General features: G+C 32.7%; 7 protein-coding genes and 1 long non-coding RNA gene across 13 annotated transcripts; 4 read left to right on the plus strand and 4 right to left on the minus strand.

Moving 5' to 3' along the window:
• Window positions 1-1930: 1930 nt before the first annotated feature.
• On the minus strand, window positions 1931-3761 carry LOC102609495 (cytochrome P450 94C1-like). Its single transcript, XM_006481748.4, has one exon. It carries the CDS (start codon window positions 3519-3521, stop codon window positions 2007-2009), a length of 1515 nt encoding a protein of 504 aa, XP_006481811.1. The 5' UTR covers window positions 3522-3761; the 3' UTR covers window positions 1931-2006.
• A 7383-nt stretch (window positions 3762-11144) lies between these two features.
• LOC102609984 (uncharacterized) lies at window positions 11145-19505 on the plus strand. 4 transcript variants are annotated; one of them, XM_025099640.2, is made up of 16 exons: window positions 11145-11424; window positions 11577-11826; window positions 11946-12072; window positions 12169-12209; window positions 12426-12519; window positions 13152-14146; window positions 14605-14736; window positions 15379-15451; window positions 15725-15764; window positions 15885-15957; window positions 16072-16137; window positions 17272-17349; window positions 17445-17617; window positions 18042-18088; window positions 18547-18799; window positions 18889-19505. In XM_025099640.2, the coding sequence occupies exons 2-16, from the start codon at window positions 11648-11650 to the stop codon at window positions 19251-19253; spliced, it is 2736 nt and encodes a 911-aa protein (XP_024955408.1). In that variant the 5' UTR covers window positions 11145-11424; window positions 11577-11647; the 3' UTR covers window positions 19254-19505. The 4 variants fall into 4 exon arrangements, with proteins under 4 accessions (XP_024955408.1, XP_024955409.1, XP_024955407.1 ...); XM_025099641.2 differs by having other exon boundaries at window positions 11585-11826; XM_025099639.2 differs by having other exon boundaries at window positions 11641-11826.
• Window positions 19506-19956: 451 nt separating this feature from the next.
• On the plus strand, window positions 19957-23769 carry LOC112498647 (subtilisin-like protease SBT4.15). The gene is made up of 10 exons (XM_025100114.2): window positions 19957-20049; window positions 20591-20682; window positions 20833-20930; window positions 21009-21155; window positions 21266-21371; window positions 21616-22129; window positions 22241-22341; window positions 22438-22659; window positions 22753-23078; window positions 23192-23769. The coding sequence occupies exons 1-10, from the start codon at window positions 19957-19959 to the stop codon at window positions 23737-23739; spliced, it is 2247 nt and encodes a 748-aa protein (XP_024955882.1). The 3' UTR covers window positions 23740-23769.
• Window positions 23770-24145: 376 nt separating this feature from the next.
• LOC102610701 (uncharacterized) lies at window positions 24146-28371 on the minus strand. 3 transcript variants are annotated; one of them, XM_006481753.4, is made up of 6 exons: window positions 27881-28370; window positions 26524-26691; window positions 26367-26444; window positions 25923-25988; window positions 25675-25740; window positions 24146-25594 (listed from the first exon to the last, which is right to left on the minus strand). In XM_006481753.4, exons 1-6 carry the CDS (start codon window positions 28181-28183, stop codon window positions 24725-24727), a joined length of 1551 nt encoding a protein of 516 aa, XP_006481816.1. In that variant the 5' UTR covers window positions 28184-28370; the 3' UTR covers window positions 24146-24724. The 3 variants fall into 3 exon arrangements, with proteins under 3 accessions (XP_006481816.1, XP_006481817.1, XP_024955414.1); XM_006481754.4 differs by having other exon boundaries at window positions 26524-26688; window positions 27881-28368; XM_025099646.2 differs by lacking the exon at window positions 25923-25988 and having other exon boundaries at window positions 27881-28371.
• Window positions 28372-32434: 4063 nt separating this feature from the next.
• On the plus strand, window positions 32435-34227 carry LOC102611216 (uncharacterized). The gene is made up of 5 exons (XR_371046.4): window positions 32435-33015; window positions 33116-33190; window positions 33423-33495; window positions 33824-33904; window positions 33995-34227. It is a non-coding gene; the product is annotated as an uncharacterized LOC102611216 (long non-coding RNA).
• Window positions 34228-34587: 360 nt separating this feature from the next.
• LOC102611499 (IQ domain-containing protein IQM3) lies at window positions 34588-38251 on the minus strand. The gene is made up of 9 exons (XM_006481755.4): window positions 37867-38251; window positions 37639-37753; window positions 37471-37536; window positions 37231-37319; window positions 36402-36489; window positions 36124-36261; window positions 35926-36018; window positions 35430-35531; window positions 34588-35243 (listed from the first exon to the last, which is right to left on the minus strand). The coding sequence occupies exons 1-9, from the start codon at window positions 38097-38099 to the stop codon at window positions 34728-34730; spliced, it is 1440 nt and encodes a 479-aa protein (XP_006481818.1). The 5' UTR covers window positions 38100-38251; the 3' UTR covers window positions 34588-34727.
• Window positions 38252-49211: 10960 nt separating this feature from the next.
• On the plus strand, window positions 49212-50781 carry LOC102611784 (60S acidic ribosomal protein P2-4). The gene is made up of 4 exons (XM_006481756.4): window positions 49212-49356; window positions 49452-49550; window positions 50017-50243; window positions 50543-50781. The coding sequence occupies exons 2-4, from the start codon at window positions 49463-49465 to the stop codon at window positions 50567-50569; spliced, it is 342 nt and encodes a 113-aa protein (XP_006481819.1). The 5' UTR covers window positions 49212-49356; window positions 49452-49462; the 3' UTR covers window positions 50570-50781.
• Window positions 50782-51242: 461 nt separating this feature from the next.
• LOC102612075 (monodehydroascorbate reductase, seedling isozyme-like) lies at window positions 51243-54823 on the minus strand. Its single transcript, XM_006481757.3, has 10 exons — window positions 54622-54823; window positions 53723-53794; window positions 53588-53639; window positions 53349-53429; window positions 52846-52964; window positions 52545-52764; window positions 52296-52414; window positions 52091-52216; window positions 51846-51986; window positions 51243-51713 (listed from the first exon to the last, which is right to left on the minus strand). The coding sequence occupies exons 1-10, from the start codon at window positions 54670-54672 to the stop codon at window positions 51390-51392; spliced, it is 1305 nt and encodes a 434-aa protein (XP_006481820.1). The 5' UTR covers window positions 54673-54823; the 3' UTR covers window positions 51243-51389.
• Window positions 54824-59802: the final 4979 nt, after the last annotated feature.

A 59802-nucleotide genomic window follows, 5' to 3' on the forward strand; every position in this document is an offset into this window, starting at 1 on the left:
AAAGTATTACTGGATTCTTCTTTTTTTATATTTTTTATTGATGTATTCCTGGATTCTATTTATATATATATAAAAAAGGATACAATTCATACTAAAGTCAACAATGCCTACTGGTATCTTAATTCAAAAAATTTTGTTACCCATACAAATTTGAATACAAAACATTTTAAAATATACAATATTTGAAATATTATATGTCATTTATCTATTGAATGATAAATTTAAAATTACTTATACTCTATTTTATCATCTAATAAATAACAAAACATACAAATTTGAAAAAAAAAAAATTAAGAATAATATTTGGAATCTCAACCTTTGAGACTTAACTTGAATCCTAATGTTAAGTTTCACTTATCTATTGGATGATTAATGTAAAATTACTTATTATTCTATTTTATCATCCAATAGATAAATGACATATCAATGCTAGCCTTCGTTTTCTTTTTTTTAGAGAAAAAGAGCTGAATCCTACTTTTATTTGATAAAATTAGTTGAAAACCTGTGATGTTTTAAAATACATTCAAGTTACTTGAGTGTTAACTTTTTGTGTTTACTATTTTACCTTTGGTGGTTATTTGATGTTGGAAATATGAATACTTTTAATTATTTAATTAATTAAAATTTTTTAATCATAATTGATTATAAAATTCAATGTAGTGTGTGCATATATGTATATGTGTGTATATGAAAATTATGAAAAAAAAATGAAAATTTCCTTACTTTTTCCCATAATTTGATTTTCAATTTATTGTGACTAAAATTTATTTATTTAATTAAATAATTAAAGATATTTATGTTCCCAACATCAACCAGCCACCAAGAGTAAAATGATAAGATCAACCAAAAAAAAAAGAAAAAAAAAAGTTGACACTAAGGGGATTTGGATATGTTTTAAAACATTAAGAGAGTTTCAATTAGTTTTATCATATAACATGATGATTTCGCTCTTTTTCTCTCTCTTTCATCTTTTGCCTCTATAATTGGGAGATATCTGGAATGAAGTTATTATCAAATAATTTCATCATTGTCTTCCGGAGTATGCAAGGCCAACTCAAGACAATGTTAGGCCTTAGGCAAAAATTTTAAATAAATATTGCAATTAATTTTTTTTTGTTTTAGCTGTAAAACTAAAAACTACTGTTTATATCAAAGGATTAAAAAAAATGTATATCTTCAATTTTACAAGTCTGAAAATGTAGATTAGGAGTATTTTATTTTCTCAATTATTTGTGAGAGTATACTTTCAAGTAATTGCTCGACTGATCTATATATGATATTATAAGTGTGTGTATTTAAAATTCCAGTGGATTATAGATTATACTATATTTTTACAATTGTAACAACTTAAAAACAATTTAAAAAGAAAATGAATGAGTGTTGAGATTGGAGAAAGTTTCAATATTAATTTGATTTTTGTGCTTTTTAAGTTACCTTTTAGATTTTGATATATTGAAATTGGTAGACACTACCTTTTGAACTTTAATGGACCAAAAATATATTTAGAAAGAATTGAAATGGGACATTAAATCAAAGTGTGTTAAGACCATTCAATCAATACAAGATCACGACAAAAATTTCACAATTACATGCCAATCGATCCAGATACTTATATTTCGAATTTTCAGAGTTGATGGTTAAGAGAAAGAGGAGATTAACCACTAGCAAAAATATCCATCTATATGTGAAAATAACTCTATCAAGCAAATAACAGCCACGAATTTATCATTTTGTACCAGGAGAGGCTGATTGATTCCCACCGACACCAGTCATATATTCTGATTAGATATGATGCTAGTAAAGCACATCTTGGCCATTAAATCAGTATCATTTTCGATATTGATCATGCCCTAGAGTTTGATTGATGTATGTTCGTGTTCGTGAATCAGCTAGCTAGATATTAGCATATATGCAACAATCACCAAACAAATATAAAAATTTATTATTAAAGAAATATGCCAGTGAGAAAAGAAAAATAAAATCAAGATGATACACATAAATAGATGCTATCTTTGTTGCAACAGAACTGGAAGGCCACCATTGAAAGTGGCGGTGAGGCCTGGAGAGAATCGTGGAATATTCCGATACGGGGACATCAGTTGGATTTGGAATTGCCTAACAAGTGAAAGTGCTACACTCTTGATCTCCACCAAAGCCATTTCTTTCCCCAAACAGACCCTAAATCCGGCTTGAAACACCGGATATTTGTAAGGGTTTTCCGGTAAAAACACACCATTTTTCAACCATCTTTCAGGATTGAACTCTAAGCAATTTTGACCCCAAATCTCTCTCATCCTTCCCATTGCGTAGGGATGATATGTAACTCTAGTTCCTTTCTTCACATACGTTCCATCGGGTAATACATCGTCTTCTTCACAAAATTTTGAATCAAATTGAATTGGAGGGTAGAGTCTCGTACTCTCAGAAACTGCTGCTTGTAAATAATGAAGCTCTCGCAACTGATCAAAGCTTGTGAGCTCTTGGTTTTGGCCTAAAATTCTGTCTGCCTCAGCCCGAATTTCTGAACAAACGCGTGGATTCTTTCCCAATAACCAGACAAAGCTTGTTAAGGCTGAGGCAACCGTGTCACGACCAGCTAATAAGAAACTTATAACGATGTCCCTCAAGTATGTGTCATCATTGACACTGCTCATGAAACGAGACAAGAGATCTTTATGTGTTGAAAATCCCATTTTGCGCCTTTGTTTGATCACCTCTAGGGCTAATAAATCGATCATCTTGATAGCTTCTTTTAGTTGCTTCTCGCTTCCCAAATTCAACATCCGTTTGATTTTCCAAACCAACGGCGAAACAGTCATCGCTCTTTCCGCTGACAATTTTGAAGCAAGGTCAAAGGCTACAGCAAAGTCCGACATAGGTAAGGACAACTCAAGGCATCTGGGGTCTAAACCAAATGAAAATTTACACATGCTATCAAATGAAAATCTTTTAAACACGTCTTGTAAATCCAAAACTCCATCTTCTTTACCTGCAACAGATGATAATAAGGGGATAAGCCGGGTTTTGATCTCCTGATTGACGATTTCTAGAGCATATGATCTTATCGAGAAACGGCGGAGCTCTAGACTCGCCATCTCCTTCTGAAACCTCCATGAATCACCATCAACGTTGAATATTCCACGACCAAGAAAATCACCGAGAATCGTAGAGAAGGGTTTCCCTTTTGGGAAATTATCAAATCTTGTTTTGAGCATGTACTCAACGTTATCAGGGTTAGCAGTGATGGTGTTGCCAAGCACATGAATATGTATAGTTTTTGTTGGCGATTTGCTCAGGAGATGGGCATACCAATCACAGAGATTATCAAATTGTTTGGACCAACTCATCGTCAAATAACCGTCACAAATCTCACAGTTGCACCAAAGCTTTAGTTTCATTAAATAGAATAATAATAGGGGTAAAACAAAGAAGACGATGGTGGTGATGATGAAGATAAGGCAGCAGAAGTAGTAGTCATAGAGAGTGTTCAAGAACCACGAAGCTTCAACTTCAAGCTCCATTAATTGATAAAGATAAGCGATGATAAAGAAACGGTTAAAAAAAAAATATTAGAATTAGAAGAGACCAATGAGAGAGACAAGAGCGCAATGGAATGTTTATGTATTGGATTCTCCCGTTTAATATTGTGAACTTAATATTAGTGGCGATCTATATTTGCACTTATTGTGCAAAGAAAAGAAAAAAAAATAATAATAAAAGGGTGACAAAATTAAATTATTATGATCACAGAGAATAGAGCCAACCCGTGTCCGTGTGCTAAAAGAATTAAATAAATGAGTCACCAGAGACATCTTTCTGCTCACCTAAGGTAATTCATGATATTCACTCACATGCTTTTATTCTTAACCACGACAACAATATGTTTATTTTATTAGAGAAAAATCAAGAGAAAATATTTGGGCGCCCAAGGCTTTCAAAAAGCTAGACAAAGCTCAGTTATTGCCCCAAAAAACTGCACTTAAATTAGAGATATTCTTTATATATATGTATGTATGTAGACACACACACATAACAATCAATGAATGAAAAAAAAAAAAGGTTGTACTACCAACAAGCGCATAGATCAGGTGTCATGGGTTTGTTCTAACTTAACTAAAGTTTTTGGTTCGAGATTTGGGAATGCAGTTGTGTTAAATACTTGTTGGGGAGTTTTACCGCCCTAATAGTCTTACTCAACTCGAATATGATTAGTCGGGACTCAATGTAGTATTCGAATAGTAGATGGTTTAATACACTAAAAAAAATTATTCTATGCAAACACCTAAAACTTTTTCTTTAAACACATGGTAAAAAGAAAAAAGAAGTGATATATAGACTTTCCTGTAGGGGATGAGCTTCTTATCCATTAAAATATCCAAAAAGCTAAGATGATGAACTAAAAACAACTTTTTTAAAAAAACTAGCCAAGGATAACTAATGAAAACGATAGCTAGGGGAGCCATTATCATCATGAAAATTTGATAACAATGTGTTATTACATGTTTCAAATGTTTCATACTACATATCGTGCGAATAAATTCTTTTCCTAAGAGCAATGACTCCTATAGAGATACTGCTAATAGAGATATTTGTACGAATACATAAGTTGCATATAGGAAAAATAAGTATAACCCCGATTTTTTTTTTAAAGTGAAACTAAGGAAAACTCCTTGATAATTTAGAATAGGTCGAGACTCCGCAGTTATAATGGTGTTAATTTTATTGATTATTTTACCATTACACCCCTTACCTTGATGTTAGCCTCAGAGTTTAAATATTTACCCTTAATGAGTGAATTAATGTGAGAGTACACGGTATTCATTAAAGTAGACATAGTTACAAATAGTAAAAATATCATTAATATCCCTAAGAATTGTATAAAGTATTCATTAAAATTTTAATACGTTACATTTGGCCATGTATGACTATTAGAGTGCCCGCGTAATATTATAACATTACATAAGGGGAGGTAAATACGTGCTAATATTGAAACTGCAATTTATCATATTTTTCTAAACAAATGCAAACAAAGCAATAAAAAAAATATATTTTATTTTATTCATGAGAATTATATGTTATGCAGACATATTTTATTGCTTTGAAATTTTTTTTCAAATAATTTACATTTTTCTATTAAATTAATTCAATCATTAAGGATTTACAAGTCATTTTACTTTATTTATGTTCTCAAGAAATTTAAACTTTAGAGTGGAGCTATTTGAACCTGTTGAATTCCTCACTGCACCCTTTTTTCAATTAAAATTTTAATTATGAAAATAAAATTTGATCAATTACTTATTTGAACTTCTTCTCTGCCCCCTCATCTCCTTCCCCTACATAAAATTTATTCTAATACATGAAGTAAATATTGCATTAAATAAATAAAATTATTCAAAAATTAACAAATTGGTGTTATCGTAATCTAAAACAAAATGAAAAGAACAATACCCATCATGTAAAAATAATATTTTGATGGTACGTTTAATAAACTGAAATCGAAATGGGTATAAATGGGAATGGGCTAGTACGGAAATATGGATTGAGAATCAGAATAATTTATTTACTTGAACTCCAGGAATCGGAATCAAAATGAGCTGAATTGCCATTAATATGTTTACTTTATCTTATAATTGCAATCGGAATTAATTAAATTGCTACAAATTACTAGAAACTCCTTAATAATATGACAGTAATATTAATTAAAACAACAACAACAATAATAAATTTTAATAATGATAATATTAACAATAATTATTATTATTATAATGAATAAATTAATTGAAATTAATAAATTTTAACAATATTAATATTAATAAAAGAATAAAATAAATATAATGACATTATTATTATTATTATTATTATTATTATTATTATTATTATTATTATTATTATTATTATTATTGGTGGTGGTGGTGTAATAATACTAATATATATTATTATTAAAGAGAGTATTTTGGGAATATTGAAATGTAAATGGGGCTAGAATTGAAATTTTAGAGAATGAGAGACTCATTTCCAACCCTTCTATGGGAATCAATCCCCATTTCCTCATTCCAAAATTGTGGTGGACATTCTGATTTCAGATTTCAATTTCCTAATTCAAAAAGTAAATACACCATGAATCGATTAGAAAATTTTTGGTCAAATCTTATAAGTACAAACTTTGAATGACAATAATAGATAAAAATTGACAAAGTTCTAGTGAAAAGTAAAGAGATATAAAGTTGGTTTAGTTAGAAAGAATAAAAAAAAAATGAAAGGGAGAGACACTACTTTAGGCTTTAACTATTATTATAATAGAGAGAAAGTAATTATAATGAAGGGTATTTTGTGACTTTTGAGAGAACTTGTAAATTAAATAATAAGTTATAATTTAATAATTATTTTAGTTAAAAAAGTGAGTCTTGAAATGAAATTAGTTAGTTCAAATAGTTTCACCCTAAACTTTATGAATAATATCAAGATGAGGAATAAAATAGAAAACATGGAAGGTGTATCTCCATGATTTGGGAAAATAATCACGGAGACCCCTAAATTTTCAAAAAAGTGATATTCAGACTTTTTTCTATTATATTTTATAATTAATTTGGATGAGAAAAGGATATTTTAGTACTTTTATTTGTGTTAACTTAGAAGTTCAAAAATGCTGACTTAAGTCCATGAATGGCATGTGTCATAATTTGATTGGTCAAAAAATTTTATTGTGCCTACAAATTAAAACACACCTTTCGCATTCTACTATTTTTCATCTTCCCTCCTCCAAACTTTGAAAAAAAAACATTTTATTGAATATTTTTCTCTCGTTATCGAATAAATTAAATCAATTCGAAATGTAAATTAATAATCCGTGATTTTGGAGGAGGATTCACAGCTAATCCATAATAGTTTGCTAAGTGAAGCAAGGTAAGAATCATCTCTCTCTCTCTCTCTCTGTTCTTTTTTTTTCCCACTTATTTGGTTTATTTTAAATCAAGTAAATGATGATACATATACTTATTTGTAAGCACTTGGCTTAAGAATTATGGTCGGTTGCTGTGGGTTAATGATCGCTTTGGTAAAGGTTTGTAGGTTTTGTCTTTTTTTTTTTATTTGTTATTTATGTTCGTGATCAATTTTAACCACTGATTTTGCATGTTTTGATTGATTGAATATATAGAAAATTGGGTTAGCGTTTGATGTTAGATTTGGTGGCAGACTGTTAATGTGTTGTGTCATATATTTGATACTTACTTATCAATTTAAAATTTCACGTGGGAAAGAGAGTGAGTGCATCACGAGCACACAACAATAAATTTTATATTTTTCATCCAAATTAAGGGTAAAAATTATGAAAGTAAGTATTGATGTTCCTTGCTGAAAACTTAAGAGGCTTTTGCGACTATTTTTTTTTATATAATTTTTTGTTTTTTAGTAAAATAATATAACTAGTAATAAAGTTGACACCATTATAATAGCATGAGTTCGACCTATTTTAAAATATTTGAAAATTTTTACTTAGTTTCACCAAACAACATGGGGTTATAACCACTTTTTCGTTACATGCAAGATAAAAAAAAAATTATTTACCAAAAAGAAAAATATGTTGGATTACTTAAAGATGCTGCAACAAAACTTTTCTTAATTAGATAGCAATAGGTTATGGAAAGATGTACTCTTTATCTATTAAAAGTACAATCTCTAATGCAAACATCCATATTTTAATTACCATATCGAAATAAGTTCTTTTGAATTTAATCGATACATAAAATTCACAAATTTATGAATAAAAAAACAATATTAAAAAAATTCTCCTTAAAATAATTTAACAACAGTTTCAATGCCATCCCAAAAAGGACAGCTGCTAGCTGCCAAGCTTTTCGCTCAAATATATTCCGTTGTACCCACAAGTAGAATATATAACTGTACTTAATTATGCTTGATGCACGTGCATATTGGCCCAAATGTTGGACAATTAAGAAGAATTAACTATTATGTGAGGACCATTAAATAGCTTCTGCAAGTTATTCCCATGCACTGATCAATTGTGCTTTAATTTGGATGTGATTCTTGCACGCCTTTTGGAGTCGAATGTGTGCGAGGCTCTAAATCATGATTCCCCCGATATTTCCAAACATCCTTGCGACATATCTTTTACAGGACCAGTGACACCACGTTGAAAATGAGTTCGAACAAAAGTGAAATGGTAACATCAATCTCTATCCATTAGGATGTACAACATGTCTAAGGTGGACCTGTTTAATTCGGTCACAGAATTTCTGTGGACGTATTTAATCACGTACTTCTGTAGACCTTTCCAGGTGTTTGTACTTGGTTGAATTGATCATTTTAAACAATTATTTATGCCCAAAGAAAAAAAAATTCATATATTAGATTATTAAATTTTTATTTAATGTTGAGGTTGAACGATTGTAGTTATGAAATTATAATATTAAATTATTTGATAAATATTAATTACTGTAATTTAAAATTAAAGATGAGTTGATCTAATATTTGTATGACAAAAGACTTATAATATCTTTACTATTTATGTTAAAAATATTATTTAATAGTCATATTTTCAATACACTATCAACTTTTATTAAAAATTCCTTCCTAATATAACATGAACTTCTATTTAACAAAACTTATATTATTAGAGATTAGTAAATAAAATATAAAAATAGTAGAAGGATAATATTAGGAAACAATACTTGTCGCACTCAATTGTATATGATGTGACTATTTTTATTTAAATAATTTTATTAGAGGCTTTATTCAAAATCCAAAATATTTTGTTGAAAACTTGAAATATTTATTTGTCTTGTCCAATATCAAAACAATTTACGTACATTACTTAAAATTTGTTGAAGAGATTGAACATAACAACTCTAATTTCTAATGCTCAACCTTAATGTTGGAGTTCTTTCTGTGTATGATTTTTCCATGTTTAAGGCTTGATGTCCTTGTGTTGTCTTTTGAAATTAATGTAGACAAGAGAAAAAACTGTTTCTTTTTAAATTCTAAAGTCTAAATTTAACTTTTTTTTGGATATTTACTTATTTTACAATTCTGAAGTCTAAATTTAACTCTTTTTTTTTGGGGTATTTACTTATTTTGAACTATTTGTTTCCTTAACTTATCACTTATTGTTAAATAATTTTATCTGAAAGCTTTTATCTTAAGTATGAAATCTAAATGAAAAAAAAAATTAATTTCAAATCTTAAAAATATCCCTAAGAATTCATGTATTTCCTATATTATGTATAATCCTAACATTTTGTACTATTCTCAAAGTTATGTCTAAATGGGTTATATTGTTTTTAAATTTAAAAAATGTGATTATAAAAGATGTAATTATAATAACACCCATTTATAAAATTTAAAAAATAAAAGTATCACTTAAGAGGATATTTATGCCAAACTACTAGCTTTTAAATTTTGATGTTTAAATGTTAGAAAAAAAATAAAATTTTCATTTAAATATTTTCATTCAAATCTATTCAATTTTAAGAGCAAAAAAGAAAAAAAAAAACAATGCAACCGAAATGTTTCATTAATTAAAGACAAGGTGCATGGGCCAATATTTGCACTCCGTTCGTATATAACACTCTTTTACTTAATAACACCCACTTATAAATTTAAAAAATAAACTTTTTTATTGATTACTTTAGTGACAATTTAATTTTTTACTCGTGGGATTCATATCCTAAATTTCTTATTTTTAAGACGAGATTTTACCATCTCAATTAGATGGCACTTTTGCATTCTTAATGTGTTTCCTATTTATATATAAGTATTGAAAAATATCTTTCAGTGATTGCTTATTTAAGTAAATAATGATCTTTCTAATCATATTCTATTTGACAATAATTAATACATTTAATTAAGGCAGTGGTTAAGTTGGATCAGTTTCATAGTAGGGCATTGATGATAACTGTTAGATTATAGCAATAACTGCAAAATTTTATATTTATCTTTACAATCGTGCTATCATCATCATCAGTGCTCCACCATGAAGCTGATCTAACTTAGCCGAACCCTTTTATTAATTAGGAACTTTATAAGTTTACATATATTTATTATCTATTATTTTTTACTATGGAAAGTGTAACGTTGTCATGAGTTGTCCATATATATTTATATGAAGTCGTGAGCTTAGCATCAAAACAAGAATTTAGTGGCAGGTTTATATAGCATTCTATCGATAATTAAAGCGGGACTCATGTTTCTAACTACTCAATTTTTGAAATTTAGAGAGTATTCACATCAACTTCGTTTAAAAATTGACATTCATATTTAATTGGTGGATTTTATAGATTGCTTTGAGAATAAAAAATTCTATTCAATCTTTTTTTGGGAAAAAAAAGTGAAACACCCTATTGTTTGACTAAACTAATCAAAATTTCTTAATATTTTAAAACACATCCAGAACACCGCAAAATGTTATTATTATTATTATTATTTTACTAACCTTACTATTTTATCTTTGGTGGTTGTTTAATATTGATAATATGAATACCTTCAATTATTTAATTAATTGAATAATTTTTTAATAAAACTAATTAAAAATTAAATTAAAATTATGGGAAAAAACAAGGGAATTGTTATTATTTTTTAATTAATTCTTTATTTTTTTGGATTTAATAAAATATTAAATGTAAAATTAATATTAAAAAGTTGCACTTAGTGTTAAGTGAGTCTAGCTATTTTGTAGATGTAAAGCTTTTATGTTTCAAATCTTAAAGATTTTTGGCAATAAAAGGTTATCCTATGCGAAAAATATAATTAATATACCAATCAAAACACCAACATTATCAGTGGAGTTGATCATCCATACACACACACACATCTCTAATAGTATCAAGAAAATCTTACATGATGTTGATATAATGGATCATCCATATATACACAATTACACACACACACACATTTCCAATAGCATTGAGAAAGTTATACATGATGTTGATATATAAATATAAATATAAATTTATGAATGGGGTGGATGTAAAATAATTATTAAAAAATAATTTATTTAAATGTTTAATTAAATTTTTATTAAAAAAAAAAATAAATTAATTTACCTTTGATTATTTATATAATTTCAATTAGAGAATTGTTTTACAATAAAGGTGTTGAGCCTTTTAAGACATGAAACATGTTGGGTTTGTGTCCATCTCACGTGAGCGGCTTAAGCTTACACTTTGAGTCAATCCACGGCCGGAGTAAAATCTATCCCCGGGCCGCATGTCAAACAAGAGAAGAGAAATTTTTCGGGCCCGTCATGGGTTTTAAATGCGCTGTCCGACCCGGCGTTTAGCCGTCTCCAGTATAACGCTTTGACTGCTTGCTACAAAAGTATAAATCTCTCAGTTGTGTATTCTCTTTTTTCCTTCTCTTCAATTCTTCTGATCAATCGTAGCACGCAGTAGTGAGCTACACCTGGCGGTACGTAATTCTCACTCTCTGTAAAGTTTCAGCTCCTGTTCTCTGTTTGCTCCTAGGGATTTGAGTTTTTTTTGTCCTCGTGCACTGGACAGTTATGCTCGAAGCGTTTTCAAAATTTGAAGTCATTATCATTCAGTTTTTTACTGTATTAGGAAACCAGTTTGTGTGCATTGTTGTTAGCAACAGAATTGATGTTTCTTTTTTTGGACGCTAAAGAAAGAAAATGGAGGAAGAATCCTCAGGAGGCAATGATACAGGAGTTCGAGTATCAATATTTGATTATTCGGTTGATAAGCATTTTAATGCACTCGACACTATTTCTAAACTCTGTGAAGAGCCAGAAAGTGAAGGCCTTGATGAAAGCGATGTTCAACAATTATCCTCCACGGTTACTTTTTTAAGGTAGTAATTTTTTTTATTTGGTATTTAATTATGTGTTTAATTTTGATGTGTTTTTAATATAAGTAGGAATTGTTAATTTTGATGTGTTTTTAATACAATTAAGAATTGTGTCTGTTCAGAGAATGGAGATATTTCAATTACAGACCAAGAACCGTTAGGTTTGCAAAAGAGATGGGAAGTTGTGGGGAAAAGAATGTTTTAAGTGAGATTAACTTGCCTCAATTTTCATCTGCAGCAGTTCCTGAGGTACATCAGTTGAGATTTTTTATGTTCTTTTAGTCAGCGCATTTAACGATATTTTATATTAGACTGTGATGTTATTTTGTTTGCATATTGTTGCAGGAGGAGGGATTGTGTACCGATGCAACTTCTCTGGTGTCTAGGTATGATTTAATATTTTGATTTTAATTCAACCTGCGTAGATTTTTTATAGCTGTTTTAGATGTGGTTTTCTCAGTAGAAATGAAGAGTTTCCTTATGTATGGATACTTCATATATGTCAGATGACATGACTGAATTATAAGAATGGTTTCTATATCCCCATCTGATAAAATTTTTTTATGTGTTTCCAAAATTTTCTTATTATATCTTTTTTGCAGCAAAGACTTTGTGATATATGCTGGGGGGTCTGTCTGGGCATTGGATTGGTGTCCCAGAGTTCATGAAAAGCCTGACTGCCAGGTCAAATGTGAGGTAATTGTTGTTTATATATAGAAGACTCGATTAGGCTTTGTTTGATTATGGCACAATGTTTGTGGGATTTGATTTTTAATTTTACATCATCACCAAAATCTTGTCAAGTTTTTATTTGGATGTCAATTCTGCAAGAAATTATTGTACACATGATTCAATCCTAAATTGACCTATTGGAGTTTAGTTCATTTGCTTGGTTTTCTAGCTTGTTATTGATGGCCTCAACTAACTTCCCTATACACCATTTCTGCTCTGGCCAACTCAGAGAATTTTTTTTTTTTTAACGGTTTTTCATTTCCTTATCCATTTTCCCACTTTTCATAAAGTTTTAAGTGGGCAGTGGAAGCATTTAGGCATTTATTTATTGTAATGTCAGAAAAGTACATGGATTTCAAAACATTATTCTGTAATTTGCCTATATCTTATTATCCTTGCCCTTTTACCATGGGAAAGCATTTTTTCCTGCAAGAAAGGAAAGCTAGAACTTATTCTTTATGGCATTAATTGTTGTCACTTATTTGAATATAAGTGAGAGTAGAATATTGTTGCAATGTATCTTCATGTTAACCAGACTCTTCCTTTCTGTTCTATTTTTCATTTCTCATTTTAGTTTTGGCTTTTTTCCCCCCCAGTTTATTGCTGTTGCTGCTCATCCTCCTGAATCATGTTATCACAAATTAGGTGCTCCACTTACTGGCAGAGGCATGATTCAGATTTGGTGTATGCTAAATGTTGGTGTAAATGAGGAAGAGGCACGGTCACCCAAGAGAAACCTAAAACAAAAATCTCAAAATTTTGAAGACTCAGATGACAAAACAAAGAGACCAAGAGGGAGACCAAGAAAAAAGCCAACAGATGAAGCTCTTGATGATTATGCTACAAAGGACAAGTTAACGCAATCAAAGAGGCCAAGAGGAAGACCTAGAAAAAAACCAAAAGATGAATCTAGTGGCAACTTGGATGGTGTTGAACAGTTCGTTCAACCACTTGCTGTTCAATATCCAGAAGATTCATCCAACATGCTAACCATACAAGAAGTTTCTGGGAATACCCTTAGAAAACTTCAGACTTCAACTGAAAGAGCATCTTCATCAAATTCATCTCTTAAAACTCCTCTGCAGAGCAGAATATTGAAACAACTTTCTGTTCAACATACAGAAGATTCATCTAGGTTGCTAACTGTAGAAGAAGCTTCTGGAGATACCCTTAGAAAACTTCAAATGTCAACTGAAAAAGCATCTTCATCAAATTCATCCCTTAAAACTCCTGTTAGGAGTCGAAAATTGAAAAGTAAGGCAAGAGTAGAGAAACATAGCCATGATATATGTCAACCATTATCAAATGTAAACGAAGATGAGGAACCTCCTACTGCGAATCATCAAATATATCATGGCTCTGAACGAGATTCTGCAGTATGTGATGTTTTAGGTGATTTTCTTTCCAAACCAAGCTTGGTTTCTTGTCCTATACCAAAGGACATTGCTCTTCCTAGGGTTGTATTGTGCCTGGCCCACAATGGAAAAGTTGCATGGGATGTGAAATGGAAGCCATATAATGCAGTAGATTGCAAGTGCAAGCAACGGCTGGGGTATCTTGCTGTCTTGCTGGGAAATGGATCCCTTGAAGTGTAAGACATCTGCTTGAGTTGTCTAAACTTTTTATATCTAATTTTATTTGTTTTCATGCGTTTTGAGTGCTGTTATTTTTCTTGGTGTTTTAGCATCAAAATTTGCATGTTGAGGTCCTGTTTATGCGAATGATCTGTGAATTATCTTGCTATTTTTGAGGGGATAAATTAATTAGCTCGTAATATTGAGGTTAATTTCATATCCAATGCATCGGAATTTGTGCTTGCTTAGACAAAAATACTGTACTAGTAGTAAATATTTAATTCCTATTATAAAATACTTTCCTCAGTTCTTTCTTTTATATTGTTAAGCATTTATGAGCCTTGACCTTATATGTTATCAATTGTTTGCATCAGACTATGATATATAGAAATTGCTTGGTTGTATGTTATATGATGCATTACAAGCAATTACAGTGTGTGGGGTGTTATCTAACGATTTCTCTTATCAAATGTAGTTGGGAGGTTCCTCTTCTCCGGACAATGAAAGCTATTTATTTGTCTTCCATGAAAGAGGGGACTGATCCTCGCTTCGTAAAATTGGAACCAGTATTCAGATGCTCCATGTTAAAATGTGGTGGCACACAGAGGTAATCTGCATGTCTAATTTTTGTATCTTCTTTTGATAACTAAATTGTAGTTCAATTAGCATCAAAACAAAGAATTTGTTAGTCACAGATAGTCTTAGAGGTCAGATCTTGCAAATTTGCACCTACGCTTTTAATGAAGTTTTGATATCTTTACATATGAGAGTCCCCTGTATCACTGAATATTTGTTAAGGATATCTGAATCAAACAGACATTGTTTAGAAGTAAATAGGTATAATCTATGGGATTGGATATTAAGTAGATGATTACAGAATTTAGAAACTTAGGGGATTAATTCTCTGTTGCATGACTCAGAATGCATGTCAATGTCGTATTGGGATGGTAGTTGTCAGGCCTAAAATTCTCATTTTCTTTATGATTTTTTATATTTAAATTGGATCCTTGATTTTAAGAAGGCTTTATCTGGAAGTAGATTTTACTGGATGTCATATTTCTCTCAGATCATCATGGGGTTCTCAGATTCAAAGGTTGATCATAATTGAACAGAAAAATTGACTGAGGAATATTTGCTTTACCAGCCAAATTCATCTACCGGCTAAATGTCATGACTGTCTAAATTTTTATTGTTTGACATACCCAGGGATATATCTATGATTTACCAGTAATTTACTTCTATTATGCAGCATCCCTTTGACAATGGAGTGGTCAACCTCACCTCCACATGATTACTTACTGGCAGGGTGCCATGATGGGACGGTAATATATCTTCTATCCTTTTTTGTGTTTCAGTCTGCTCCTAACTTATTTGAGATGTAGATTTCATGCTTTAGATTTGGGAATAAGGGTTTCTGCGTCTCTTTAAAATAGATCTGTCACAGTTACTTGGAGTAGATTCTCCAAGTAGTATCTGTTGATTAAATTTATGTCGGCATGCACTATCCCAGTTGCTGGTGGGATTGTTGGAGAGATTACGGCCTTTTCGCTTTTAGTTTTCTGTGTCAGAACTAAAGAATTATACCTTGCACACAGGTCGCTTTGTGGAAATTTGTTGCAAGTGATTCATCTATAGGTAAAAACAGTGCATGTCACTTTTTATTTGATATCGTCTTTTCTCTTGCACACAAATTCTTGACTTATGAAGCACTTTGAATAATTTGCCTACTTTTATCTTTCACTTGCTGATGTGCAGATTCAAGACCTTTGCTCTGTTTTAGTGCCGATACACTTCCTATTAGAGCAGTTTCATGGGCCCCGGCTGAGAGGTTAGTGATGCTACATGAACTCTAGTTGAGATCTTACGGCTGAAAAACTAAAAACATCGATCTTTAATCTATCTTTTTACATACTACTAAAATGTTTTTATTTACAATTTTCAGTGATTCGGATAGTGCAAATGTTATACTCACTGCTGGACATGGAGGCCTAAAGTTTTGGGACATACGGTAAGTATGATGGCTTTTATTATTTTTTCAATTTTTAATGTACAATGCCTTTTCGTTCATTTTTTAAAATTTTCTGGTTTTTTCTTTCTGTGCAATTCATCTTGTCATTTTAGATTACTCATTGATTACTGTAATTTTTCTTATAGAAACTTTTTTTAATGTATGTCTTAGTGAAAAATCTTGAGAGAGTAAGTTACACTCTTGTCAGTGAGTTCATGTTCCGCTAAGGGCATATTTTAATCTTTAGCAAGTTCAATGTGAGATTGAACTTCCATATGCGACTTCCTTCCATATATTACAGTATTGACGGTTGCGGGAAACTGTCCACAAACTTATATGATGTAATTAAGCTTATGGACTAATAAGCTTTAGCTGAAGTCATAATTTTCAGGCTTCAAAATCAGTCATTAAAATCTATTTTCATGTCAGTAATTTTGCTACTGTATTTTCTGTGTAGTTGCCTGTGAAGAGTTGTTATGGCCATTATCTTCAGCTACCTACATTCCATTATCCAATGAGTGATGATCCTGGGTGCCTGTTTGATGTTGGAGTATAATGCATGGATTATCAGTTTTATTTTTTGGATCTACACTATTAGCTTTACTGCCGATTAGTGTCAGTTAGTCGGAAGGGATAAATCACAGAGAAAACCTGCCAAACTTGAGTGAAACACAAACTATTGTCACAATTTATATAGTTGATAACTTTTTAGCGTCAACATACAGAATGTATAAATATATTTTACTGATTCAATTTGCACATGATAACCTTTTATCTTTCAAATGAATAAAATATTATACTAACTAAATATTATACTAACTTCTGTTTACTAAGGCTGTTAGCTTGTGCTATTTAATATTCATCCCCTGGGTCATAAGACTTTCTAAGTTGATTTTTTGGATCCTGAATTCTTAATATGTTGTGTTTTTATTTTTATTTTTTTTGTCCCCTTCTTCCAAAATTTAGCTCTTTTTTCTTTTTGGAATGTTTATCTGTTTTACAAGATTAAAGCATGTACTTGAAACAAGAATAGTACATAGACATAGGCTATTTCTGTTAAACTTTATACTTGTTTAACCTGTGGAAAAATTAGTATCATTACATAGTCACTGAAGAAATTTGTGATTTTTGCAGTGACCCATTCCGTCCCTTGTGGGACATCCATCCAGCTCCAAAGTTCATATATGGTCTGGATTGGTTGCCAGATCCAGGGTTAGCTATGACTTGCTAAAAAAACACAAATTACATTCCTAATAGTGATTTTGTTTTACCCTTACCTTTAAACATTGCTTTTTCACTTTTAACAGGTGTGTTATTTTATCCTTTGATGATGGAGCAATGAGGATAGTCAGCTTGTTGAAGGCTGCATATGATGTCCCCGCTACAGGAAAACCTTTTGCTGGGACAAAGCAGCAAGGGTTGCACCTTGTTAATTGTTCATCCTTTGCTATCTGGAGTGTGCAAGTGTCACGGCTAACAGGTATCTCTCTTATGCTTTGGTTTTAAGTTTTCACAGTCAGTCATGTTTGTTACCTCGGCTCTGAGTGATTAATTATCTGTTCGACTGAATGCTTATGAATTTAATGCATTATGCAAGTTTCTTGCATAGAATTGTTCATGTGAAAACAATTTGAATTGGTCCCCACTTTTGTTTAATTTTTAATAACCATGTGCAAGATCACTTAGTTATTTGGTGATTCATTAGAACAAAGGTATTAGTTTTAATCTTCATAGGAATTGCTGCCAAACAATCTTGTATAGGATCATTATTCTTGTCTTTTAAAATTAAAGTCATTTTTTATTATTTAATCTTTTATTTATGATGTTTAACCAATCTGGTTGAACTGCTAAATTCCAATGCCCTTATTATGACCAAGTTGATGTATATCAATTTTAAATTCTAGGCATGGTCGCATACTGCAGTGCAGATGGCACCGTTCATCGTTTCCAGGTGAGTTAACTTTCTTCTTTCCTTTATTTTTGTTGTCTTTCTGCCTTAAAAATCATTTTGTATCATGCTTTTCTCGAACCCATTCCTAACGGAAAATATCAAATGTCATTACTTTATTCTGTAATTTTCGTTTCCATTAACATCTTTTTACAAGAAGGATATTGAGGCATAGCGATTTCAACCGTGACATCTCCTTCCAAGCATCTCTATTTTGAAATTTCTTTCTGAACCATCGATCAAATTAAATTGCTCTCTATGATATTTGTCTGTTAAAATGTTTCTGAGAGGAGCTCATACTTTTCAGTTCCTCAGCACCGAGATGTGAAAATAATCCACAATCTCACTTTTGCTGCTCACTTTAAATAAAAATGGAGAAAAGAATCCATAGATAAATGCCCTTCTAAGTGCCACTAAGCTTTTAGCTTTTACCTAACCAGATGATCTTGTCTTGACAATAGCTCACAGCGAAAGCAGTTGAAAAAGATCATTCACGAAACCGCCCCATGCATTTTCTGTGTGGATCCGTGACTGAGGATGAATCAGCTATTACAGTGAACACTCCATTAGACAATACTCCAGTACCACTGAAGAAGACAGTTCATGATGCTGGGGAAAGATCCATGCGAAGTTTCTTGATTGAGTCAAATTCATCCAAAAGTCCAAATGATAAGAAGGGGAAAAATGTTTTAAGCTCAGATAATCAACCTTTAGGTACTTCTTTTGCAATTTGGTTAATGTTTACCTATTAACCAGTTCATTAACAATTCTCAAATTGTTATTTATTTTTTTTTTTTCTGCAGCCCTTTGTTATGGCAATGAACCAGGTGAAGAATCTGAAGGTGATATGACATTGGCAGCTCTTAAGAACAAACAAAAACCAAAATCCAGAAGTAGCAGTAAAAAAAAGGAGGAAGATGATCAAGCGATGGTGTGTATAGATGAAGAGGCAACGGATATACAGGGGAAGGAAAATGCAAAAGGAGAAGCTGGGAACGGAATAGAAGTTCTACCTCCTAAAGTTGTAGCGATGCATCGAGTGAGATGGAACATGAACAAAGGCAGTGAGAGATGGCTATGCTATGGAGGAGCTGGTGGAATTATTCGATGTCAGGAAATTAGAGTACCTGATATTGATAAGAAGATGGGGAAGAAGATACAGAAATGATCATGAACATTAACGTCCGGGTATTTTATTATCATGCCCACAAGTGGTCTTCTTATCACGTTTATCCTTATTTTTATTTTCAATTGAATCTCTTAACAAAAATTCTTTAAAGTTTATGATGATGTAGCTGTTGGTTTATGTAAGTAATATATATATTTTAGTAAATGAATAATCCTACATTTACAAAGTATGAGGCAATTTGTATTCTAAAGGTAAATCATACGATAATTAAGTATTTCATATATTGCGTTCTATCGGCGTCGGCCATATCTATTGGACTACAAATTTGTAAGCATTATTGAGTTCTTTTATCATCATCATCATCATTCTAAGAAAGGGTGGGTTATTTTTTTTATTCATATGTAGGATTTTTTTGATTTGCTGGTGCAAAGAAACATTCGTCAAGTTAATTAAAATAAGGATGTCAATAGCAATTACACATATATACGCACGTGATCGTGAACAAGTCTGCTGTTTTGATTCCAAAGTCACAGACTGGGATCCAAAATACTAGCCACTTAGACGGAGTTTGAAGTGCCTTTGCTCTTTAATTTGCTTCGCAGTCAACTCTCTCTCAGCTTTTATCGCGCACAATTAGTGGAAAATTAACTGTTTACCATCCTTGCTTGTATATATACCTCAACTCCGAGCTTTCACTTTGGGTTTTAGCACACGTAAACAGAGAAAGAGCAAATAACCAAAAATGAAAGTCATTCCAAATCTACTAGTATTTTTCTTCGATCTTTTTCTAGCTATTATATTGGTTAAGGGGTCTACCAGTGACCGCGAAAGAAAGGTGATTTTAGACGACTTATAAGTTTTACGGTTTGGTTTTTCTTAAACTTTACATTGTGGGGTGCAAAATTGTTGGGAATTTATTGTGTTATCAGTACTCATTCAGTTTCCTTCGATACGAAAATATTGGGTGCTCTGCATACACTTTATTCTGTTGAGTATTTATCAACTAATCATGAAATATTACAGACAAACGAGTAATAATTTCTTAATCAATCATGAAAGTTTATGATACACCGAATGTATACTTTCTTTTGTTGAATTCTTACCACGTTTACCTCTCAATCAATTATGAAAGAGAGAATACACGCACACGTCTAGAATTCTTCAATGAATCGTGAAAAAATAAATATATACATAATAAAAATCTAATGAATGAAGGATTATGCATACACCGAAAACAACCTAAGGTTCTTCACAGCGAAGCTCGTAGACTAGTAGCCTCTCCCATTTTTTATTTTATATATAACGCACGAACACCGTCAATGGTTTTAACATGGTCTTATATGAACTAATATATATATATTTTTTTTGAAGAACAGCCATATATTGTATACATGGGAAACGTGCCGGAGGAGGCCGGAATATCTGCCGTCAAGGAACATCATAGTTTGCTTACAACAGCAATTGGCGAGTAATAAATCGTTAGCTAATTTGCCCATGAATTATACTGGTTTTAAGCATTAGTCTTGCCTGTCATGAATCAACTACCTAAGAGCAATAATATACTTCAGTGATACATTTCCTAATTAATTTTTTTTAACATCTTACCAAAATTTTCCAGTGAAAAATTAGCTAGAGAATCCAAAATACGCAGTTATGGTAAGAGCTTCAATGGATTTGTCGCGAGACTATTGCCTCATGAAGCAAAGAGATTGTCAGGTACATACTCAAACGTTAATTAGATGAGTAACTCCATTTTTTTTAACCAATTTTCAAATTCTAATCTTGTTTCTGCAGAGGAAGAGAGTGTTGTGTCCGTGTTTGAAAACACTCGTCGCAAACTTCATACAACAAGAACATGGGATTTTCTGGGAATGTCCGAGAAATTACAAAAAAGGAGCTCCAAGGCACAGAGCAATATCATAGTTGGTTTGTTAGATACAGGTTGGCGTATGCGCATTCTGGTGTCATTTCATTTAACTATTTTTTTTTTATATTTATATAAAAAATATATATTCTATGTTATTATATTAATAGTTTAAATACTATTGTAGGTATTTGGGTCGAGTCTCCAAGTTTTAATGATAAAGGGTTTGGTCCTCCTCCTGCTAAATGGAAGGGCAAATGTGTTACTGGCGCTAACTTCACCCGCTGCAACAAGTATGCACTGTTCTGATCTATTTCACAAAATATAAATATTAATGATAACCATTACAGGTCTGTCCGAACCTGCATTAATTGTTCGTCAGTTTTGGATTCCGGGGTTGATTTGAGCTTTGTACGATACATGTTACGCCTTAGATTATTAGCCTATACATGCATTGTTTATATCACCTCATAGCTTGCATTTGATCAAAGTCATGAATATTGAACAATCTAACTAAACTTGTAAAAATGAGAGCAGAAAGGTCATTGGTGCAAGATACTACAACCTAGACAACGCCCTTGATCCCAATACCGATCAAAAGAGTCCAGTCGATACCGACGGCCACGGCACCCACACATCCTCCACGGCCGCCGGGGAAACCGTGAAGGGCGCAAGCTTGTACGGAATAGCTCAAGGTACTGCACGCGGGGGGGTGCCATCAGCCCGCATCGCCATGTACAAGGTGTGCTGGAGTGGTGGCTGCGCTGACATGGACATATTGGCCGCCTTCGACGACGCCATTGGCGACGGCGTCGACCTAATATCCATCTCCATTGGCGGGCCGTCTAGGAGTTACTTCGACGACTCGATTTCAATCGGATCCTTTCATGCAATGAAGAAGGGAATCTTGACGGCGTGCTCCGCTGGGAATGATGGGCCCTACCAAGGGACTGTGGAGAATGTAGCGCCGTGGATTATGACAGTGGCCGCCAGTAGCATTGACAGGAAGTTTGTTACCGCTGTTAAGCTTGGCAACGGCATGAGAACTTCCGTAAGTTTATTCGTCGCTCGTTTTACTTTACACGAAAATATTTTTGTTTCTACAAAATGCAAAAATGTTGAATTTTTTTTTTTAATCCTTTTCAAACAAATTTGGATGAAGGGGATATCAATTAATACATTTTCCCCAAGAAAAGCAATGTACCCTCTCACAAATGGAGCCCGTGCAGCCAATGTTACTGCTGAAATCTACGGAAATGTCGGGTATGTAAATGAAATAATGAACTTTGAATTGATTCAATTTTTTATATATTTAATTCTAGTTGTTTATAATTAAAATATATGGGGTGATGGGTGCAGTGCCTGTGATTATGGAACTCTTAGCATGAAAAAAGTGAAGGGAAAGATCGTTTACTGCCTCGGAAGCGGCAGCCAGGACTACACTATCGACCGTTTACAGGGAGCTGGAACAATCGTGGCCGTTGATGCCCCAACGGACATCGCCATCGCCACTCTGATAGCTGGAACTTTTGTGGTTCCTGAAGTTGGCATCAAGATTGATCAATATATCAACTCCACCAAGTACTAATTAATCCCTAAAATCTATCAAAAAATTTGCATGTCATTGACTACAGTTAAGTTCTAGTAATTTTTTAATTGATGAACTGAGTACAGGAATCCTCAAGCTGTCATATACAAGACAAGAGTTGTTAACACGAGCACTGCCCCCTTCATAGCTTCATTCTCATCGAGGGGTCCTCAAAAGATTACCCTCAACATCTTGAAACCTGATATCGCTGCACCGGGACTAGACATATTAGCTGCATATTCAGAACTGGCGTCAGTTACGGGACTGCCCGGCGACAGAAGAATTGTGCCATTCAACATCCTTTCGGGCACATCCATGGCTTGCCCTCACGCTGCGGCTGCGGCAGCATACGTCAAGTCATTTCACCCTGACTGGTCGCCTGCTGCAATCAAATCTGCTCTCATGACCACCGGTAAGAGTAGCACTTCCTTTACCCTCTCAACATATATTTCATATTCAATTAATTTTCTTCTTTGACATGATTATCTACTAACCTGTAACCAAAATGTCATTTGTCTGCTCCAGCAACACCTATGAAGACGAAATCTGACGATGCAGAGCTGGCGTCAGGATCAGGCCAAATCAATCCAACAAAAGCAGTTCACCCAGGCCTCATCTATGATCTTAACTTGAGCTCCTATACAAGATTCCTATGCAAGGAAGGCTATAACAGCACAGCAATTGGTCGACTTATTGGCCGCAAGAAGAAACTCAACTGCTCTACCATTAGACCTGCACAGGGATTGGATGGCCTTAACTATCCTTCCATGCATTTTCACTTCACGAATGAGTCCAGCATCTCCGCCATCTTCCGCAGGACTGTCACTAATGTGGGGTTTGCAAAATCTTTATACAAAGCGACTGTGCATTCCCCGAAAGGCCTCTCAGTTACAGTCTCCCCCAGAGTTTTGACGTTTAGCAGATCGCAGCAAACGCGATCTTTCACGGTCCTGGTGAAGGGGTCAATGCAAAGTGGAGCGAGTATACTATCGGCTTTACTCGAGTGGAGTGACACCAAGCACAGTGTTAAGAGCCCTATTCTCGTGTATAAGCAATTCCCTCCCTTGTTTTAAACAATTTTTTTATTATTATTATTTTTTTAATCTCGGATTTCATAGGTCAGGAAACAAAACAGATTGCATATTAGTGCTCACCAGTATTGATTCTTTCTCGGAAACAAAAGTCGATTGCTTGTATGGTTTTACAACTATTTTCCCAGTCCCGTTAATTTTTCAGAAATCCACAGGTAAGGGTTTTTTCTTGTTTTCGTTGACAAACTTGAAAGATTGAAATAATGACGTATCGTTAATTGCTAGTGTGCAACAGTTTACATACTTAGGAACCTGGGATGAGAGGTCTAAGTCGCCATACTTAAAAATAAAAAATAAATAAATGATGCACGGTGTAAGAAGAAAATAACATTATTCCCACAGTTTTCATCTTCAGCATTGACAGTAATACACAACTAGGATTAGCTAATGAGAAAACCAAAGTTATACTGTATTGCAAACTCGTGTAAATAGGATAGGCAGATGATTATGCATGCTCAGCAGAAATGAACTCACCAAATTGGGAAACTAGATTGCCAAAAGCTGAACTTACCGAACAATTTTTGCTGTATAGTGGTATGTTTCTTAACGTTACAAAAGATCCGCTATAAACAAGTCATTTCTCAACTCGTGTCCAGCTGCCTCTTTCTCAAGTCAAAACCCACCAAATTGGCGGCGTCAGTTTCTTAGTGTAAGTGTCTTCTCACCAAAACTTCAGGACAGCAGTAACTCAGAATTTGGTACACTTTACTTTCCAACATCACTGATCTGACACGAAGCCTTGATTGTGTCCAGATATAGGGACATAACAATCGGGCCAACCCAAATATTTTGGCCCATTTTAGACGACATAGGAAGATCTCCAACCTGCAACAGTGTCGTATGGATGAGCACCCAATCACAGTCTCATTTCCTTTAAATAGCCCTTCCATGTTCCTAGACAGTGTTCTGCTCTGGCTTACACTTTGAGAACTTTTAGTCCTGGTCCAAACCAAATCTTGAAAGAAGCTCAACACTGCATCCCACATTGACGGCCATGGAGATTTTTCAGCTTTGTAAGTTCCTTCCTCCTCTTTCTTGCCTCAGCTGCAGTAGCTGCATCCACCAGTTTCCTACTGGGATAGTTAACTGGTTCTTGTTTCTTCTCTGGATGACTCACAAGATGGTTGGCTATCTTAGAAACAGCCTTGGTATGGCCAGTGTAATCAGACTGCAGTACATTATCATGTTTAACAATAAATGAACCCCCAACAGAGGACAGTGGTGGAGGTGTAAGAGTTGCTTCTCTTGTGTAACGCCCAATTTGCTGGCAACCTCCATCTTGAGGGGATTCGGTGACAGGAATATCATTGAGATCATTATAACTTTGAGCTTCTGGTAAACCATATGCTTCATTTTTAATTTTTACGGGCAACAAGAAATGATGATTCTCCTTGTCTGCGGTCATTTTTGAAGACGAACCACTGCCATACCCATTATGGGCAGAAGTTTCATCTTGTAGGATCTTTAGGCCGTTGGAGATTGGAGCATGAAATCCACTACCACTATCATGAAGAGGGAAGAACCAAGGGCATGGCACTACATATAGAGGTGTTCTTGCCACATTACTATCCGTGGGGTTTTCTTGCTCCTGAGAGGAAGCAAGCTCACCAGTTATTGATGTAGAAATGTTCGATGGAAAGGTGACTGCATTTTGCATCCCATGTCGTGATGGGACAGGCTGTGAAGATTGAATGATGGAAGGCCAGCCCAGTGGCGTGAGAGCATGGTGATTGTACAAGAGCAATGGGCAGTTTGTAGGAGAGGAAGACATCTCCGCATGGGCCAACTTAACCTCTCCTTGAGTTTCGCCAACCTCAGCTTTCATTACTTTCGCCACCTGCAAAATAGGAGAGCATGTCAGGTCATGGTACATTTATGCTAAAATATCTAACAAATCAAAATATACAATCCTCTTACCTGTGCCTTCAAATGCTTATTTATTGTCTCCAAAGACTGATATTCTTTAACAGCCAACTCCTTTTCCTTCTCAACAGAAATACCACCAAATGTGGAAAAAGTCAGTTTTGCATTCCAATGTGAATTCAAGAACAACTATATGAAGATACAATAGCTTTGTAAGCAAGATAATTATATTTTAGAAACTACTGTCAGCCAGATGCCTAATTGCAAGACAGTGATGCTTCAGGGCAGGGAGATCTGCCTACCCTCTTTAAACTTTCGTTCTCCTGTGATAGATCAGCAGCTTTTCTGGTTAACTCCTCACACAAAGCCTGAATCAAGTTTAGAGAGGATGCACAATTGGAGCAAGACATCAGTCGCACACTTCAGTGATTAGAAAGCATCTCTTTGCTTGACATAATAATGTACATTAGCTTAAATGCTTCAAATGCAAACTGATTAAATTATTATATGCATTGAATAATTGTGATGCAAAGAGATAAGCTCGATAGCTAACAAAGGATAATTGGGACAAATAAGGTTGATCATTAGACATGATTATACTCTAATCATACTAAAGAATATCCATATGTGAACAGAGAACAAACAATTGTGAAATTATAAAGAAAACCAGGTCATTTGGGGCACGACAATCAGAATCTGAAAGTTGTTCATCAATAATATACACAAACTGAGAACAAACAGCTTACTTGTCGGCGACGAATGGTCTGCCTAGCTGATTCTCTGTTTGCTAATATTCTACGTACTCTTCGCTCTTCCTTTTCGGCCTGAGTGGCAAATCTTCAGTCACAAATAAAGAACATTTAACAGGGCAAAATTTCTGAGGACTCTAGAAGCTTTTAATACCTCAGTTAAATTTTGCCTGGACCTGCCACCAGCCATTGATATGTACCTTGTGGCACACAGAGAACTTCGTTTAAGTGATTCAGCATCTTGGTCAGCTTTTACTGGTTTAATTAATATATTGCCACATGCAGTTCGATCCCGCTGCTGATCCGATATTACTTGGTCCTGCTATAAACAAAAATATTGCTCAAGTCCTGCACAGAATAGTGCGACTTGGTGACAGACCGCTACAAGTTTTCAAATTTAACATAACAGTTGACTAATTAAATTCTCATTTGCTTAAAATTACTACTCTTGCATTCAATAGAAAAGGCATGGGCACAGGAATTGATTAACTGGATGTAGGAAGCAAAGGTGGAAATTAAAATTTGCCTTGAATGGAGAACTCAAGACACTCTTTTGCATTAAATTAATAAGCTTTTCGTTCATTAACCCAAAAAGCATTCCTTTAGTAAAATGATTTATCTTAACCTGTATTGTGATGAAAAAATTACAGTGCTAACACAATTTGTTTTCACATAAGCTTCCAATTAAAAACATGCTAAGGAAGTCTTATATCAACATAAAGAACAGGATATGGGGGGAAAAAGAATATTCAAGAAAACATGGAACTTCTAACCCATCTTAACAAGTCAGTCGTAGAATCAACAAATCTCATATCAGTCATATTATGATGTACCAACAAAGTGATACACACGGAAAGCACCTATCTGTTGAACATACAGATAAACAGGAAGGAAACCATACCCATCGACATCTCTTCCTTTTAGATCTCCTAATTCAGAGTAATATAAAAACAATCTCATGAACAAAGGCTCTCTCTTGTTTTTTTTTTTTTTTTTGCCTGGGTCCACGAGGACGTCCTCAACTGTCGAGGCGAGGCATATCATAAGGTTGTTAAACTCATTCTCAATGCAACAACTAAAAACATAGTTCCTCAAATTAAAATTCGAAATGTATCCTACAATTTCTATACCTATTGATCAGCTCCTGATAAAGCTAGGAGTTGAAGGATCATCACACATAATGAAAAAGGTAAAATAAAATAAAAAGAGCAAGCCAAAGCAAACATTCATTCGATCCATCACTTGCTTCTGCTGATCAAAATGACATTCAATTTTATCATTCAGTACATAAACCAAATATTGTTCCCATAATCATTTTCCAAACCGTTGAATTAATAAAGAATTAACAATTACCCTATTTCCTAAAAATAGAAAAAGAAAAAAGTTTACAATCTTTTAACGAAATAAATTATTTTATTTCACTTGCTACTTTAGAGCAAATAAAAACCAACTACTAAATTCACAAAAAAAGCAATAAATGAAAAAATAACAGTTGAAATTCGGAAACTAACATCAATGGGATCCGAGCAGGGTGGCTCCGGGTCTACCGGGTTCATGGCCGACTCGGCCTGACCAGGCGGCGACTCGGTCTTGACTCGCTTCCTGACTCGTTTCCCTTTGCATCCCCAATTCGTCGCCGTTTCAGCAGCACCGCTGCCACCGCCGTTCTCTATCATTGCTAAATGCGCCAAATCCGCCAGCACCTCCGCCGCCTCAAGCTCCATATCCACCATCCGATCTTCCGCACTCTCCGGCGGAGAGCTCTGTAACGACGCCGTCGAAGAACTCGAAACCGAACAGCTCTCTAAATCCATAACACTTCGCTCGCACAGAGGGATTCAAAAGGCAAAAAATATAGTAAAAAGAAAAAAAAAACAATGTATTTTTATAATTTATCTTTTATTTTATTGTTGCTACTTCAAAGAAAGGCTTTAGTACTACTACTTGCGCTTGGTGTTGATGAGCAAATGCAAGCTAGCAGCACACAGATGGTGGTTGAATGCCACCTGTCTTGCCAACTTGGTACCAGACACCTATTGCTAACTCACGCCGATGTATCCCTGATCGCCACGTATAAGGTTAAGGCCATGTAGACTAATTGGCACGTGATATATCGCACGTATGGGAAGTGGGTTGCTTGCTTAGGCTGCAGATTGGGGAGCATTTATGTATACGTGGTAGCGCAGATGTGGAACACGTGTGGTATTTCTATTCTGGGCTTTTGTTTTATTATTATTGTTTTAGTTTGGCAAAGGCTTTTGCTTGGGTTTAAGGAGTGTTTGGAGACACGTGGAAATCAGATGATCGGAAGACAACGTTTGTCTTCATATTTGGGTTTTTCTTCCATAGGAAAAGTCTTTGGCTATTTTATTGATCCATGTAGAACTGGTACGAGAAGAGAGGGATGAAAAGAAAAGGAGGAGAAAGAAAATATGTAAAAAAGAGGATAAATTTAATTTTTATTGTTTGGTTGGACTTGGATATGAAATTTATGTATTTTTTTCTTTTTGTTTTTTTTTTTCCTCATTTCCTCCCCACTCTTCTCTTTGTATTTTTTCAAACCAAAGATAACACGAAATTCATCTTCGTGTACTATTCTTTTATTATTCATTTTTTATCATAGGAATATTTTAACTAATTTTGGATAATTTACATATTCGTGTGGCAAATATTTAATGGATAATGAACAATGCTCTAAAGGTACCAAAAATCATCTATTCCTTGCAATAACCAGTGTACGTGTTGGATTTATTATCATTTGATAGTTACAATAATAAAAAAAATGAAGATACTTTTAAAAAATTTAATATCATTCACATATAAATACATAAGTTCGAGATATTTTTCACTTATCGGGTTTGATTACTTGATTTTTAGGATTATACTTTACTATTTGAATGTTGTTAGATGGTTAAAGAGTAAAATAATAATAATAACAAAATTTGAGCATTTGACAATGCGCAAATTATGAAATATAGTGATAGATGGTAAAAAAACGGTACTTCTAATACACTGTAGTCACAACCTCACTGACTCACATTATCCAAATACATGTAATAGCATAAGAAAATGGTTCGAGAGTTTGTTAGTAAATTATGCCTAGCAATCAGTTAAGCATAAGTGGATTTGCTTTGCATCGTCATCGTATCGTATTAAATTTTGAGAACCAAAATCTTACACAGTAACTTATAAAAATATTAGCTCCAAAATTGTATAGTCTAGTTTTTTTATTTTTTTTTTATTTTACGAACAGGAAAAGGTAATGAGATAAAATTCAAACTTTGACACTGACCACTTTTACCAATAGATGACAAAAATTTAGAAGTGTGAGGCACGGGCAAGGCTCAGAGGCGCACTGTTGGTTACAGCTGTGTCAACTTGCTTCCCGTCTGGCTTAATATTTGAGCAATTGTGTTCGGCTCATCAAACCCATCACCGATATATGAGCATGCTATAGTCGCAGCAAACTTTGCCAATTGGCTAAAAATGCACTCGATGTATGGGCTAACTAAGGGTAAAGTTCAAGAAATTACTAAATTCACCTAAAACTCGAAACTAGATTATCAAAACTATACTATATAAACAAGACTGGTGATTTATATAGTTGGAAGGGAACAGGTTACAATTCGATTTATCTGATGACATGATTTGTAAGAACTACGAGAGTCAGAGCCTCCGAAAGTGCTCCACATAGAAATTTTGCTCATCAGATTGGTGAAGAAATTCATACTCAGTGTAATCACCCGAGTTGAGCACTAACCTAAGTCTTCGTGTCGCCGCACTAAAAGATAAGAAAGAAAAATAAAATGATTGCAAATGTTGAAAATAAGATTAAAGCTTTGGCTGAATGCTCATGCAATAGCTGGTGCCCGGTGAACGAGAACGTGCACTAGACACTTGCTGCATGCATGCACGCACATGAAGCAAAAGTTTTTGCTACGTGTCCCGGCTTCATTTAAGCGAATGCAAGTTGTTTCTCTAAGTGGGCCCCCTTCGTTTATGATTGTCCAATGTGACGCGGACAAAGATTAACCATCTGTCTCTCTCATTTCTTCCATTGGTAGGCCCTTCGTATGACTATCCTCATGTGTTTTGCTATTCTGTCTTATCGATTGCAAAATGCGAATTTCAAACTTATCGTCACAAGTTTCAATTATTTTCACTCTGTTTCACTGGGAATTAAAATAATAATAATAATATATAAAAAAAAAGTGAGCCTATCTAAATCCAATAAAATACTCAATAAATTTAATTTCTCGTGAATGCATCCATAATATATTTCTAAATTTATAATTTTCCTTTAAGCACCCATTTTGATTCTCAAAATATCATTTTGCATTTATTTTCTCTTCATCAGTGAACATTAAAGAGTTTTATTATATCTTCTCTGAAATAATTTCATACCTATAATCTTAAAGAATCCTTACAAGATTATTCTTTCATAATCAATATACATTTTTTCATAAAAAGTTTTGCAGTGGAGGAAGATCCTTAATTTTGATTTGGTATTAAACAAATAAACTTTTGGAGTTCCGTGCAAAATTAATTAACAATACTACTGTCTGCAATTAATCAAACTACAAAATTAACAATACTACCGCCTGCAATTATGATTTGATCATGGTGCAATTTTTGTTTTCCTCCTCCTGTACAAATCTAAGGATTTTAAATTTAGTTTGTGAAATGAAACTTGAAAAACATCTGATGCTAGTTTCAATAAATATTGGTATTTATTTTCAATATGTTGCATTGCAAAAAAAAGTTTAAAAGCATAATCTTCTTTAAGTAATTTACAATTAATTAGAATCATAATTTTCAACAAATAATAGGACATTGTTTTGTTTTATCAGGTTGTCTTATGTCAAGTGGAAAAAAATAATTTATTTAAAATTTAACATACAAAATTATAAATTAGAGTATAAAAAAGAGAAAAGGGACTTATAAGTAAATTTATTTAAAAATATACTTATAATATAAAGTTTTATTAAAAAAAAGTGTTAAAGAGTGTTTAATTGAGTTCAAATATTCTCACCACTTAAAGAAAAGAAAAAGGAGGGGTGGCGCAAAACTATGTGGCCCTCATCAGCCCATGTGGCAAGTGATTCTTTCTTCAGTTCTTGGGTCAATTACACCACCATCCCTGCTGTTTGCTGTAAAATTAGAAAAAAATTAAAATTTTTAAATTTTAACCCAACTTATAAATCAAATTATTTTAAAAAAAAAATAATTATTAAACAAATGTAATTAAGTCACATGTTGTAGTCAAAAATTGAAAAAAAAAATTATTACTATAGCTGCACGTGGGACTAAACAGAAATCACCTATCCTATTAATAGTTTATATTTTTAAAAAGTAAACGTGGTCGCTTGATTCACTTGCCACACCGCACGCTCACTGCTTGCTTTCTTAAATCACAAAATTAATAATTGAAGTAATGCAGAATCAGTGCCGGTAGCCACTACTACACACTGCACTGCGGTTTTTTTTAGTGAACGGAATTTCTGGCACTTTTTTATAAGAAGTTTTTATCAGAAGGGTAAAATTTGACTGGAAAATACAATTAGTAAGGTATGTTGTTGGAGTCAGGGGCCGACGCAGTGCAGGACCACTGAGGATTTAAGCCCCCACTGATTTTTTTTTTATTTAAAAAAAAATTTAAAATTTAAAATAATCCTTGTAAAAATTATTAGATAACCTCATTTTTAAAATTTAAATTATTATTTTAATAATTATAAAACAATAATTTTACTTAAAAAATAAAACCCACAGCCCAAAATATTTATAATTCCAAAACTGAACCGTGAGTGCCAAACTTGTAATTAAGAATTGTCTTGAAAAAAAGAGGAGCATCAGTTATGTTCTTAAGATCTTTATTCTCATAATTACAGTGAAAAAAACGAAGGGAGAAGGAGCCAAGAGGGGGGAGATTTATTAGTTGTTGTGGGCTTGAGTGGGTGGGACGTGGGACCGACTTGCCTTTACATCAATTTTGCATCAGATAAATATGTTTTTTTCGGTTTTTTTTTGTTCACATGTCAACACATCTCTATATAAATTGTAATTGTTCAAGTGACTAATTCTAGTCCTTACAATTTCTTTTTTTTTAGTGATTTTGTTTATAACTATTAGTAAACTAATTTTTTCAATTGTAATTAATTTATTTTTACATAAGTACCATATATATAATTTTGAGCAATGAAATTTGTGAAGAATGAATTTCGGAATCGGATGGGAGATGAATGGATGAATGATAATTTATTATTTGTGTAGAAAAAGATGTATTTAATAGTATTGATAATGAGTCTATTACACAATATTTTCAGAATATGAAATCGCGTAGAGAACAATTGTAAGTGAGTTACCAAAAATTTTATATATTTAAGTTTTAATTTTTATATTTTACTGTTATTTAATTTAGCCCCCGGTAAATTATTTTTCTAAATCCGCCACCGGTTGGAGTGATCAGTGAAACTGATGATGATCATGTGAAACGCAGGGATTATTAGACAGTCAAATTGCACAATTCCAATGTCTGCAAGATGAAAACCATCCTGAATTTGTTAGTGAAGTTATAAGCTTGTTCTGCAAAGATGTTGAACGGATCATGACAGAGTTGAATAGATCTTTGCAATCTCTTACTGTATCTGTATGCTGCTATTACAGTTCATATAAACTTAAATAGCATCTTTCTTTCTTTTTTTCTTTTTCTTTTTTTTATGTTAATAGCAGCCATTTTTTTTTCGCAGGAGTCATCAGGAACTTGATTATAGTAGGACGGATTTTTTCATTAATCAGCTCAGTGGAAGTGGAAGCACCTTTAGGTAATATTTTCTTGGATTTGCTTACGTTTTTTAATTTTTCCTTATTCTTTTTGTAATTGATTATTGAACATGCTGTCTTCATAAAAGAATATAATTAACACGCATTGATTTTCTTTTCTTTTCTTTTCTTTTCTTTTTTTCTTAAATAAAAAAAAAAAAAACCCTCCTGCAGCCATTTCGTCTCGAACGCCCCCTTTGTAATATAGGATGTTAACAGTTGTTTTTCTCCCAGCATTGGTGCACGCAAGTTGAAGCTTGCTTGTGCCGATATTCATCAGGCTTTGGATGACAAAATCAAAGGAAAGGTGAGAAAGTGCAATTTTCATTTTATAATGCATTCCTTGATGTTATAAATTGCAAAGTTTATAGAAATCTTTGAAGTAAAAGGTTTGATGAGAGGTCTCATGAAAATTCCTACTTCTTGTTTTGTTGTTCTCTAATTTTTCATCTGATCAGAATGTTAAAAATCTCAGCTAATTTTGGTTAACTACTGAACAATCTCAGAATGTAATTCTTTAATTTTGAAAGTATTCCAATGGATTCAACTTTCATTTGTTCTCAGTTACACCCCCTAAACATTTGTTTGTTTATTATTTGTTTTCTACTTTAATGGGCTCAATATGCTGTTGACAGGTGCCTGCTGCAAGGGTTAAACGTAATCAACCGTAACGCGAGTATTGTGTTTTACGAAACAGATTTCAGATCCCAGTTCAGGTAATTCCATAACATATACGATTCCTTCTATTTTGTTCTAAGTTAACATTTCACAGAACCTAACATTGGCTTTCATCTTGGTGGGTGCAGTTGAGAAGGGCATGTATGCCAATGGATTTCAATCACCAACCGGACAGGATAGCACAGTTGATACTAAAGATTTCCAAGTAATGGTTAGCAGTTTGATCATTAGTATATTTTTCCGTCGCTGCGGATTTTCATTTTTGATAAATAAGTGTACCGTACTGAAGGCTGTTAAAATAGCTCTTTTAACCCTCAAATAACTGTTTTAACTTTTGAATCAAATCGCATTCTCATTTTTCCTTTCTTCGTTTACTCTGAATATCGGACTTGCGGTTTCTTAATGGATAAATTGTGTTTGATTAAGGCTTAAGTTGGTTTCGTCTGTCACATAATTGCTTAACTTTTGCGTCTTTTCTTTCATGTGCATGGACTACTAACCTTAGAAATTGAGCTAGCTATACAACATGCTGCCTAATTCCACAATCCCGGCTTCCCAATGTGCGTCTTAAGCCCGCAAGTTTTGCTCATCTAAAATTCGCGAGTCAGTCTGGAAACTCAAGATTATCAAATCACAACTCCTAAAAGTCGTGGTGGCAGCCAGATTTCGGATGAATTGGAAAATGTATCATAGGACTAGATTTATCTAAACGGAAAATTAATAGTAGTGAACATAACTAGATGCAAATTTTTCATTACAGATACTAGCATTATTAAAGGCTACAAGTGACATCCCGAGGAGATTAGATAGACACTCCTTAGTGTCCACTGAGCAGGAAAATTAAAACTGATAGATAATGATTCACGGGTCTGAGGTGGCATGACTATTAGTCACATCTGGTATGGGATGAGCTGCAGGTGACGTCGGACTGGTGATCTGCTTGTAATAAACTGGTGTTGGAGGCGTGTGCGGAGTTCTTGGAGATAGGTTAACAAACTCCAATGCCTGTACTCTCAATTCAACGGGATAGTCAGCAACACAGCCGATTCTTGGCCCAGCTCCGGTCGTCCACTTAAGCGAGAGCTGATGTCCTAATTGATATGAATTAACCGCCTTCTTGGAATTGATCCTTTGCAATATGGATTTTTTAGGCACATCAGCCCTCGGGCTCTGAAGACCGCCAGATAGAGTCCTTTCATAGTTACATTTTGTCTCTTGTTTTGCTTCAGATGGTTTTGTGGGAAGATTTTCCTCCTCATCCTTAGGCATTTCAGGATCAGTAGATTCCGAGTTTGCTGACGCTTGCACTCCACTTTCAACTCCAATAGTTTTGCCATCACAGTAACTATCAGAATACTCTTCACCAGCTTTTTCTACCTGAAAGGAGATGCCACATTCAATAATTAATAAACATACTGCAAGCAATGTAAGCAAGAAATGATGAATTTCTTTAATTGTCAAATTTAACTTGATTTTATAGGAAATATGACCACCATGTTAATGAAAAAGTTCTCAGTGGCAATACAAATGTATAGAACAACTAATATGCGATGGAAGAATTACCTCAACTTCATCCATGTTCACTCCATTTTCCTTGAGAAAGGATAAAAAGCTATGAAGCCTGTCCTCTGTTGGCCGATAATGGCCGCTATATGCGGAGATTGTCTGAGGGACATGATAATTAAGGGTCAGATGCCACGCATAATTATAGTATACTACACCTTCAGTTGGGCATAGCCAATAAATTGCAGTTCTGTGTGCGTTAAGGATAACGCCTACTATCTTTTATGATACACTACTGTTGTAATTTCAGTAATTATCCAAGAACTTTGACTATAAATAACAAAGGCAAGTAAAGATCATCAACTATGCATCATAGAAATGATTTGTACATCACTACATATCCTAAAACAAAGATGAGGCTATCTACAAAATCTTGCAAAATTGCAGCCTGCAGGAATTCCCTGAATAAGTGATATTACCAACTTAAATAATAGTTTCTGTAAATTTTGCATCTCCTTGAGCTGCAAAAGACGTTCCTAATCTTATGGAACTATACCTTAAGAACTCCATGCTCTGCCACAAGCCTTCCAGCTGCTATAGTAGCTCCTCCAGCCAAGAAACTCGAATGGTGGAATATTCCTTTCTTTTTCTGAAGGTATAAAAATGTTTATTACATATGTTATTAACATAGAGGCCCACTAACGGGGGAACAAAAGTGACAAAAGTTTGTTTTTAAGTTTGTTTAAACTCTTACCACACCAGCATAGAGTTTCTTTGAGGTGCTCGTAACGAATATATACTTGCCTCCATGCTGTGTATCCAGAAAATCTCCAGTCTTTTTGTGAATAATCCTCCCATCGACAACAACATATTCATAATGTTCCCTCTCTTGCTAATTCAGCAAGCAGGACAAAAAACTATGTGAGGATTGCTATAACAGGACCATTTCATACATTATTTAACATAATGCATTACGACCATATGTAATGTCAATGTAAATACGATCTGAATATGAACTGTGTAAGAACATACAGGCCCTAAATATTCGATGCACTGTTGTCGAAGCTTTGATATTGGACAGTCTTTGAGATCAACATCTTTGCCATCTCCTATATCCAACCTGTGTAATGTAAAAGCAACAAGGTTTTTGCAATGATCACATCATCATGATTTATTCAAAATTTACTCCCTAATTTTATAGAGTAACAACTTATCAGATGGCGACAGATTAACAACATGGGTTGATGAATGATAAACCCACAGATGATGTTTATTTTGAAAGAGTTTGGCAATAGTAGTAGATAAAATAAAATAAAAACTGCACTTGCTTCTTATACAACAACTTCCAGTTTAGAGGCATATTTTAATCTTGCCAGCTCACTGTGGTCAGTCAAAACAATCCATTCAACAGCCTTAAACTATTTTTTACTCATAAATAGTTGGGAGCAAATATTAAATCTTGACTCATACTAGCAAATCTAGACCATAAAGCTTCTAAATCCTCTGCCTACATGAAACTGTGTGATCATTAAACCCGAAAAAAAAAAATTGTCCACCAACATCAGTAAGTTTCACGGGCAATGCCGCCATCAGAGTAGACACACTCCTAAGGACCATTGGAAAATTAAAGACCACACTGTGATATCAGATTTCTGAACTAGACTGCCGCAACAGTAACTTTGACCGTTGACCAAAATTGACAATTAACATAAATTAAGCTGGATCATAGTCACACGGTCAGTGCAATAAAGCTAGGCCATAAAGGCTTTTTACTCGGTCAGCTAGGTAATTCAGAAATTTCCATGGGAATAATAAATTATTGTTATTTCTTTTAGTATAATCACAGGCAAAATTGTCTCACCAGTAGAAAAATGGTTGACCAGCATCAGTTTTACGCCATTCTTCATAATAGTAATGCAAATTGTGCCCATACCGATGCCGCGGATCAATCTGTCCCTCAGGGAAAAAAAAAAAAAAAACCATCAGTAGACTAAAATATAAAAATATTAATTCACACATAACACTACAAATCATAATCCAAAAGTATTCGATAAAATGAAACTAAAAAAAGATAGACGAAAAAGGGTTAGGTAAAAATTACAGCTTCAATCCAATGCTGAAAAGCCAGTTTTTGTGCTTTTGAGTCTTTTGACAGTCCCTTACCCACCTGGAAAAAAAATAATAATTAAAAAAAAATTCAGATCCTATTGACTGACCATCAAAATATACTAACTCCAGTAAACAATCAAATTAACTTCAAGGAAGAAACCTTGGAAGCATTTAAGGTAACCCGATTCCATCTTGAAGCAACACTCTCTGGCTTCGAGAAATTAAAGAACGACACCGTACTGTGGCTCAACCGAGCAAAATCTATCGCTCGCCACCTGTAGAATTTCACCATTTTGTTTCTTTACTTAAAAATTAAAAATAAAAAACAATAAAATTATAAAGAAGATATAAATAGTGGAAAGATTGATCGAGTACTGTGAGCACGAACCAGAGCTCTTCAGCAACAACAGCGGAATCAGCTAACCTACGCCGGGTGCGATAACCCCTGTAGACCTTCTGTAGCTTAACCGCCGCACGTGACTCACTACAAACGTCTCCAGGCGCGTCTATGACCGAATGTTGGGGGTGGTTGTCCGAAGGCGGAATGGCCATGTAAGAAGAGCACGGAGACCTCGACTGGAGATCGAAGTTCGACAAGGCTTGCGTCTCCACAACCTCCATTGTCTCAAAAGGAAAAACAAAACTCTAGGAGTTTGTGAAGTCAAAGGAAATGAATTTATAGAGGTGGAGTGAGAGGGAGGGCTCGCGTTTCAGAATGAGCGGAGCTGGAAAATACGGGAAGTGGGTGTTTTGTTTCTGCCGGGGAAAATTTGTCAATTAATTAATTAATACCTACTTGTCAATTTCGCGGATTTATTTTAGTGGGTTGTTGGTTGACGCACGCCCCTATGCAGCGCGTGAGGATTCTGCGCGCTGGTCAATTGAGAAACTTTGAGAAATTGGAAGGAATTGTGCGTGCATCACGAGTCGCGCTGTTTCACTGAGTTCGCAAAGAATTAATAAAAAAATAAATGGGATAATAACGTCTAAGAGACTGATTTTTAATGATTTTTTCAAATGAGGGCATGGTTTCTCTATTTGTATTGTATAGGACCCTAACCGGCGACCACTAGTGCTCCTAAAAGTGAGGAAGATCATATTCGATTTAGTTCTCCGCAAAAAGAAAAATTTGGTATGATTTGATTTGTGATTGATTTTATTTTTCTTCTTTTTAGTTTTTGTTCAATTTCAACAAAAATTCAAAATTATTTGATTGGATTTTAAAATTTAGAATATAATAAAATTGAAAAAAAAATCAAATGGACCCAAACAATTTAATTTGGTGTAGTTAATTCAATTCGTTAATAAGAAATTTTGTTATTTTATTATGTTAAAAAGAAAAATTTAGGAAAATCAAAAGAACCTTAAAGGAATTAATTGTGTATGCATCATGAATTACGCTTTTTCAGAAGTTCGAAAAGAACAGATAAATGGCATAATAATATCTAAGTAACTGATTTTTAATGTTTTCTCAATTGAGGGCATGGTTGCTCTATTTACATCAGATAGGACCCTACCACATGACCCTTGAGTGAGGAAGATTGGATTCGATATTGTTTTCCAAAAAAAAAATGTAGTGTAAAAAGAAATTTTTGTTTTTATTTTTGATTTTTTTTGAATTTTTGATACAATTTCAATGAAATTTGTGGAGTGTATTCAATAATAGACACCTATTGACATTTCGATCTTCATTCTCCTTTTAGGACCTACCCGAAACAGAATTTACTAATATCTCTTTTTAATCATAAATATCTTAATAGGGCGAACAGTCCGGTGGATATCTTTTCTTTCGAACAAAAGAACTCAAATTAGGATTGGTCAACTGGAATGTGTATTGTCCATTTAATGGATCTTCTAATTGAGAACATCCATAGACATAAGAAGAAGAGAAGAGTATGTTTATTTTCCTTTAGTTATTCATTAGAGTAATTATGTCTATAAGTCAACCTAGAGCAAGTGTTTGGATCCATTATGAAAAAGTCAAGAGGTGCGCTTTGAATCTTTTTTAATCTTATAAAACCATTATTTCAAATTGATTTGATGGAGTTTAAAAATTTTAAAAGGAATAAAATTGAATGAAATAATTCAATTTGGTGTAGTCAACTCAATTCAGTATTAAGAATTTTTTATTTGACATTTGATTCTTATTAAATTGATCAAATTACTTTTACAATATTGAATTTTAACCATCACGGTCTAATTTTAACCATCACTTACGGGACATATTTGAAATAAATGGAGGAACTATATTCTTATTTGAGAAAGTATTAAGCATTTAAAAACCATAGGTTACTATCCAATAAATAAATAAGTGAACGAAGATAAAGATTGAAGATTTTCCACGGCGATATTCATGTAAAGTGGCTACAAATGAATTTAAAATGGATTTGATTACGATAGAACATCACGTTACTTTAAAATATTATAATTTCTTTTTGTATTTTTATATTTTATATTGAATTATATAAATATCAAATCTTTATCTCATTGATTAATTTTCAAACATTTCTCTTAAACTAGTCATTTGTGTTGGAATCTTATAAAAGATACGAGGCAAAAGAAATTCAATTTAGATTTTACTAACCTACGTCCTTATATATATATATAAACAATTAGGTATTATAGTGATTTAAAATTTGATGCTCTGTGACAATAATTATGCCAATAAACATTGTCATCCTCCAACAAAACCTTAATTTTAAAATGTAATGACATAATGCTTCAGTATTTAATTGACATACTAAATTATATTAGTTGGAGTTGCGATAAAGACCACTAACAAATTCTAATCAATCAATTCATAAACATATTAATCAATTATTAAGAAAAAAAAGGAACCTAATGATAAAAATACGACGACAAAGTTAACAACAAAATACCGTTATAAATAAAATTAATAAATAAAAATATTAAACTAAAAATAAGGCACTAATAAAAACATCTTGTATTGAGTTTCTCAAATCTCTTTTTATTTATTGATTCATAAAATGCCTATATTTATAAAGTGACAAAAGGATTGGGGTTGTTAATTGACAGATGTGGAACAAACACTGAATCCACCTCATGTACAATAAATACAAATTTATTAATGTTTTATTTTTTTTTCCATCATTAAAATGATTAACAAGCTCCTAATACAATGGTTCTACCAAAAGTTGAAAAAAAAAATGTAGTTTTTGTTATTTCATGAAAGAAATGGAGGATGAGTGATTTTTTATTTTTCCTCTTTATTCTCAGGAAAAATCAATAAAATAAAGCAACAAGGCAGCAAAGGCGGGGCCAAATTTTGTACACAGGGCAAGCAAATCTGCATGGTGGACAGCTAGCGAGTCAGCATCTGACTGAGCTTACGCGCCAACGTGCGCGTTAAGTCACATCATAACTTATGTATGCATCTCGAGTGCGTCCCTCCCACGCTCAAATGTGCGTGATACAACAGAGAAAGAACAAAAAAATTGTTTATGACATTTAATTATAATTATTTTAGATATTAATTAATCAATCCAGAACTTAAGAATAAAACAAAATCAGATGACGATGAACCCCCGCGCCAGAGGCTTTGTGATCTCGTTAGAATAATCACAACTCGTGCAGGGACTTCTCTTATCAATACCCTTAATATTACCAGCTAATTACTGGAAATGCCATTGAGCGTGGACTAATTTGCGGTGACCGTGCTACGTATATGTCATCGCCTTGGCCACTTAATGAGGAAAACACATAAGCCCACTGTCTGTGCACATACGAACAAATTAAGTTGCTTTTAATAATCGTTGTCACTGCCATATGTAAGATCTAAAATTATAGTAATTTACTAAATTTTCTTTTTGTTTTTGTTCCTTATCTTTAAACTTGATGATTCAGTTTAGGGTACAAGAGTACCACCGGTGAAGAGACAAAACCTGTTTCTTAATCTTCTAATCTTCATTATCATAAAAATGCTAATTATTATTTATTTGCATGAATACTTATTGCAATTCATTTTGATGATTTATCGTGACACGATATAAGGCGGTGGTATCATAATTTTTTATTTAAGAACTAAATTACTTTGATAAATAATATAAAGACACTTTGAATGTTAATTTCCCTTTTTTCATCAAAAATACTTTGAATGGGTCAAACATACGGAGACTGTGTTAAGATTAATGCTCTCAATTCTCAAATGATGGCGGTGGTCGGTGGGAATATTGGCATTGCCCTTAACTTATCGAAAATGTTAGTCTTAGGAGACACCAAATGTCTATTTTGTTTTTAGCACTGACTTGCAGCGTACAACCAACTTGAATTGCGTTGGACTAATTTCAATTCCCGGAATTGTTTGGTCCAATTTGAGAGCATCTTTTCATAGAAAACCAAATACTAAATTTGGAGGACGTAACGTTTGATCAACTTTGAAGCTCGGACAAACTAAACGAGCAGATTCATCAATTGAACACCAACTTTAAATTTAGGGATGCTCCGATTTCGTTGATGTTAAGATGGGTTCCCTAAAAAATTTAAGCTCTAATGGGTGTGTTTATTCATGATTCATGCAGCAAGAAGTGACCAAACACACAAACAGAGTTCCTTTTTAAAGGAAAAGTAATTTTATAACTGTTAAAATTACAATAGTGTTACAAATTTGTCGTTTATATTTTACTTTATATTTTGTGGCGCATCTTTAAAAAAAAATTAACAAAATTTATTATCAATACTCAATTACAACACATATAAGGTAGCAAGTCCCTTTTATTTACGGGCAAGGGCATGTGTTGGGTTGTTGTGCATCAAATCATCGTACTTTTGTCGGTATATTAATTGGTTTTACCAAAACTGCAACCAATGGACACTATTAATTGCCCCAAGAAGCATTTTGAGGTGGTGGCATGCATGTGAACCACATTTTTTGTTTCTCAAATTGGGAAAAATTCAATTTTCTCAACCACTCTTCTACATAGTACAATATATGTAGCATAGCATAAAGGTGGATATACCACAATAATATATATATATATATATGGGTCCGCCTAAGTAAACGTAACTTACGGTTTGGCCGTAAAATTTCATCCAACCCTCCATATTTGATATTATTTATATTATATTTATGAATATTATAAAATTTTCTGATTTAAAAAATTTTGTTTAACCTCTTATATTCAATTTTATTTTATTGAAATCCTAACGTACGAATTCGCCCCTATAATTTTAAATTCTCAAAATAACCTCATTTAATTAAAAATTTTAATTATTATTAATTGAATTATAATTATAACTATTATTTTATTATAATTATAAATATATTTATATTTTTTAAATAGATTATTGTTATTATTAATAACAAGAATAAAAAATATTACAATTAATTAATCTATTAACAATAATTAATAATATTTTTTTATTAAATTGTTAATAATAATAATAATTAACGATAATTATTATTAATAATTAATTTTTGAATAATAATAATAATTAACAATTATCGTTAATAGATTGTGACTGACTCTGAACAAGTTGCCCGATATTTTATATCATACTGTATGCATTCACTTCTGACTGCAAAAGAAATTAAAGCAATAGCTTTCTCGTTAACAAAACAAGAGATTTAACCAAATCAGAAACACACGTTTCTCAAAACTAACAAGGACTTAGACAATTATGGCACTAAGTAGTACTGCAATTAATATCAGTGATGAGGGTATGTTGCTACTTTGCTAGCTAAGCCTAGGTGGGCATTGGCATTCCTAGGACTCTGAACAATTATTGTTAATTTTCAAAAATTAATTAATAATAATAATTATCGTTAATTATTATTATTATTAATTTAATAAAAATTATTATTATTAGATTAATTAATTGCAATACTTTTTATTCTTGTTATTAATAATAATAATAATCTATTTAAAAAATATAAATATATTTATTATTATAATAAAATAATAATTATAATTATAATTCAATTAATAATAATCAAAATTTTTAATTAAATGAGGTTATTTTGAGAATTTAAAATTATAGGGGGCGAATTCGTACTCTAAGATTTCAATAAAATAAAATTGAGTGTAAGGGGTTAAATCAAATTTTTCAAATCAGAAAGTTTTATAATATTCATAAATATAATATAAATAATATCAAATATGGGGGGCTGGATGAAATTTCACAGCCAGGCCATAAGTTACTTTTAACATAACTTAGGCGGACCCATATATATATATATGTGTGTGTGTGTGTGTGTGTGTGTGTGTGTGTGTGTGTGTGTGTGTGTGTGTGTGTGTGTGTGTGTGTGTGTGTGTGTGTGTGTGTGTGTGTGTGTAGGCTTGGCAATTTAGCCCGACCCTATTTTTGGCTCGATTGACCCGACCCTAATTTTTAGGATTTTGGCCCGAATTTTCAAGTTTAGGGTCGGGTTAGGTCTAAGATTTTAAGGCCTGAACAAATTTAGGGTCAGGGGCAGGCTTAATGCCGACCCGACTCTATTTAAAAAAAAAAAACTAACACAAGTTAACACACGCACACAACACATCCTCACAACATCACACATTGTGTGTTTTTAATTTAATTGTATTGTATTTTTATTTGTATCAGACGAGTTTTTATTTTTTTATTTTTTATGTTGTGTTATTGAATTGAATTGTGTATAACTAAAATGGTTGTGGAATTACATTATGTGTTTTTAATTTAATTGCATTGTGTTTTTATTTATATAAGACATGAGTTTTTTGTTTTTTATGTTGGGTTGTTGAATTGAATTGTGTATGAGTAAAATAGTTGTGAAATTACATTGTGTGTTTTTAATTTAATTGCATTATGTGTTTTTCATGTTGGATTTTGGAATTGATTTGTGTGTGGGGTTGAAATAGTTGTGGAATTGGTTGAAATGGTTGTGGAAAGTGGATTGAATTGTGTTTGAAATGGTTGAGTAATTGACGAATTGGTTGAAATGGTGGTGGGAAATGGGAATTAAATTGTGAAGTTAACTATTTCGGGCCCGACCCTAACTAAATAGTGTTCAGGCTTTTTTAGGGTCGGACTTCAAATTTCTTTTGATCGGGTCCGGTAGGGCTTGGCCAAGCCCGAGCCCGACCCGACATTTTGTCATTCCTATGTGTGGCGCGCGTATATATTGCAGATGGCTCAAATTTTTTTTAATACCCCCCAACATGTTCTTCAATCTCATAAATTAAATGTGTGTCGGCATAAAAAAAAAATGAGGACACCCGTAATAGAAAAAAGAATATATATATATATAGTTATTTTTTAATAATAATAATAATAATTCTCTAATAAAAATATTCTCATTTTAACCAAATGAAAATCCTCTCACTAGAGAGAGAATAAGAAAATGGCACTCTCTCTCTCTCTCTCTCTCTCTCTCTCTATATATATATATATATATATATATATTGCAAAAATAAGATGAATACAAAAATATTTGAATTTGAAAAGTGTAGATGTTGAATTATTCTTTTGATCACAATGTAAATATTTTTACATGAAATAAATATGAGTGTATATATATATATATATATATAATGAGAATATCTTTATTTAAACAAAGTGAAAATATCTTCACTAGAGAGAGAATAAGAGAAGCGCACACACACTCTCTCTATATATCTGTACATATGTGTGTATGTGATCACATCTATTTCGGGTGTATTTGGTAGTGAGGTGCTATAACTTTTAAGCTGCAGCTGCTGTGAAGTAAAAGTTATAGTTGTGGAGTAAAAGTTAAGTAAAAAAATTTAATAAACTGTCAAAGCTCATCTACAAGTGTTATCAAACACTTTAATAGCTGGGATTTGACAGCCTAACTACCTCACCACACTCTCAAACGGTCTCTTTGTGTAAAACTATTTACATTGAGATATAAAGAATAATTCAGCGTTTATACTTTCCAAATTCAACATTTTTGTGTTCATATTAATTTTGCATTGAATTCAAACTTTACTTTAGAGAAAAAAAAATTTACGCATAAGAATATATTAATTAACAATTAATATTCCGAAGTTTCCCTATAACTTCCCTTTGGTGGAAAATTTGTTTGACTTAATTTATGCTTTGTCTGGTCGCTTTTGACGGCCATGCATGCATGTCGTCTTTGTCATCATTTTGATTGGAAATAATAATCGTTGGGTCGCTTCCTCTGGACTTGCTAGCGTTTTCAAAGAAACATGTGTTAAGAATATGTTTCATTTTTTAATAAGAGTTTGTAAATTTTAAACTAAGATATGTATTAAACTTTTATTATTTATTATTTATTATTATTTTTTATAATTCCTATCTAAGTAATGTGTAATTTTTTTTAAGACTTAAGTTATTCAAAGAGAAATATGTTTTCTATTAAGAAATAAGTACTACTTGACTAATAAATAATAAATATATATAGAAAAGTTGCCTTCACTTATTAGCCATTCAATTTTTGTCTAGTATGAAAGAAATAATAGATTTTTCGAAAAAATAAATGTCATTAGGGTTTTGGATATAAAGAAAATATTAGAATAATTATAATAACTTTTCACATTGTATATTTTTCTCTCGTTGTCCTTAGCGGTCATGATTTTTTTATTTTTCTCCGATGCATGAATTTTCCACGTAAACTTTTACTTTTATATTGTGTGATTAGTTTCATTCTTTACCTATATTTTATTTATTAATTAATTGTTTGATATTTTTAGGGTTTCCCTTGAAAACCTGCTATCATAAATGTGAGATGAAATTATAAAAAATGAGTGCGCAACAAAGAGTAAATTTATATTCTTAGTTTAGCTCTTACTTGACAACAAAATACTTAAAAATTCTGCTATCATATCCTAATATTGATGATTGCACATGACTTTATTTCGTCGTAATTGCATGTCGAAAAATTTAGAAATTTCCTGTCAATTAAAAATGAATAAAACGGAGGTGTACAAAATGAAAACAAATAATAAATAAAAAAAATCTACCACGTGAATTTATGTCTTTGACATGCTGTCTGTACAATTTGGTCACAATATTGTGCTGGCAACCGTATAGTTCTATTTGTCTGTTCTTCCGAAACCACCACCACTTGGTTTTTTTCTAATCAAGACTCAATTTCCACGAGCCCACATATATTTAATTGGATAGAGATATCAAATAATAATTAACCATGATTTGTGATAATAAATTAAGTTTAACTGAGAAAAATTGGGTTAGAAAGACAAAATCAACTTGCAAGAAATGCGAAAGAACGAGCTATAGAGGCCCGAGTCTCAAGGCTCCATGCATTTAAAAAACAAAAAATTAAAAAAAAAAAAAATTCTTGGGGTTTGATATATAGTGATTATTTATAGTTAAATTTAATTAATATAACTATAGAGATGAGTCTGAACTCTGAAATGTGGATTGTTTGTACTCCTCATATTTTATGAGACAAACGTGATAGAAGCAAGAAATAATTTTTAATGGCAAATAGTACTATCCGAGCTACTACTTGTTTGAACGTCGTTTTGTCTTTTATTTAATATGCAAACCTAACGCTTGTAACACATAATTTAAACTAGTACATTTAAAACATTCATGAATATAAAATCTTGCATCATTTATATTTTTATGTTCTGTTTAGTATTGTGAGTGAAAGTAAGTTATAGCTGCTAAGGAAAATTTGATAGCTATATAATAAAGACCATTACTTGTCGAGTAACAAATATTTCTTACCATTTTCATAGCTATTTTTTTCAATTGATATATTTTAGCAAATAATAAAACGTGCGGTCCGAATCAAGCCACAAGTGTTTACAAAAACACACACAATAATAATAATAATAATAAAAAAAAATAAATAAATAAGTAAACAGACACTTAATACTAACTAAGTATTGAAAATTTTAAAAGACCAAAAATATATCATTACAAATACAAGACAAAAAAGTAACATGAGAAGGGACCATCATAGTTTCTCTCTCTCTCTCTTTTCCCTTCGATGGAGGGACAATCATAATTAATTTGCTAATTATTTGTGCATATACAAGCATTCAGTCTTCAGTCATTCCATAGAGCGTTGAATAATATGATTTTTTGAAATATAACAGTTAGGTCCAGGCCCAATATGTTACATGATTGTACACAACGATTGTCCATGAATTTGTAGCCCAATTATGACCCAAAAATGGCCGGCCTTTGACGCTTTAGAATAAGTGCGGAACTTATTTTCTATTTTTTCATTCAATATTACACATTATACTACTGTTAGGTCGTTTATGGTTGCTTTTGATTTAATTGTTAAAAAGTAAAAGTTAATTTTGGTATTTGATAATTTCTTTTATAAATCACTTTTGACAAAATTATTTCATTCTACAGCATATTTTGAAAAGTAAAAAAAAAAAATAGCTTTTCAAAATCTGATTTTGAGAATTACTTTTGTATTATAAAAATTTAAAATTATTCTTACTAATTAATAAATAAAATTATTAACTTTTAAAAAATTATTATTATTGCTAATTATATTGAAACAACAAAATAAAAAATAAAATTAACAATAGAGGATAATCATTTTAGCTATCAACTATTATTTGTACATAATAAAAAATATTTTCTACACATATTTATAAATATTTAAATAAATTTTATTTAGTATTATGTTTAATTCATATATTTTTATAATAATTTAATAATAAAATTTACTAAATACATATCACTGTTTTTAAAACTCACAACATTTTTAAAAATAAAATTTACTAAATTGATTTTCTTTACAGTTAATTATTTTTACAATATAGTTAATGATAATTATTTTAAAAGTTATAGTATTGCCAAAATGGCATATAATTGAATTTTGAGTTATAATTGTGGTAGGTTTTGCTTCATTTATATAAAATAAATCATTTGGTGAAAATGAAACAAATGTTGTGTAATTATTTTTTATTCCAGGACAATTCTTTACGTAAACACTGTTTGATAAAAAAACAAATGATAAAATTTGAGAACTTATCAAAATATAGATCACCAATGGTTTGCATTTTAATTTTAATTTTATTTATTTTTTGTTCACATACATGAAATTATCCGTAAGAAAAATACAAACTATTTAAAGGAAAAGATGAGTTAGTGACCTATTTATTTGTGAATAAAAATGAATAACAATAGAAATTAAAATTTTTTATCATGATGTGGACCATGTGGTATATGTTAAATGATAGATGATTTTTTTTATTTATAAATTTTAAGTGAATTAAATTTTATAGTGTCGCTAACTTCTAATTAATGTATGAATGTCAAATCATTGTAGAAAATTAAAAAAAGGAAAATTTTAACCTACCCTCAAATAAATTGATATTTTGCACCGCGTTCCCAAAAAATTTGACTTGTTACACCACCCCCCAATTCCGTTATTTTCTCAATTAAGTTTAACGGTGGAGGGATAAAATTGGAAGTTCATTCCTTAAATTAATTTTAATGGGAATTCTCTTTATTGCAATTGAAATAAAAATCTTTAAAAAATTAAAGGAAAAATAATAGTGGTGACAAATGTATATGTAACAAGAAATTTTTTTATTGCAATTGAAATAAAAACCTTAAAAAAATTAAATGAGCTAAAAATTTGTTTTTTTTTTCATATAGAGGGGCATTTTTGTCATTCAATCAAAAGTTGGACGGAACGTTAGAAATAACTGAAACATTAACGGAATTGGGGATGCGGTGCAACACGTCATTTTTTGTGGGTGAGCGGTGTAAAATGTCAATTTATTTGGGGGTTGCTTAAAAATTTCCAAAAAAAAAAATGGCCAAAACGGCGTTAAGTGAGTGCGTATTACAGTTCATGCGCTTTTGCAGACCAACTGAAACCCTAGCTCACTATACGTATATATAAACCCAGACATAATATGTACCTATATTCTCTTGCTCGCGTTTGTGTTGAGGATCCAGAGCCTCCCAGGTACTCTTCTTTCAATATTTTATGTTATTTCTGTTGTAGACTATTGCGTTTTAGGGTTTTGTTCTGTTTATTTATTTTGGTACTTGAATTATTAGAGAAAGAAGAAATGAAGGTGGTGGCAGCATATCTGTTGGCTGTTTTGGGAGGAAATACCAGCCCTTCCGCCGATGATATTAAGGGAATCCTTGGCTCTGGTATTTATTTAATCTTTTATTTTAATCATGTTTTTTTTAAAAAAAAAAAAATAGGGTCTGTTTTCTTATTTCTTCGTGCCCTTTTAACCATGTAAGCTTGGAGGAAAAACATTTAATGTCAACATTTATAATGGAATTGTGGTGTTATTGATATGCTTAGCCAGCACTAAATTGGATCTATTGAACTTGTTTTGTTTAATAATAATAATAATAATCATGACCCTTTTGTTCCAATTTATTATTGTGGAGTTTGAATTGTGTCATTCTGTTCTTTGCTTGTATGCAGCTCTATTTATTTGAAACTTACCATCTTTATCTTTTTGGAGTTTAAAATGAATAGCTCTGCTATAGTATAGGATGAGCATTTGTGTTATTAGTAGAGTATTGAGAATGTGGTATTGTTGTCATTCGTGCGCATCATTTCATTCTTGCACCTGAAGGGCTGAAATATGAATCTGTTGTGCAGTTGGAGCTGATTGTGAGGACAATAGGCTTGAGCTCCTTCTATCAGAAGTTAAAGGCAAAGACATAACTGAGCTTATTGCATCTGGGCGGGAGAAATTGGCCTCAGTGCCTTCTGGTGGTGGAGTTGCAGTTGCTGCTGCTCCATCTGCCGGTGGTGCAGGCGCTGCCCCAGCTGCTGCTGAGGCCAAGAAAGAGGAGAAAGTGGAGGAGAAAGAAGAATCTGATGATGTAAGATTTACTTACTTGATGCCATCTATTTTTTATGAACCAACTTTTTAATTTGCATACCACTTGAGGTCTATTTTCAGCTCAATGTTTATGTGGTTTGACTTACTGATTTCTCAGATACCCTAATTGGAAATTTTTAGCTGGTTTAAACCTATTCATGGGAGTAATAAAGTGATTGGCATTTTTTTTTTTGGTGCAAAGTCTCGTTCTTCATGTGACGAGATCCAGAGTATATATGTTTGTTTGTTCACCCAATATGGAAAATCCTTACCTAATTGGCTTTTATTTTCTTGTTGCAGGATATGGGTTTCAGTCTTTTCGACTAGAGAGCTCTTCAGCGTTTTTTTCACCTCTTTCTCCTCAATTGGGAGCTTCTAACTGGACTTAAAAGTTTTGTTATTTTGGAGTTCTGTAGTTTTTAGTTTATATAATCCTTAGATGAAACTTTTACCGTGTTAAGTTGTGGCTCCATATTGATATGCTGCTTTGTTATGCCTGCTCAGAGATTTATATATCTGGCGACCATCATTTTCTATTATTTCATCATACAAATGACTCCATGGATGTTTCTGTCAGAAGTATAGATCCATTCCATGTTCTGCTTGAATGGAAACATATGCAATTGACTTTCCGTTTGTTATGTGTCAACTTTGTTGGCCCATGCTATGCTCTATGATTGCGGCTGGACAGCCAAAACGCTCACATCTGTTGCCGGTCATAATTGACTTATTGATCAGAATTCATATTGAAGGATCATTAATTTTCTATTTGCCAGGAGTTATTGTCTCTTCTTTGAAAAATGAGGAAGGTCTAACACGACTATGTTCGAAATAACCCTACCCTAATCCATGACAGATTAGCTTTTGTGCAGCTGGGATGAGCAAATATCTGAAAAAGCCGCGTGCTATCAGCATTTGAAAAGTCATGCCTAAGCATAAGTTTATGATTATCCTCATAATGTTCCAAGTTTATATTTATTCAATCAAATTAAAGTGAAAATCGCTGGAAACCAAATTATAGCATTTATTTAACCAAATCCCAAACGTAGACTTACAAAACCAACAAGTTTAAAAGCAAATAAGATATATTTTTCAAAACAGTTGCTCTGAAATCACAATATTATTATCCCCTCTAAATAAAGCATTCTCAGATCTTGCTAGCAAAGGAAAGACCCTCATTTTTCAGCACATCCAAGCTTTCAACTGAAGGTTGGACCCTAGCAACTTTGGCAATGGCTTTGTTTTCTTCTGGAGTTCCACTCTCAAGAAAAACCCCAACAACTTTTCCATCTTTGATCCAGTATGTTCCAAACTTATGGGTTGCTGATGCCGGATCGTTGTCCCCAAACAGCACGGTGTCACCGACATTGTCTCCATAGAACTGCCATGACAGATCAAAGGCACGAGAATAGAAGTATGGGAGATAGTCGTATCCAGTAACTGTTTTACCTCCCTCAGTTGCCATGATGGTCTGAAAAAACAAGAATTTATCACTCACATACCAACCTACTCATTCAAGGAGGACGCAGTAATAAACTCTGGCCTTGAAAATGTCAACACTACATATTACTCAATAGAAATCATGAAGAATGACGTACTATACCTTCACAGCCTGCTCAGCTGATTTGCGGGCATGGTCAACATGCTCAACTCTTCTCATTTCCCGGTACAATTTCATAGGGAAAGTTGCCACATCCCCCACAGCGTACACATCATCAGCACTTGTCCTGAAAAAATCATCAGTCTGCGAATAATACATCCAGTCATAAGCAAGTGATGTAAGAAGTGAGCCAGGAAAAAAAAATCAAAAATTGTAAACACTCTATGGATATTTGAAGTCACAGTAACCTTTATGCCTCCTTTATTCTCTGCAAACTGCCCTTTAAATAATGATATAAGAGGTCTTCCTCCTACACCAACAACAACAATGTCAGCTTCCAGAGTCCTGCCGTCCTTCAGCTTCACTTCTTTGACCTGAATGATGAAAAGAACATACAAAATTAGTTCAATACAATCAAAACAGCCTTGGTTATGCAGATGTTTGACCATTTACCTCTCCATCGGCATTTGTGGTAAATCCAACAGCAACTGTTCCCTTAATAATTTTGATTCCTTTATTGGCATAATAACCCTCATAGAAAGCAGCAATATCCGCAGTGAAAAGACGAGGCACTGCAGTTAACAAGGTTTATATCAGGAAACCAAGAACCTACTGAAGATATCAAACAATTTGCAAGTTATATGTCCAAATTTAAACAGGTATATGGAAAACAAAGTCTTTGAACTAAAGTTCTTCACTTACTGCACCATGGTTCAGGATAAACCATGCTAACATCAATATTATTTATTTTTAAAGCTGCACTAAGCTCAAGACCAATGTATCCTCCTCCAACAACCACCGCCTTCCCATTCTTCTTTGCTTTTATTGCTTCAACCAGCTTATCAGCATCATCAATTTCTCTTAAGTAGAAGATATTTTTGGCATCAGCACCTTCAACACCAAAATCAGTCAACCGTAAAACCTGAAACAATGGCAATGTTCTTAGAAAAAAGCAACACAGGCAATGCTTTGATCTGATAGATGTCAGAGATGTAATGCTTACTGTAGAACCAGTTGCAATTACTAAAATCTGGTACTTAAAGATAAGCCCAGTTGCACTAAGGAGAGTCTTGGAAGCAATATCTGCTTTGACTATTTCCGTGCTGAGGATCAATTCAATTCCTGCAAGCATAAATCCATAAGAAGCATGGATACTAAAATGAGAATGGTTATCATTTCAATTTTCTGATTGTTAATTACATATTAATGCTTTTGACAGCCAAAAATTTAAATAAGCATGTGGTCTTCGTTGTTTAAACTGTTAAGATCTCCAATATACAAGAGTCTTGGGCTCTGGTCAACTCACCACAAGGCTGGAGGAGATTTTGGTTAAAGTTTGAGAGGGTAAAAGAAATAAAATGAAAATTATTAGAATAGCAAAAGTACTCAACATAAAAACTGTAAGTCTTGTTCAGTGTGCATGTAAATTACAATTTCAGAAACTCCCTCCCGTCTAATGTATAAAATGGGTTGAACAATTTATATGGAGAGAAAAGCATGCAATACCTTTCTCTTTGTACCACTCAGGAAGCAGTCTCTCTCCACCACTTCCAACACAGACATGGAAACCGGGAAGTCTAGCAGTTCCTGGTAAGAAAAAAGGGGTTTCTTTCAAGATCACTAATCATAGCATGTAAACCAAGTTGAATCTCAAGAGTAAATGTTGTTTTCCAGTCATAACCGGCAGCCAGTGCAGCAATCACAAATAAAACAACAAAATTACACAAAAAAGTACCATGACCTACCCTCAGGGAAAAGATATGCCTTGCTAAGTGCTGGACGCTCATACGGAGCAACCTATGAATTCAAGAAAGCACGAATTAGGGTACAAAGCAGGAATAACCGAAAAGTTATGCAGATGATAGTAGTAGAAAGTATACTGCTTCTTTGGAGATAATTGCCAGCTCGCCTGGCTTAACACCCTGCTTAGCAAACTCCCTAGCTGCATATCCCTATAAAGTAAAGGAGAAAATCTTCGGGTAAGGAGAAGAATATAATTATATCTAAAAACTGAAATCATAAGAAGCATCTTTCTAAATAAATAGATTGCTGCCTTGCTATTGATATTATTTTATAATAGACCTATGCAAAACAAAACAAAATACTCCAACTGCTGAAAAATTCATGCTTACATTAATAATCATTACTTATAATGTTGAAGTTTTTGACAAAAGGAGTTTCACACAATAAACAGAATCAATTTTATCTTACATGAGACACAGAATCAATTTGATGCCAATTAAAAGAGTTAATATAAAAAAATTCTGCATTCATCAATTGAGGTGATATATAAACAAAACACACTTTTCACGAAATCTTTTTTTCTTTTTCTTTTTTTTTTGGGGAAAAACAAAATTGAAAGACAAGGAAAAGAATCCGACATTTCTTGACAAAACTGAACCGAGCTGAGCAATTATCCATTACTTCATCTAGCTTGCTATGAAATTATTATAACGAGTAAACGTTTCAAACTTTTACGGCTTTTGCCATTTCATCTTCTTAAGAGTTTCACCGTATCAACATTCAAAACGCGGCCAATACCAAAAGTAGTCAACCACTGTAATCATGCTAGTAATTGACGCATAATAAATTTAACAACAAAAATAACAATTATAAAAATAGATCTGCATAAAACCTGAATCAGACACTTATTTCAAGTTAACTTCGATGATAAAAATTAATTAAAAAAAGAATCAAATTCATATAGAGGAACAGAATAAAAAAATGTTAATGACAGAATTAAAGGAAAAAAAAAAGACATAATCGATGAATAACTCACAGCAGAGACACCGCCACCGAGGATCACGTACTTGAAGCTCTTCTCCGCCATTGATCGATCGAAAAAAAGTTAAATGCTCAACGACTTCTGTTTCTATTTATAGTGAGAAATTAGGACGATGAGGAGTGAGCTGCGTGATTGGACCGATACTTATAGGCGACTTGGCTCCTTAGTGGCTGACCTTTGGGTGTAATGGTGCCATTTGGGAGAGAGTGGATGTTTACACACGTGGCGGTCTTATAGCCGTCCATCGCTGCTGACTGTGCAGCGGCCACGACAACAGTAACGGATGATTTTTCGTTTTTTTTTTCTTTTTTTTACTATTTACTTGCCTATTTCCACGACAGATATTGTTATTTTCCAGATCCAACTCCGAGATTTTATTAAAAACTATGAGATGAGATAGTATGATGCGCTGGCTTTATTATGATGTAACGACGGCTTGGTCAAGCCTTGTTAGTTTTTCATTGGAACCACTGAAAGCAATCAAAGCATGCTTCTTTTAATCTTTTTCTGTATTTTTTAAACAATATGAAAATGGTCGTATGAAAAGAATAACAAATATATTAAACTATTTTAAAGAAAAAAACTTTAATTTTGAATATTGTGTGGAAGAGTAATCTTTAGAATAACAAATTTGATAGTGCAGCTTAATTTTAGTTTAATATATTTTCATATTTATATGTACAAAAAAATAGCACAACTTAATGTGGAGATCTTATCTCTTGATTTGTCAATTGTCCTTAATTTTCTCCAATAAAAAAGAAAAAAAAAAGTAATTAAAGGCGTTCAGGACTTAAATCTATTATGTTATCCATTTTACCAAATATATGATTAAAACGAATAATGTCTCAAAATAGGTCCGCATTCAACGTTACATTTTTTGTGCTCACGTTGTAATTATTTAACTCCACAAGAGTGTGAACGGGATCTTGTACTTTTGAGTTTGACCATCACTTCTAGTTCTGTACATTGGGTACGCGCCAAGAGTCAAAAGAGAAAAATTATTAGAAATTGAATCATATATATTTTAGTTCTTTCAAAGGTTTTAACTTTAAGCTTTTTTTTTTAATTAGGGATGGCAAAAAAATCTCAAATTTCATCTATTTAGGATGATATTAGTCCGCATTTTTAGGACCAAATTTAAAAAAACGGACGTGATTTGGAACTAAAAAAAACATATCAATTTACTGTATGGGACGAGATTGAGATCGAAGTCAAGATCCCGTGAGATGCCATTTGTCCCATTTAATTTTTGGAAGAAATACTATATTAATAAAATTAAAAGTAAGTAAAATTAAACTAATGGTTAATGAATAATGATTCAAATAGTATTATAAAAATATACTCTAGCCCAAGTAACAAACATAATCCCATTTGTTGTATTATTTTTAGTTTAATTAAATAAATCTAAAACAAAAATATTAATCTGGAAACCTAAAAGTATTTTGACTTAAAACTGAAAGAGAACCACTTGTTGCTCATCCCCAATTTTTGTTCGCCTTCAGCCACCTCATCTAGTATTTCGGTAAGTTTGCATTTGACTTCTCTTTCTTTATTTTTGAATATATTTGTATTGGATTTTTTATTATTTTCTCAAATAGTTTATATTTGATTCATAAATTAAGTTGATTGTTTATTGCTTGGTTTACGAAAAGATGATTGTTTATTGCTTGCTTTTATGGAAAGATAATTGTTTATTGTTTGCTTAATGAGTTCTTTTATACTTATTATTTGTTTTGTTTATAAAAGTTATTATTTCATTATTTGTCTCATTTGATTGTTAACATATTTATTGGGAACGTGAGGTTTTTTTATTTATACAAGATTTCGTTAATTTGTTCCTTTTTTTTTTTTTTCAAGATGAAGGATTTAAAACTTCTATCAAAATTCTAACATTTGTAGAGGAAGAAGAAGTTGATGTAAGGATGGAAGAGATTCTAGAGGTAAGTAATAATGTTTTTAAACGTTATTAAATGCATATTATGTAATTACCAATGTATAATATTATTTGTTTTTCTAATTTATTCTTTACATAGTCTAATTTTTATAGGTTGATCCAGAAGTATGAACTTGGAGTAGAAGAATGAAGACAAAAATCTTGGATGCTTTTGTTTTTGTTTCTCTTTTTTTTTTTTTAAGAAGTTGGATGCTTTTGTTGATTATTATATGTTGGTTTATTTTTGGATGCTTTACAATTAGTTAATTTACTTTTGGATGTTATTTTTGGTTTAATTGCACATCTTATATTCTTATGATTGTAATGTCTATTAAGATGTTAACAATTTTATGGAATTATTGGATTAAATATTTTTTTAATATTTAATGAAATTTATAGTATTTATTAAATGAGACATTCGGGACATTCAAGCCATTTGGTTCAGAATGAAATTTTAAGCGGTTCAAAATTAGTTCAACTTTTTCTCTTATTTAACTATTCGAGACATGATTCGATCCATATTAAAATCTCGTTTTACCATTCGGGACGGAACTGGAATTGTCAAATCCCGCGGACTGTTGCCATCTCTATGTGTAATACTGACAAGGAATACTAATTTAAACTTTTGCCAATTGGTATCGCAAATGTGATGCGGCATTTGATTGTTTGGACGACGTGGGGTTGTGTTTCTGTCGGTCAGCACTTCGCAGCTGACGCGTGATCCGAAGACTAGGGGAACGCACACACTACGCCTAGACTCGTGATCTGGTCTGGGTCAAGGGTTTTGGGCTCATTTCAAATTTGACATGTTAAAGTCCAGCCCAATTTCAAGATCAGGTTCATCAAGATGGGAAATTGTCGTTCAAATTTTAGTTTAAGGGTCTGTTTTGTATTCTGATCATTACTATTTGGAACACTAATTACTATAGTTTGGAAGCAAAATTAATTTTATTTCATACCTAAATGATAAAAAAGCTTTAATAACTATACTATTTCTATCCAATTTATTGTCTAAAAAAACATTATTTACCACATACTATTTATATTTATTGCATAACTATAATATTTTTTCTACAATGATCACATTTTTTAAGTTACAGCATCTCAATAATAAATAGGCCTAAATTTGTTATTAAATTTTAAGATAATTTTTTATTCTTTGAGTCCAACATTACAAATTGATAATTTAGTGAGTGCCAACCTAGAGCGATGCAAATTCGCACTCTTCAGAAACTAAGTTTTAATTTGCATATTAGCTTTCTCATTAATGGAAAGTACACACTTCATCTAAATATAATTGGGGTGTGTGTAGGTCAGTTATGATCAGAATATAATAATGATAAAGAATTATCAATGATAGAAACATTATTTAAGATGAAATTTGGGGTAAAAATGTTTAGAAAATCTGTCATTACTCAAGTGTAATAATTTTTTTAAGGATCCAAAAGGCCTCCATGGCGAATGGGCCTGAGCAAACAGGGAAATTGGGCCTAACAAAATATATTGGGCTAAGCCTTTAGCTCCAATCAACGATGGCTGCTTGGTTGTTTATGTTTTTTAATTTTTTAAGAAAAAAAATTTATTGCTGCATTCATTCCCTTTAATGCTCTTTCTTCATTTGCTACTTTTCAATAGGACTCACCTATGTTGCAACATAGGAGGACCCCTTTTCAATATTCATACCGTATAGAAAAAAATTTAAAAAATATTGTACGAACCCGTTCCTTTCAAGACTTTTTCGACTTCATTTATATGCCAAATGATCATAGTCCAATTCGTATAATTTTCGTATAGAACATTATTAATTAGTTTTTTTTTTTTGGATATGTATTAATTCGTTCAATTGAGTTTGCCTATTTATGATATTTTGAGTTGATAGTGGGATTCGTTCTCGCAATGCCGAAAATGTAACAATGAGTCAAATCAATGATATTATTAGATTTTATTGTTAATAATTGTAACGTGCCGCAACGCGAATCCCTCATTATTTAACGTCATTCATCCTTATTTCATTTAGTATTTGAAAGACTCTCTCTATTGATTAGACGTGTAAACTGAGTCAATTTCTCATTCATGAAATGTCTCCTAATTATGGTGCAATAATCTGGCATCTCCACATCAACTTAAAACTCGCAACCCACTCTAATAGTAAGTTTGTTGGCCTCTCCTAGTCCTAATGAGTAATGCACTAGCGGCTGCCCATCACAGATATTAATATTTATCTCGAGTTTTTAATATCATTTTTTTTAATTTTCTTCATATTAAAAATTAAAAAAAAAATGTTATGATTTTCAACTGCTAAATGCAGCAAAATATTTAGGGCTGCACAAGGGAAAGTGGAAGACCTAATGAAATAATATCTGATCATGTTAAAGATGAATCTTTGAGCTTATAGTAACCATGGTGTAGAGGATCACAGAATGAATTAATCTTTGAGTTTATATATATAACTTTTGATGTATGATTTTTTTCCTTTTTTTTTTAAAGATAATTTAATTGTGTCAACATATTAGAAAGTATGAATTAGAATACGTAGAAGCTAGATGGAATCCTTAACCCTTCTAAATTAAAGATTTCAAGCCTTCAACTTTAATATATTTAAGAAATATGTGATTTGAGAGCCGGCGCTAATATAATTTGATAATTAGAATTTGGTGATCTTCATTTGATAATTGATTGTAACACGTTCCTCACCAACCTTTCCTCAAGGGCTCACACACAGCATCACATGCAGCTGCAGATGGCCTAAAATCTAAATGGACGCGCACAGCAAAATTAAATTAAGGAGGGGGGGGGGGGGGGGGGGGCGCGACGACTGGCTAAAAGAAGAGCGAAAGGACATAGCTTGACAATATTTTGGGCGAATTGAAAAGAGCTCAAAATCGGTGGTACTTTATTTTATGGGATTTTTTGCTTTTTCAAATTTTATGAAATATATACTGCCTTAGCTTGAGGGCCAAGACAAAACACCAGCCATCACTTTCTAGGAGGGTGGACACATTTCTTGGAATTGATGGTTCACTATTTTATTGAAATTGGTTTTAAGATTGCTCGATTTTTCTAATGGCCCCCGCAGCATTCTTTTTCGGTGAAAAGTTTGGGAGATTTCATTTTTCATTTTTTTAATTCTTTGTTGGTTTTCACGTAATGATAGCTGTCGGCAATGACGAGCAGTCAAACACTTACATATTTTATTGTTTTACCCAAAAAAAAAAGTTTTTTTTGAGACTTTGATTTTGCCA

This window comes from Citrus sinensis, chromosome 6 (assembly GCF_022201045.2).
Source record: "Citrus sinensis cultivar Valencia sweet orange chromosome 6, DVS_A1.0, whole genome shotgun sequence".
Classification (NCBI taxonomy): Eukaryota; Viridiplantae; Streptophyta; class Magnoliopsida; order Sapindales; family Rutaceae; genus Citrus; species Citrus sinensis.

Excerpts from the sequence above, each read along its gene's own strand:
- LOC102609495 (XM_006481748.4), bottom strand. The coding sequence starts at position 3,521 with ATGGAGCTTGAAGTTGAAGCTTCGTGGTTCTTGAACACTCTCTATGAC.
- LOC102609984 (XM_025099640.2), top strand. The coding sequence starts at position 11,648 with ATGGAGGAAGAATCCTCAGGAGGCAATGATACAGGAGTTCGAGTATCA. Across the intron at positions 11,827-11,945 it reads TCCACGGTTACTTTTTTAAG|AGAATGGAGATATTTCAATT; the intron begins GTAGTAATTTTT and ends GTGTCTGTTCAG. Across the intron at positions 17,618-18,041 it reads GCAAGTGTCACGGCTAACAG|GCATGGTCGCATACTGCAGT; the intron begins GTATCTCTCTTA and ends TTTAAATTCTAG.
- LOC112498647 (XM_025100114.2), top strand. The coding sequence starts at position 19,957 with ATGAAAGTCATTCCAAATCTACTAGTATTTTTCTTCGATCTTTTTCTA. Across the intron at positions 20,050-20,590 it reads CCAGTGACCGCGAAAGAAAG|CCATATATTGTATACATGGG; the intron begins GTGATTTTAGAC and ends TTTGAAGAACAG. Across the intron at positions 20,931-21,008 it reads TGAAGCAAAGAGATTGTCAG|AGGAAGAGAGTGTTGTGTCC; the intron begins GTACATACTCAA and ends TTGTTTCTGCAG.
- LOC102610701 (XM_006481753.4), bottom strand. The coding sequence starts at position 28,183 with ATGGATTTAGAGAGCTGTTCGGTTTCGAGTTCTTCGACGGCGTCGTTA. Across the intron at positions 25,989-26,366 it reads AGACCATTCGTCGCCGACAA|GCTTTGTGTGAGGAGTTAAC; the intron begins GTAAGCTGTTTG and ends AACTTGATTCAG. Across the intron at positions 25,741-25,922 it reads AGAACGAAAGTTTAAAGAGG|GAAAAGGAGTTGGCTGTTAA; the intron begins GTAGGCAGATCT and ends TCTGTTGAGAAG.
- LOC102611499 (XM_006481755.4), bottom strand. The coding sequence starts at position 38,099 with ATGGAGGTTGTGGAGACGCAAGCCTTGTCGAACTTCGATCTCCAGTCG. Across the intron at positions 37,754-37,866 it reads GTTGTTGCTGAAGAGCTCTG|GTGGCGAGCGATAGATTTTG; the intron begins GTTCGTGCTCAC and ends GAAATTCTACAG. Across the intron at positions 36,490-37,230 it reads GGTCAACCATTTTTCTACTG|GTTGGATATAGGAGATGGCA; the intron begins GTGAGACAATTT and ends TACATTACACAG.
- LOC102611784 (XM_006481756.4), top strand. The coding sequence starts at position 49,463 with ATGAAGGTGGTGGCAGCATATCTGTTGGCTGTTTTGGGAGGAAATACC. Across the intron at positions 49,551-50,016 it reads TAAGGGAATCCTTGGCTCTG|TTGGAGCTGATTGTGAGGAC; the intron begins GTATTTATTTAA and ends TCTGTTGTGCAG. Across the intron at positions 50,244-50,542 it reads AGAAAGAAGAATCTGATGAT|GATATGGGTTTCAGTCTTTT; the intron begins GTAAGATTTACT and ends TTCTTGTTGCAG.
- LOC102612075 (XM_006481757.3), bottom strand. The coding sequence starts at position 54,672 with ATGGCGGAGAAGAGCTTCAAGTACGTGATCCTCGGTGGCGGTGTCTCT. Across the intron at positions 53,640-53,722 it reads CAATTATCTCCAAAGAAGCA|GTTGCTCCGTATGAGCGTCC; the intron begins GTATACTTTCTA and ends TTGAATTCATAG. Across the intron at positions 53,430-53,587 it reads GGCATATCTTTTCCCTGAGG|GAACTGCTAGACTTCCCGGT; the intron begins GTAGGTCATGGT and ends TTTTCTTACCAG.